Source organism: Protomyctophum bolini (genome assembly GCF_963924005.1).
Source record: "Protomyctophum bolini genome assembly, chromosome: 10".
Lineage (NCBI taxonomy): Eukaryota > Metazoa > Chordata > Actinopteri > Myctophiformes > Myctophidae > Protomyctophum > Protomyctophum bolini.
Window position 1 is genome coordinate 10177128 of NC_137871.1, and position 72089 is coordinate 10249216.

General features: G+C 41.8%; 6 protein-coding genes across 10 annotated transcripts in view; 2 read left to right on the forward strand and 4 right to left on the reverse strand.

Annotated features, from left to right (window-relative positions):
* Positions 1-24623: 24623 nt before the first annotated feature.
* Positions 24624-39104, reverse strand: bnip1a (BCL2 interacting protein 1a; the record flags this gene model as incomplete). Of its 2 annotated transcripts, XM_080773929.1 has the most annotated exons (7): positions 24624-24662; positions 31518-31721; positions 33322-33440; positions 33974-34078; positions 34158-34249; positions 34532-34624; positions 39024-39104. In XM_080773929.1, the coding sequence occupies 6 exons, from the start codon at positions 39102-39104 to the stop codon at positions 31525-31527; spliced, it is 687 nt and encodes a 228-aa protein (XP_080630055.1). In that variant the 3' UTR covers positions 24624-24662; positions 31518-31524. The 2 variants fall into 2 exon arrangements, with proteins under 2 accessions (XP_080630055.1, XP_080630054.1); XM_080773928.1 differs by lacking the exon at positions 24624-24662 and having other exon boundaries at positions 30211-31721.
* Positions 25194-26905, forward strand: nkx2.5 (NK2 homeobox 5). Its single transcript, XM_080774847.1, has 2 exons — positions 25194-25658; positions 26151-26905. The coding sequence occupies exons 1-2, from the start codon at positions 25283-25285 to the stop codon at positions 26774-26776; spliced, it is 1002 nt and encodes a 333-aa protein (XP_080630973.1). The 5' UTR covers positions 25194-25282; the 3' UTR covers positions 26777-26905.
* A 325-nt stretch (positions 39105-39429) lies between the features above and the next one.
* Positions 39430-41702, reverse strand: atp6v0e1 (ATPase H+ transporting V0 subunit e1). The gene is made up of 4 exons (XM_080773791.1): positions 41479-41702; positions 40751-40798; positions 39892-39999; positions 39430-39743 (listed from the first exon to the last, which is right to left on the reverse strand). The coding sequence occupies exons 1-3, from the start codon at positions 41580-41582 to the stop codon at positions 39906-39908; spliced, it is 246 nt and encodes an 81-aa protein (XP_080629917.1). The 5' UTR covers positions 41583-41702; the 3' UTR covers positions 39430-39743; positions 39892-39905.
* Positions 41703-57986: 16284 nt separating this feature from the next.
* Positions 57987-60487, reverse strand: fgf1a (fibroblast growth factor 1a; the record flags this gene model as incomplete). The annotated part of the gene is made up of 3 exons (XM_080773338.1): positions 57987-58244; positions 59154-59257; positions 60322-60487. 3 exons carry the CDS (start codon positions 60485-60487, stop codon positions 58056-58058), a joined length of 459 nt encoding a protein of 152 aa, XP_080629464.1. The 3' UTR covers positions 57987-58055.
* A 3654-nt stretch (positions 60488-64141) lies between these two features.
* On the reverse strand, positions 64142-66759 carry sowahab (sosondowah ankyrin repeat domain family member Ab). Its single transcript, XM_080774453.1, has one exon. It carries the CDS (start codon positions 66710-66712, stop codon positions 65255-65257), a length of 1458 nt encoding a protein of 485 aa, XP_080630579.1. The 5' UTR covers positions 66713-66759; the 3' UTR covers positions 64142-65254.
* LOC308322952 (septin-8-A-like) overlaps positions 66212-72089 on the forward strand; it is a 19483-nt gene continuing 13605 nt past the window's right edge. For 2 of the 4 annotated variants that reach the window (XM_080774454.1, XM_080774456.1), the window contains exons 1-3: positions 66213-66234; positions 68205-68301; positions 71460-71574. In XM_080774454.1, the coding sequence (XP_080630580.1) occupies positions 68272-68301; positions 71460-71574 (145 nt within the window). In that variant the 5' untranslated portion in view covers positions 66213-66234; positions 68205-68271. Of the gene's footprint in view, positions 66235-68204; positions 68302-68874; positions 68890-71459; positions 71575-72089 lie in introns of those variants that run through there. The other 2 variants (XM_080774455.1, XM_080774457.1) reach the window with 2 other exon arrangements.

The following is a 72089-nucleotide window of genomic DNA, read 5'->3' on the forward strand; positions in this document are numbered from 1 at the left end:
TATATATATATGTATACGGACTTGACAGAGAAATAATGAATGTAGGCGTCCTAATGTGTGTGTACTTTATCTGGCTGAGTTTGCATGTAAAATGTGTTCATTTAACTCTGAAAAGATGGAACAAATGCATGCTTGCGGGACCCTATACAGGGCCATATGGATTCCATTTGTACACACTGTGTAATCAGACAGTGTCATTGTGAAGAGTATTGTTTAATGTGACTATAGATTGGCCACCGTCAGGTAGGGGTGTGTGTGTGTGTGTGTGTGTGTGTGTGTGTGTGTGTGTGTGTGTGTGTGTGTGTGTGTGTGTGTGTGTGTGTGTGTGTGTCTGGAGCCGGTCCACAGTGACGGACCAGAAATCCCACGCATTTCCCATGCTCACTCACACCAAGCAGCGAGCTCCACCATTCTCTCTTTCTCTCTATTTTTCTCTCTCTCTCTCTCTCTCATATTTTATGTCCCTTCTTCTATACTTGTCCTCTCCTTTTCACTCTCTTGCTCCCATCCTCACCAACTACCTTCCCATCTATCTATCTATCTATCTATCTATCTATCTATGGTATCTATCGTTTCTATCTATCTACCTATGTATCTCTCATTTTTGACATATCCTATATTCATCTCTCCTTTTCATGTTCTTGCTCCCCACCACCTCATATCTATCTATGACCCCACCTCTTATATTCAACCGTTCTCTCTCTCTCTCTCTCTCTCTCTCTCTCTCTCTCTGTCCCTCACTCTGTCCCTCTCTTTCTCTCGCCCCTGACCTCATCTGCGGACGAGGATAATTACAAAATGAGGACACCGTGTTTCAGCAGTCATTTCGAGGTCATGGGCTCACGTTCACGCTTTTTGTTTGTGTGTTTTTGTGTTCCTCCCTTCTGCAGTGAAACTTTGCCAATGTTCTCCTGCATTTACCTCCACCCACGACCCCCGAGCACGTACCGTACCATACGTCCCCTCCATACTGCGATTGCTCAAAAAAACGTAATCACTGTAATCTCCCTCTAGCCTGCGGAGTTGGCAGAGGCACCCCACCATGCTTTGCTTCTTCTTGGAACAGTACGTCCACGCCCGGCAAGATGTTTTGTTCAAGAGTGGCAAAATGTGTGATTGCGGAGAAATGTGGCACGGTTTCGCAGAATGCCAGCCCGTTGAATGCGCTCGCTCCAGACCTCTCTGTTTGTGTTAGGAACCCCACGTGCCAGTGAACTGCCACGTGGAATATACATCTCATGACCCTGTTCACATGGGAAGCTGGAAAGAGACACTCGAAGAGAGAGCCGAGCACAAACAGAACGCACGCCGTGCGCATGCATGCATTTAGTGTGCATGCACTTGTGCGTTAACCACATCACACATAAACCCTATTTAAGCCCTTATAACCCTATATAAGAATAGCATAAATAGCTGATCTACAATGATCCATGTCATGCAACGTGTCGTGAACCTTTAGAACTGCTCTGATTTGTTCTAATCTATTTTTTACACATGCCTTTTTACATTTTCCTATAAAGAGTTTGACATTTTCTTATATCGTCTATTCTGACCTCGTTGTCACGGAAAAGGATTACATTTTCACAGTAATGAGATGCCCAAAATAGGGACACCAGGATGAACCTAGTCGATACACACACACACACACACACACACACACACACACACACACACACACACACGTCGTCCCATGCATGGACAACATGTGATTGAACGCTAAACCGGCCAACACATGCATCTGTCATCTGGTCGTTCCATTAAGTGTGTTAGGGGATGCTAGGCGTCAGAGCAGGTGGTCGGTCAGTTGAGGGACGCTAGTAGGGCAGCGGTTCACAACCTTTTCTGGATCAGGGCCCACTTGAAAATCTCGCAAGTGTTCGCAGCCCACCCATCTGACCACTTAACACGTGATCAGATGGGTGGGTCTTGTGCAACGGATTCATCAATCAATCGATTGCGTTCCGGCTTGGATCAGTGGCATTAACATAGTAAGCCATACCATGAAAACGCATGATCATTTTTTTCCAAGGTTTCAAAATAAAACGTGTATTTTCTTTGTTACATAAAAAACACGATAAACACAAACTTAATTTCTTTCATATTTCAAGAAAGTGTTTTGCCAATTATTTCGGGGGGGCCTATACACGTGCAATATCTGCACGGCCCACATAGAATCAGTGTATAGTTAGTAGGGGGACTGAGCAGGGGGGGGACCCTCACTCAGCCGTGAGGGGGTAACAGGGACTGTTATCTCACTCACCTTCAGCATGTAGAACAGAACACTACCCCTGTGGTGGCAGCAGGAGGTGTGGGGGGGAAGGGGCTGGATGTTCTCCCCTCCCGGCCTGGACACATAGCTCACATAACTGGGCCAGCATGGGACTTGTGCCTGCGCATATATATGCTCCGGGGGGGGCAAAAGCACACCCCTATAATAGCTTCCCTCTCATCAAGCAGGTCTCCTCCTCCGCCTGGGAATAAAACATAGAAAATACGTTAGACGAATGATGCCGATTCATACTGTATAGGTTTGCCTTTTCAATTTAATTTGATATATACTGTATATATATATTTTGCTTTGCTCTGCCTTCGTTGGAAGAGTGACAGGGACCAGGAGAGAGAGAGAGAGAGACGGGGAATTACGCGCAACAAAGGTCATCAGGCTTGGGAATCGAACTCGCGACTGTCAGGCTGCAATAGAACGTATAGAGATATTATTTGAGAGTGCAGTGAGGAGACCCGAACCACATCCTCCATAAAGAACATGAGTTGATGTCGTCTGGCAGACGGTACAGATGGCCATACCGTAAGCTCAACAGATATAAATTCTCCTTTGTTCCACTGTCAATCAAAGCACTCGATAACAGATAACCAACTACTGGGGGAAACGGGGAAGACCTTATGATGGGAGAGTGCAATACTGTAATACTTGATATATTTGCACAGTGTGGGTAGAATAAAAATTTTTGCACTATGAACTGTATTGTTTGTACTATGAACTGTATGTATGTATGTATGTATGACACTGTCTCTTGGTGCCCAAGACAAATTTCTCCTCGGAGACAATAAAGGCTATTTGAATTGAATTGTATATGCGCCTTGACCACTAGGCCATTGACGCCCCAGTATAATTGCTTGTTTTGATCGTTTTTTTTTTTTTAAATATGTGAGAGTATCACTGGGAGCGTTATTGCCGTGTCTACTGTATGTGACCTTTTCAGAGTAGTTACTGTATAAGTGACTCAGCTTACATGCATGGATCACTAATATCCATTATTATAGTCATTGACGTCTACATGAAGAAAGAAAACGAGAATCCGGCCTTTTGCCACTTTGGAACGACTAGAGCGGTGCCCGTTGGATACTCCACAGCGGTGCCCTTTGGGCACTGGCCTACTTGGAACGATGCAAGTTGGAAATGCATGCCCAACCCAGATATTATATATCTGTGTTACAGATCTATATCTCTTACAACTTCCTTACATCCCCTCAATGGTTTCCTTTCTGTTTATCTTGTTTTTTTTTTTCTTTTTCGTTTTGTGTTTTTACAATCACTACTATAACTGTCATTATTAATAATGTACTTGTGTACTTGAATCTGTGGTGTACAGAATACAGTCTTTATGAACACACCATCACCGTTATTAATACCGTTTACAATTAGCACGATTCCTATAATTACCATTATTAATACCGTTGCCTCGCTCAAGCCGCCTGTCAATCTAAAGGAGAAACATTCATGTCGTACGTGCCTCCGGGCTGCCACAAGAATGACGCACATAGGTGTAAAGAAATGCCAGTCAGGCTGCCTCTCCTGCAGCTCCCCCCTCTCCCCCCCCCTCCTGGCCAGGACAGCGTGCTGCTGCGCTGGCGGTGAGGCCCGGGGCCCAGGAATGCTGTGCCCGTCTGTCTGTCTGTCAACAAGAGAGCTACCTTCCCCTGGTAAGATGCCACAGAGACCATTCTGTAACCTGGCCCGGGCTGCATTTCAGAAGCTGGGCCTGTATAGTAGTATAGCAGCACAAGGCCCCAGGGCTGCTGGAGGATGACTGCACAGTGCACACCACGACGGATCATCTGTGTGTGTGCGTGCGTGTCTGTGCGTGCCTGTGTCTGTGTCTATCTGTGTGTCTGTGCGTGCCTGTGTCTGTGTGTCACTGTCTATCTGTGTGTCTATCTGTGTGTGCCTGTATCTGTGCGTGCCTGTGTGTCTATCTGTGAGTCTGTCTGTGTGTCTGTCTGTCTGTCTGTCTGTGTGTGTGTGTGTGTGTGTGTCATTACTTGCACAAGCAGAGTGTGCAAGTACTGTGATCGGCTGGGTATCGTATGTATCTCGGTGTTGTCCACCGGCCAATAAGGGACCACCATTCTTGATGATGTAACTACGGTACGTTTGGTGATCGGCTGGATGTATGCATGCATGTATGTAAGTCGGGGTAAGAATGGTGGTCCCTTATTGGCTGTTGATGGTGACGTAACTAAGTGAAGTATAGCAGTACTTGCACGCTCTGCTTGTGCACAAGCTACTTGTGTGCAATTCATTGTGTGACACAATTCCTTGCATCATTGTGTTCTGTATCCATTAAGTTGGAGATGGATGCAATTAGACACACACACACACACACACACACACACACACACACACACACACACACTTTAGAAAACAGAAGATGGGCAGTCTTCTGGAAACAAATATATTTCCATACTTCAGGAACCCTGAATACAGTTATACTCGTGGTTAGATTGTAATTGCTTAACTGCACTGGATAATGGTGTGATTTGAATATAATAATGAATAAACAAATGATCTATTCTATATTCAGTATACATCCCACATTCTCACCTTATGCCGCCTTTCTTCAACTCCCCATCTCCTGTTCTCCTCCAGAGTCTGTGATGTCTGTAATAAGAAACAAGATATATATTATCTCAGGTTCAATGGAATGTCCACGCATCATACAGATGTCTTATTTGGTTTTGTTTTGACATGACATGATACTCTTGACAGTCACCGAGACACAGTGAAAACTATAAAGAGGAAACAATGGCATTTTGTTGAGTCCATACACATTATTGTAAACAGTAATTAGAGTCCACACATGACATGTGCATTCAAATGATCAAACAAAGTCCATATCTCTACATTACAGCAACATTAGGCAATTCACAACAAACACATTACACTCAAAAGAACACAATAAAGAATATGTACCGTGTGCGCCTTTGAACCATGTGCAGATTACTTAATATTTGTCTCTCCCTCCCAAAAATACAACTTCTCTCCAGGAACTCAGCTCAACCTCTGACCCTTACTGACAGGTGACGTCATGTGAGTGACACTCTAATCATGTGACTACCTTTGCATAGGGTGCATTTTTACCTTGTGAGATATTCTTTTAACATATTTATTGCCATTTGTAATTCTATTTATTCATCATGAAATGAACCCAAAATATGCATGAACATACATAAGCAAAACCATACAATATTATTTATATTTATAACTGAAAACCCTGTCTCTCGTTCTGGGACAGTTACACTGCTCTTATTTAGTTTACATGTTCTACAATCCCCATGTAATGCAACGCAAGAAGCTTATATCATATCATGTCGATTATTATAAACAAATGTGACAAATGTAGAAACATGACCTATAGTTAGCAAGGTAGTTACTAAAGTTAATAAATATAATCCATGGTTATAATAAAATATAGATTTGCCTTTAGAACTTTGCAAACGGAACAACAAAGTTGGGGACAGACAACCACAACCACCCCATTCCAGAAATCCCCAGTGTATTCAGTATTTTAAAAGCGCCCCCTCCAGAGATACTTCTGGGTCCTACTTTTGTGTCCCCATAGAGTTATACTGTCTAGAAAGGATGTCGACAGAAATACAGACATACACAAAATATTGCTACACATTGCCATGTATTGCCATAGTGATAAAATATCGTTAGGGCGGAAATAAAAAATGTAAACCTTTTTTTTGTGTCCTATAGGGTCCATAGAAGAGAAAAAACATGGTTTACAAGAATCTTCACGAAACGTTCACTCCGTCGGACTAAATCTGAGACTAAAACAACCACGAAAGTCCCAAGCAGGCCGTCTGCCCCACACAGTCTAAATATGCCCGCGAAATATTGTCTTTGTCATGGACACTTGTACAGAACATTAATAATTCTACTCGAGTTGGAAGCATTAAGACCCATTTAACCCTCAATGGCTTCCTTTCCGAAAAATAACGTTATTGTAAAAAGATAAATGTGTTTAGATATTGCTATTTACAAGCGAACGGGAGCTGGTGCCACTTGGACCCGGACATAACGTAGTACTACAAAATGACGTCGTACTTAAATATCGAATTAAGTTCACCTGTCCTCAGTTGTTAATAGAGGGGTATGCGAGTGACATCATCATCATACCTGGAGGTTATGCGCGAACACCTACTGAGTGGCAAAAAACTATTTTCTGGCCTACAATTAGAATGTAGAAGAATTGTTCTTTGATCAACGTTTGCCTGTTGTCTCTCCTATTGTACTATGTATCAACATCAAAGTCTTATCCAACAAACAAAAACATATTCTAAGTTTTGGGTCTGTGAGGCTAAATGTCATCAAATGATGGTTCATGGCTCAAATGCCAAATAAATAATGGGTCTTGATATGAAAAAGGGTGAAAACCACTGGGTTAGACATACTAACATTCCAACAGGCATTAGTCCGACAATACCATCGTTCCCAACATGCGTGGCCGGTTACAACTCACCCGTGGCCAGTTACAACTCACCCGTGGCTCCCGACATATATGGCAGGTTAAAACTAACCCGTGCGCGTGGCTCCCTGTGAGGTTACGTTTAGGGTTGGGCTTTTGGGTAGGGTGTCGGAACTAATGCCTGTCGGACTGTTATTACGTCGGACCAAACACATGTACCCGGCAACGGCATTGGGTCCCATTTTTAGTCATTGGATTTGGACCAATGTGGAGGAATCAAAAAACTGACTTCCCAATCTCAGGGCAGACACTATAACTGTAAGGATGAAATAACTGTATGAATGTCCCCGTTAACCAAAACACTATGTCATTGCCATCTGTCCGGGAGACTACAGATCCCACTCCCAATAGCCTGTGGCAAATAAATGCTAGAATACTGTACAGTTTAACCCAGCCCACTGAGAATGGACAGAGTTCACAGACTTGAGACAAATATTTCAAAATGGTCAGCAAGGAAATAAAATCAGCCTTTTCTGTCCAAACATAATGCCCATGGGCAATGCCCGAGTGCAATTCCAGATCAAGAGAACGGTCTCTGTTCTTCTTCACCTCCATATATCTCAGTACTTCAGATATTTATAATGAATGGTGTTCTCTATGTGGGTGGTGGAGGCAGAGGAGCGCTACCTGAGCTATTCTGCTGCTGCGCACGCACACACACACACACACACACACACACACACACACACACACACACACACACACACACACACACACACACACACACACACACACACACACACACACACACACACACACACACACACACACACACACACACACACACACACACACACACACACACACACACACACACACACACACACACACACACACACACTAGCACGCCTGACCTGCTGGGAACAGGGTCTTGCTGTATCAGCCCTCTGCAGCAGTAGCAATTAGACAGGTCCGAATGGAGTACAGGCTCTCTCATTCTGTCAGTCCCCATTAGAGAGAGAGAGGGGGTACGGTGAGAGACAGGGATAGGGCAAACAAATTCTCACACACACACACACACACACTTGCCAGAGTTGTTGACTACCATTGACATCATTTCAAATCCAATGTTGACGTCTATAGACAGTGTTTTTAGTGGTTTACAATAGAGGGCGCTCTTCTGTAACCTAACCTGTGTGTTAATCTAGGGCTTCCGGATCAGAGGACAACCGGGGCAAAAAGTTATAGGATTTCACAAAAAATAAAAACAATTCTCTGCTTTCCGTTCCCAGGCAGCTGTTTTGGGTGAAAACAAGCTATATTCAACAAACGGAACATGGCGGAAACAACACTTTTTCCTGAGACTAGTAGAGACTATAGCTTCTTTCTTTTGAGATATTTGGTGTTTACATATTCATAGAACAAAATACTCTGTGGGTCTTGAAAGATTAGTAAGAAAGCTACAAAATTCTGCAGGCAATGGCTGCAGACTATTCTACAGAACCTCCGGCAGTAAATTAGTTAATCCGCCACAGAATTTATATTGAAACTCCATGATCAATAATCACTAGATATTGCCTCATAGTCAGATGATGAAATGCATTTGGTTCAGTGAGATGGCAGGATTGTGTGTGTGTGTGTGTGTGTGTGTGTGTGTGTGTGTGTGTGTGTGTGTGTGTATGAACAAACCATCTAAAATGTAATTGCTAGTAGAGCCATATTTTGGACATGAACTGCAATAATGAAGCCAAGAACTTGGTGGCCTTTTCCCATCCTGCCAGCAATTGACTGTGTGTGTGTGTGTGTGTGTGTGTGTGTGTGTGTGTGCGAACCAGAAGGGTATTGACCAGAGATGTGTCCAGAGACCAGTGCTTTCTATGTTGCCTTTGTCCCCACGTCTATTAGCCAAGTGCGGTAATCAAGCTGCTAAAGTATGCCTTATTACAGTGCTTGTCATTTAGCCCATTAGCAATGGCCTTACCTCATGGTTTGGGCGACTCCAGTTGCACAGCAAAGAGCACAGTCAGCATGTGAAGCAGGCTGGGTGAATTAAGGGCCATAGAAAATGGTGACACGGGCTCATCACCCTGGAGAACCAGCTATCACCCTGGAGAACCAGCTATCACCCTGGAGAACCAGCTTCAGAAAGAATACTGCAATGCCTAATTTATGGTGTCACGCACCAGAAATTGCAGATTTACAAGCTCACAACGCGTCATAGACATGAGGCATTGAGAGCTTGTAGATTGGCATTTTTTTGGCCAACGACACCATCAGGCACGACTAAGTATAATCGTGCTTAAACCTCTAGAGTCCGGACAGAGTCAAATGCCCGCGTCATTGGAGGAACCTGGTATGAGATCATCATTATGTAAACCAATACTCAGGGAGCACAAGAGGCCTAATCTAAATAGTTTCAATGCCCGGCGATCATTAGTGATACAAAACAGATGCTACATAGAACGGTCATGTTGAATGTATTGTGAACGGTGGAGACTACTGTATGAAAGAAGGGCATATGAGGTAGGGAGCTGAACTGTTAATCAAAAGCGTTGATCCCCGGTAACAATAGAATGGTGTGTACTAGTAGCCTGGTTAATAAACCAGACTAATATCGCACGGATCGCGGGATATTAGTCTGGGGAGGCTCAGTTGGATTTCATTTCCAGGGGGGCGGGTTCAAACATTTTCTCTTTGACGCAATTGGTCAGAGCTACTGTCAGTCAAAGGTCTCAAGCGTTGAAAGTCACTGTACCAAAGCCCGCCCATATTGCATACCGTGTCCCTATTGGGCGCCCCATTTCTCTGGTGTAGGAAATGGGCGTACAATTGAGCCACTCCAGACCGTAATCCGCCGGCAGGCAATTTTTTTTTGCCAACGTCTGATTCGGTCTGGTTTATTAACCAGGCTAGTGTACTAGGCCATTCCAGTTGTGTGTTAATTGGCCTGACAAAGGTCAGCTGGAAGGTGGACGGAGTGGGAGACACAGACCAGCTGTGCCAATGTGCCCTTGAGCACATCGAGTCCTACATCGTTTTAACCAGAGCTTACATCCCTATACACAGCTGTATATACGCGTATATCTATTATACGTCCGAGCATAGACAATGGTAACGCCCCGCCTGCCTCTGATTGGCCTACCGACACTACAGAATACCGCTGGTCTCACCAGCGGTTTATTTTTGTAGAAGAGGTCAACTAATATTGTTTATGCCGTTTGCTTTGATTGAATGACTGAACACGTATTTGTATGATTTGATTTTGGTGTGTTCTAAATTAAAGTATTCATCTAATTATAGTAAACTATACTATTATACTAAAAAAGATAAAGATCAAGGGATAAGAGTCCTTTTTACAGTACAATAATATTTCATGTTTACACTGCACACATAAACAGAATAAACAATATATTCGTTTGCCACTTCTACAAAACAATCTATTTTACTTTCAACAGGATTGGTCACCAGACTATACTGTCACAAATTCACTGTATGATAACAACTTAAACAATCTAAATAAACATGTACAGATTATAATGGTAGCATATATTTTATGCAAGACATATCAGACCAAACAAACAAACAGCAGGATCTCTCTCTCTCTCTCTCTGAAGGTATGTTGGCTGGATCATGGATGCTAAGAGGAAAATCCATTGTATAATAGTGCCCTCTTCTGGCCAACTCAAATACTTCTCTAAATGTGTCCAATGATAATCAGAATTGTCAGTCAGAAATAGCTTATGTTGTTGACTGCCCTGACATATGCTAGCTACAGACCACAATGCAAGCTTTTTGACACAAGGGCTCATAGTGTGGCAGGACATTGTAATGGAGAATTCTGTAGTAACTCTACATTGATGCAGTAGTAGGCTACTGAAGCCTATAGCCTACTGCATGTATAGTCCACGGAATTCTCCCATAGGCTACAATGTACAATGTCAGTAGTCTAATCAAAACAGGATGCCAGCTGGTCAGAAGTTAAGTAGGCCTAAACAGAAAAAGCAGGATAGCAACAAAATAACATGAAGACTGGGCATAACAAGACATGAGATTCTTTCTAGTTCACTCAAATTAGGGGTGAAATCGGTTGTTTTTTTATTGCGAATGCAATGAGCACTTACTATGAGACCTAGCAGATCATGTCTGTCTGTCTGTCTGTCTGTGTGTGTGTGTCCCCTTTGTGCCCATATATGGAGCTGAGTGATTTGTTTGTCATTGATGCAACACACTCCATATTTGGACGTATAGCTGCTTTGGGGACTCCTTATATGGTTATGGCTGAGTCATGGTGAATTGTTATTGCAATTTACGATCTGCGTTCGCTTCCCGCGTTTGCGCGTCTTACTCGTTTTTATTCTCTATACTGTATATCTCTTTCCCACTTTCAACACCAGAAAACCTGTCCCTTGAAATCTGTCCGTTTCATAAGCGAGAGCTACAGCAGCATCCTACCAATGACCTTAAACATCAGCTGTGCCGTGGAGGGCCTGTAGACAAAACTAAAATTGGCACACTGGGAGCCATCGCGTGAGCCATCGTCTCACGCCCCCGAGGGACCATCACACCACCTTGAACTCGGCAGTGGGCCGTGTGAAGCCCTGCCAAGCCTATGAACACGAACCGTGGGGGTTGGAGCAGTCAGGAGGAGACAGCGTATAGGGGCCGAGAGAGAGGATGCTGTTCCGCCCATCGGACAGGAAGACAAACGATGCACGGACAGATGGTACTTCACATAGCTCTGCCTTCTCCTCAGTTAAATCCTCGGCTCCGACGGGACAGACTCGGGATCAGTGGATGGTTTTGGATCACGTTGTGGAATGCAACGAGCGTGTTGTTGACCAGCAAGTGAACTCTGTCAGAACACGGAGCACCGGCGGGTGGAAAGAAGATGTTGGCTTGACGGCCCCGGGTATCGGAGGAGGAGACCCGAGGCTTTCTTCACCCTCCCAATGACTGATTGTGGGGGTTTAGCAGAGATGGAGTAGCCTACTTGTAGAGAGGCTGGGGAATTGGGAATTGGCTTTACTAAATTGGGACTTGAAGGGGAGAAAATGTTTTTCTTTTGTCTTGAAGGGGCATGTTTTGCACAATAACATAGTCTTTTCATTATGTCTGCCCATGATCTCTGTGATTTATACTTGTTTACCTCAGTTACTGATACTAAAATGTGATGTTTTATTTTTTCTATGAACCTGTGACTTGACCCCATACTGTTATAAAACCAAAATAAAAAGATTTTTGAAAATAAAGAACACGGAGCACCCAAACTACAGACTCAGTGGTTCTCAAAGGGACCCCCAGGGGTTCCAGAGGGCCCCCAGCTAAATTAGTTAATATGGCATATGAACGTAGTAAACCGTACCATAATCCCTTCCCAGTATGGCAAAAGGATAGGTGCCGGGCACCGAGGAAGAGTGGTCACCTTTTTCCAAAATATAATTGAATAAATACGGTATTTGGAAAATGTTTAAGTGTATACATGATTAGAACATGCTTAAACATTCGAACAATTAAGGTCAATTGCTACAAAACCTTTAGGCCCATATAAAGTCATTTTGAGGCATAAGTAAGACGTTGAAGGATAAAAAGATGTCGAAGGATGTAAATGATGTACCTTGCATGTTCACATCATGTAGGCCTATACTTTGCATTAGGCTACTTTTAGGCTACTTTTTCAAATACATATATATTTTATTTTCGAATATTTATCATCTGCCTCCAGCTCACCTGTCCTCTGCCTCCTCTTCTTTCACACCAACTAACTTCATGTCCTCTTTCACTGCATGAATCTCTCCTCTAATATTCCAACCTCAGCATCCTTCTACCGATATACTCAAGTCACTATCCCTCCTTTACATTATCCAAACCATCTCAGTCATGGCCTCACACTGGCTTTATTTCCAAAACATCAACAGCGTGCACTTTCCCCCTTCCTGATCCTCTCCATCCTTGTCACTCAGAGAGAACCTCGACATTTGAGTCCTATACCTATACCTATACCACCTATACACCACCTATACATCCAGCTCTGCTTCCCGTCTTTGCCTCAGTGCGACTGTCTCTAACCCATTTTGACCCGAGATCAGATTCTAGAAATGTCTTCTAAATCCTGACAGTTTTCTGAAAAAGCTATGTTTCTATGTCAGTCGTACTTCGATTTGTCAAAAATAGCAGACCTACAAGCTCGTAGCGCGCCACTCGGTGGCGCGCTATGAGCTTGTAGATCTGCTATAAAAGCATAACATAATGCCAACACCAAAAGGGGTTCCCGCACGAAATGGACTAAACCAGTGGTGCCCAAAAGGTAGATTGTGTCACAAAGGCTGTGCAGGTAAAACATATATATATATAATAAAAAAAATGGGATAATATTCTTCAGGGTGGGTAGATCTTGTTGAGCCGGTCATTTTGAAAGTAGATCTCAAGTCAAAAAGTACCACTGTGCTACACAACACAAATGGAACATAGCCTTCATTTCTGTAATTTGTAAGACCTGAAGGAAGTAAGGAAGAGGCCCCATTTCTTTCCCATGTGGTTTAGGCATATGGCTCAGGCAGGCCCATCATAATCACCCACCATTGTCAGCAGACAGATTGTGACTGGATTGGTGATTGTTTTCCCAGTTGACCACAAGGTGGCAGCCTAACTGGACTGATTGGGCTGCCGAGGCATTTGAAGATTTGACACACCTATCCAAAACACATCACTCTTCAACACAGACACAGCACATGAAATCCCATCCCCAGTTACTAATATTATATAAAACATTCAGGGCGTGAGAGAGGGTTACAGTTGCCATGGCCTGGCCTTGGCCTGAAAGTAAAGTGGGCTGCATCAGCAATTAATTGATACACGTGGGAATAGGGAGGCATACTGCGGGCAATACAGAGAATTCTAGAACTCAAACAAAAAACAGGTGGCGATCCCCAATATCAAGACAGACAAGCAGCACAGGCATCAACGCATATAATTCAGCTGTATGGAACACATTTGATGTATGCGGACAGCAATGTAACAAACTCACTTCATGTTTACACCATCATTCCACTAACATAATTAGTGATATTTGAGTAGTATTTATTTTAATAATAATAATAATAATAATAATAATAATAATAATAATAATAATAATAATAATACATTTTTAATCATTGCTATAGAATGTTTGTTCAATAACAGCTGGGTCTCCCCGCCTCTCCAGCTCTTTAATAAAAATAAAATACATTTTCAGTTGGGTTGCCATAGCTAAGCCCCTCCTAACTAAGCACAACATGGGTTAGACAAACCTCTGCACCAAGTTTTCCTATATGATAAAACATTGTTTTAAAAAATAAATTGCCACGCACATATTTTTCCAGTGCATACGGCAGGCCTTGTTGACGGATTTGGAAGAGATTTCGAAGGTTTGGTTCCAAAAATGAACCAGTATTTAATGTGTAAAATCTTAACTTTTACACATTTTACAGCAGAGGAGGCAAAGGCAAGTGTAAAATTGTATTGATCTGATTTGATTATGTCGTCTACCAACTGCCTTTATCTTCTTCCCTCAAGCATCTTAGAACATGTTGACATCTTCTTGGCACCGGATGTTGTGCAAATAATTAACTATTCTTTTATATCACTTAAAGGTTTTGAAAACCACAAATCCTATAAGAATTGTATAAGAAACGTGCAACCTATAGGATAGGACTGTAATTAGCAACTACAGTCTTGTATGACATCTACCTTAAATAAAAACGATGGGAAAGTTGTCTTCACAAGCTTCAGCAACTTTTTAAGCTAAAAAAGGATAACTTTGATAACTTCTAGTCTGGATTTCAGCCCTTCACAGCACTGAGGATATTACAATTTTGAACAACATTCATCTGACAAAGTTTGGATCCTAGTGTTACTGGGTGTCAGTGCTGCATTCAACACCATGAAAGAAACACCATACAGACTGGGAAAGCATATTGGGGTTTCTGGTATGGTCATAATGGGATCAAATCTTATTTTCTGGTACTATTTTGTCCACACTGGCAACTTCGCATCCGAGCAAAACACCATGACACATGAACTTCCCCAAGGAATAATTCTTGGGGAACATAAAGTTTGACATACTTCCATTTTGTCAAACAATTTAAAAACATCTTTGGGAATCTTCTATTGACCACATTAATCATGAGAAGTTATTCATAAAATTGTCCAAAGGGGGTCCCCAGTTACCTGGTTAGAATACTGGTTTATTGGTATGCACATCAGACAATGAGGGTGAACCGGTGAAGTTGGGTAATTGGGGAAATGTAACATCTACGTATCCACTCTGTCCGTCAGGGGGGAATATTATCCCCAATTTAATTAAATTTATATATGATAATATATGATACGATTTATCCTTGTGTTTAAATGCCTCTGGTACGGGATGTGTAAGGTGGGTGAACAGCTCCTGAGAATATGCATGCAGTATGGTGCTGATTTCTATATTATATTTAATGCTGTAAGATTATGATTGTCAGAACTAGAGAAGACAGGCAATCGACCATTCTAGAATCGACAATTCTATCTTGTTGGTAATAGTCTCAGTGTGTGTAATGAGTATGTGTACCAGGGACATGTTATTTTATTTAAGATGACCTCTCTGATGACAGGAATATCTTACAACGTCGAAAACTGTATGCTCAAGCAAATACACTATCGCATTCTGTCGCAAGTTCAGCATGTGCTCTGTACCCGCTAAGATTGCACTTTTTAAGGCATATTGCACAACCTATATACACTGCTCATTTGTGGTGTCGATATAAGCAAGAGAGCATGAGAAAACTCAAGGTGGCGTACAATGATAGTATGAGCGCCAAGAAGCTCCAGTGCTAGCCATATGTTTGTAAGTGTCGGGGCTCCAACATGCTCTGCAGTTTTAAGAAAGTTGACGTATACATTTATGTGTAGAGCAGAGGTGCCCACACTTTTTTGACTTGAGAGCTACTTTCAAAATGACACGCTCAACTAGATACCACCCAAAAGATATTATCCAATTGCTGAAAATAGTTAAACAATGTCCCTGAGTGGCTTTGGAATAGTGTCGATGGCGTTACATACAGTTGTATAAGACTAATGCACTTGGAATTGGAAATACAGAGGGAACATTATGAATTGGGAGGGTTTTCTTGCCTATAACTTTGTAATGCTGCCCGTAATGCACAGCCGTTGTGATCTACTGGTAGATCACGATCTACCTTTTGGGCACCCTTGGTGTAGAGCAACTGAGTCAGATAATGACATCATTACTGCCCGGACTAATCCTGTATACAGCTTGTATAGATTCTCCTCCAAATTGTGGAGGCATTGGCGGACTTGTCTGCATGTTAAGACATTGAAAACCTGCATTTCTTTTTTTTTCTTTTTCTACTGTACTGTACTGTACGTGTTTTATACTGTGATGTATTTATTTTCTCTGTGATATGGAGCTCCCTGGGTCTGAAATAAGGTATTGATTGATTGATATTCAACTTTTACAAATTTCTAAAAATGAAAAAAGTAAGTAATATCTTTGAGAATTTTTAATTGAACTCGACACTCAAATCTACACAGCTCTTCACTGAAAGTGAGAGTGCATTGAGTCTCTGTCTTTGAAGTCTAAAAGGCAAGTCAGAAATCAGGCGTAATTATTAATTCATATAAAAAAAAAATGATCAAGTCTAGAACAATCCTCTGAACGATCCTGTGCTCATCCAGGCTTTGTGTCGCCTGGTTAAGTGTCCCTGAGCAAGACACTTTAACCTCCAACTGCTCCCCTGGGTGCTGACTCTGAGCAAGCCACTGCTGGCCTGGGTCAATTTAGAGAAGTACTATCACCTTGGAGATCACTACAAATACTTTTCTTCTTTAAATCACTCAATCACATAAAAATGCATCCGACTTGATTTACCTTCAAGAAGTCATGGTCATCAGGGATAGTCGTGGCGGAAACAGAGTGACATTCCGACACAGCGGCATTCCGACATGGCTTCGGCTTCACCAGTTGTAACTGTTAAAACAAGATAAGGCAGTGTGTAGTTATTATGAGACAATAAAAAGTGTTCCATGTTTTCTACCGCTTTACAATAAATGAAATAATGTGATACTGATGTAATTTGGAGATTTATTTTGTTTGATGTATCATATTAATAAAAATGAAACAATGAAAAGTACACTCAAAACATAGAGTTCTGTATATAGAGGTTGGCTCCTATACTGAACTATATGTCTGTGCCTGTTGAAGCATGGTCTGCAGGTTCATGTTGATGTGCAAGCACTTGACCAGGGGTTTCAATTTCACTGGTGTGTTTTAAGAGTCCAATGCATTCATAATGTGTGCAAGAACTTTGACCGGAAGTTTGAACCTCTCTATAAGCGTGTCACATTGTCTTGGTCACACAAGCTCTACTGAGAGGGTCCAGGATGTTGGTGGCTGGGAAGAAGTATAAATGCTCTCTAACACAATATACACATACACCCGATGAATACAAGTGTATTGTGAGAATAAGTAAGTTAACCTTGATTTTTTGCCATCCCTCTTATCCCTTTTATGCTCTTTAAATATTCTTTATTTATTCTAACACACTTTGAATACATGAGCTATAAAAAATAAACTTGCCTCTAACAATTTTAAAGTGTAAATCCTGAGCAATGGTAGTTGGGTCATGACGTCATCATGACATTATGGGAACATACTGTAATTACATAAACAAATTCAAAGTGAGATGGTATTAGCATTCAGATGTGAAATATTTGCATCTACAGCTCTAAAATGTATAACAATATATTCATGCAATTCTATAGTTTGAATAACTAAATAACTAAGACATACATTAACCACTTCAGCCCGAAATACATTTCAGCCATTTGAAAATAGCCGATCTACAAGCTCACAGTGATGCGTTGTGAGCTTGTAGATCTATTTTCGAATGATTTTTATACATTTTGAAAACTCAATCGGACATTGCATTATGAGTATGGCTACTTTTACTTTTGGTATATTTTGATGGCAATACTTTTGTACTTTTACTCAAGTAGTTTTTGAATTCCGGACTTTTACTTGTAACAGAGTATACATTGCAGTATTGATACTTTTACTTAAGTAAAACATTTGGGTATATTTCTTCATTGTTGTTCTCTATATCCTGCTTATCTCTCCCTCTCAGTGGTGGACTACTGTATAGGCTATATTATATATGTAGACTACACTGAATACATTTACTTGAGTAGCCAAGTAGGCTTTTCTTTGAGTATATTTGTTGTTTGTTTTGCAAGCTTTCACTGTTTGACTTGAGATTTGACTCCATCGGTCATTTCCAGAAGGGAGTCAATCAGGGACAGGGACTGCGTGCTGTGCAATTTAATATTGTTTACAGCAATGCATTGACAAAAAGAAAATGTATATGCTACAGGCCTATACTCTGTCTTAAATTATTGAGTAATCCCCCCCCCCCCCCCCCCTCTCTTAGAGGCCCATGCAGACACACTATAGACTCAAAATATCCTCACCCATGCAGCGGAAGTTTTTGAGCAGCTTATCTGTGTCTTTATCTGAGCTGGAGATGTGCTGCAGAGAGACGGGTCAAAGGCTGATGCATCCCAACGGATCTGGGACGTGAAACACATGCCGGTGGACCTGTCATGTTCAATTTACACTTGACAAGAAGGGCTCCGTCTTATGAGCTAATTTAGAACTTCCTGTCTGAGAGCTAGCTAATTTAAGACATCCGGTTGCCTTCAGAATAAAATAAAGATATTTAATTCGTTATTTAAATAATTATTACATTATATTATTAGTATTATTATTACATTACAGTTATTGTAAAGACACACATTATGTTTCTGTGTAAAAATAAGTAATTAAATAACATAAAAAAGTTATCTAAATGGATAAATGCTATTCACTGGAGTGCATGGACTTTATAAAGTGGACACTGGACAAAGAGGCCTCCGCGAGGCAACTATCTGGACATACCCACACGTCCGGGGAGATGTCCTCTACCACCCCACAGTCTCCGCTAAGCGGGAGAGGTGTAAAATTCACAGCAGCAGAGCTTCTAATGGGGTCAATGCAAAAAAATGTACCGTTTCCGGACCCAGAATGGACACTGGACAAAGAGGCCTCCGCGAGGCAACTATCTGGACATACCCACGCGTCCGGGGAGATGTCCTCTACCACCCCACAGTCTCCGCTAAGCGGGAGAGGTGTAAAATTCAGAGCAGCAGACCTTCTATTGGGGTCAACACTCAATAAAGTGCCGTTTCCAGACCCAGAATGGACACTGGACAAAGAGGCCTCCGCGAGGCAACTATCTGGACATACCCACGCGTCCGGGGAGATGTCCTCTACCACCCCACAGTCTCCGCTAAGCGGGAGAGGTGTAAAATTCAGAGCAGCAGACCTTCTACTGGGGTCAATGCAAAAAATATTACCGTTTCCGGACCCAGACTGGACACTGGACAAAAGACGGCTCCGCGAGGCAACTATCTGGACATACCCACGCGTCCGGGGAGATGTCCTCTACCACCCCACAGTCTCCGCTAAGCGGGAGAGGTGTAAAATTCAGAGCAGCAGACCTTCTATTGGGGTCAACACTCAAAAAAGTGCCGTTTCCAGACCCAGAATGGACACTGGACAAAGAGGCCTCCGCGAGGCAACTATCTGGACATACCCACGCGTCCGGGGAGATGTCCTCTACCACCCCACAGTCTCCGCTAAGCGGGAGAGGTGTAAAATTCACAGCAGCAGAGCTTCTAATGGGGTCAATGCAAAAAAATGTACCGTTTCCGGACCCAGACTGGACACTGGACAAAAGACGGCTCCGCGAGGCAACTATCTGGACATACCCACGCGTCCGGGGAGATGTCCTCTACCACCCCACAGTCTCCGCTAAGCGGGAGAGGTGTAAAATTCAGAGCAGCAGACCTTCTATTGGGGTCAACACTCAAAAAAGTGCCGTTTCCAGACCCAGAATGGACACTGGACAAAGAGGCCTCCGCGAGGCAACTATCTGGACATACCCACGTGTTCAGGGAGATGTCCTGTACCACACCCCAGTCTCCGCTAAGCGGGAGAGGTGTAAAATTCACAGCAGCAGAGCTTCTACTGTAGAAGGGCTCCAGCTGTGAATTTTACACCTCTCCCGCTTAGCGGAGACTGGGGTGTGGTACAGGACATCTCCCTGAACACGTGGGTATGTCCAGATAGTTGCCTCGCGGAGCCGTCTTTTGTCCAGTGTCCATTCTGGGTCCGGAAACGGTATTTTTTTTGCATTGACCCCAGTAGAAGGGCTCCAGCTGTGAATTTTACACCTCTCCCGCTTAGCGGAGACTGGGGTGTGGTACAGGACATCTCCCTGAACACGTGGGTATGTCCAGATAGTTGCCTCGCGGAGCCGTCTTTTGTCCAGTGTCCATTCTGGGTCCGGAAACGGTATTTTTTTTGCATTGACCCCAGTAGAAGGGCTCCAGCTGTGAATTTTACACCTCTCCCGCTTAGCGGAGACTTGGGTGTGGTACAGGACATCTCCCTGAACACGTGGGTATGTCCAGATAGTTGCCTCGCGGAGCCGTCTTTTGTCCAGTGTCCATTCTGGGTCCGGAAACGGTAATTTCTTTGCATTGACCCCAGTAGAAGGGCTCCAGCTGTGAATTTTACACCTCTCCCGCTTAGCGGAAACTGGGGTGTGGTACAGGACATCTCCCTGAACACGTGGGTATGTCCAGATAGTTGCCTCGCGGAGCCGTCTTTTGTCCAGTGTCCATTCTGGGTCCGGAAACGGTACATTTTTTTGCATTGACCACAGTAGAAGCTCTGCTGCTGTGAATTTTACACCTCTCCCGCTTAGCGGAGACTGGGGTGTGGTACAGGACATCTCCTTGAACACGTGGGTATGTCCAGATAGTTGCCTCGCGGAGCCGTCTTTTGTCCAGTGTCCATTCTGGGTCCGGAAACGGTACATTTTTTTGCATTGACCCCAGTAGAAGGGCTCCAGCTGTGAATTTTACACCTCTCCCGCTTAGCGGAGACTGGGGTGTGGTACAGGACATCTCCCTGAACACGTGGGTATGTCCAGATAGTTGCCTCGCGGAGCCGTCTTTTGTCCAGTGTCCATTCTGGGTCCGGAAACGGTATTTTTTTTGCATTGACCCCAGTAGAAGGGCTCCAGCTGTGAATTTTACACCTCTCCCGCTTAGCGGAGACTGGGGTGTGGTACAGGACATCTCCCTGAACACGTGGGTATGTCCAGATAGTTGCCTCGCGGAGCCGTCTTTTGTCCAGTGTCCATTCTGGGTCCGGAAACGGTATTTTTTTTGCATTGACCCCAGTAGAAGGGCTCCAGCTGTGAATTTTACACCTCTCCCGCTTAGCGGAGACTGGGGTGTGGTACAGGACATCTCCCTGAACACGTGGGTATGTCCAGATAGTTGCCTCGCGGAGCCGTCTTTTGTCCAGTGTCCATTCTGGGTCCGGAAACGGTAATTTCTTTGCATTGACCCCAGTAGAAGGGCTCCAGCTGTGAATTTTACACCTCTCCCGCTTAGCGGAGACTGGGGTGTGGTACAGGACATCTCCCTGAACACGTGGGTATGTCCAGATAGTTGCCTCGCGGAGCCGTCTTTTGTCCAGTGTCCATTCTGGGTCCGGAAACGGTACATTTTTTTGCATTGACCACAGTAGAAGCTCTGCTGCTGTGAATTTTACACCTCTCCCGCTTAGCGGAGACTGGGGTGTGGTACAGGACATCTCCTTGAACACGTGGGTATGTCCAGATAGTTGCCTCGCGGAGCCGTCTTTTGTCCAGTGTCCATTCTGGGTCCGGAAACGGTACATTTTTTTGCATTGACCACAGTAGAAGCTCTGCTGCTGTGAATTTTACACCTCTCCCGCTTAGCGGAGACTGGGGTGTGGTACAGGACATCTCCCTGAACACGTGGGTATGTCCAGATAGTTGCCTCGCGGAGCCGTCTTTTGTCCAGTGTCCATTCTGGGTCCGGAAACGGTAATTTCTTTGCATTGACCCCAGTAGAAGGGCTCCAGCTGTGAATTTTACACCTCTCCCGCTTAGCGGAGACTGGGGTGTGGTACAGGACATCTCCCTGAACACGTGGGTATGTCCAGATAGTTGCCTCGCGGAGCCGTCTTTTGTCCAGTGTCCATTCTGGGTCCGGAAACGGTACATTTTTTTGCATTGACCACAGTAGAAGCTCTGCTGCTGTGAATTTTACACCTCTCCCGCTTAGCGGAGACTGGGGTGTGGTACAGGACATCTCCTTGAACACGTGGGTATGTCCAGATAGTTGCCTCGCGGAGCCGTCTTTTGTCCAGTGTCCATTCTGGGTCCGGAAACGGTACATTTTTTTGCATTGACCACAGTAGAAGCTCTGCTGCTGTGAATTTTACACCTCTCCCGCTTAGCGGAGACTGGGGTGTGGTACAGGACATCTCCCTGAACACGTGGGTATGTCCAGATAGTTGCCTCGCGGAGCCGTCTTTTGTCCAGTGTCCATTCTGGGTCCGGAAACGGTACATTTTTTTGCATTGACCACAGTAGAAGCTCTGCTGCTGTGAATTTTACACCTCTCCCGCTTAGCGGAGACTGTGGGGTGGTAGAGGACATCTCCCCGGACGCGTGGGTATGTCCAGATAGTTGCCTCGCGGAGCCGTCTTTTGTCCAGTGTCCATTCTGGGTCCGGAAACGGTAATTTTTTTGCATTGACCCCAGTAGAAGCTCTGCTGCTGTGAATTTTATACCTCTCCCGCTTAGCGGAGACTGTAGGGTGGTAGAGGACATCTCCCCGGACGCGTGGGTATGTCCAGATAGTTGCCTCGCGGAGGCCTCTTTGTCCAGTGTCCATTCTGGGTCCGGAAACGGTACATTTTTTTGCATTGACCCCAGTAGAAGCTCTGCTGCTGTGAATTTTACACCTCTCCCGCTTAGCGGAGAGTGGGGTGTGGTAGAGGACATCTCCCCGGACGCGTGGGTATGTCCAGATAGTTGCCTCGCGGAGCCGTCTTTTGTCCAGTGTCCACTTTATGAAGTCCATGCACTCCAGTGAATAGCATTTATCCATTTAGATAACTTTATTATTATTATTATTATTATTTAATTACTTGTTTTTACACAGAAACATAATGTGTGTCTTATAGCATCATTTAAATGCTTAATTTGTAGTTTTAATGTGCAAATTAAACTTTTTTTCAATACTCTAGAGGTACTCTTATTTTGAAGAGATCGTCCACCGGAAGCCTTAAATTAGCTCACTAGATTAGCTCACTAGACAGTGCCGACAAGAAGTGAGTGCATGGGGCTACTGTCCGAACTGCGGAATTGATGTGGTTGCAACAGGCATGCAATTTGCGGAATAATAATTGCTTGTATAGGCAGCTACTTGTTGTAACAGGCTGTATCAACTCTGTATAATAATCTAGACGAGACTGGCGTGTATGTATCCTTATGTGTAGCTTTATTGACAACTAAAGTAACCTCTGAACCTGGGTGCGTCCCCTAACGTGTCCCCCGTACCTGCACACATAGGTTCCTATGCATATCTCCACACTTGTAGTTGTAGTCGATATTATGAAATAGGCTATTTAGCCTATAAGGAGTCATAGTCAAACAAACCTCATGGACAGGAAAGGACCGATGGAAGTCAACCATATGCACGCACAAAACATTTTCCATGCCGTATTCCTCTCCCCCGGTAATGGTTTACTTTATATCACCAATTATTGCAGCACGAGAAAGGCCAGTGTTGATTCTCACTGCGCCCGAAAAAGACTCGGGCAGCCATTCATCAGCTCGTGAGGCGCGCAAATAGTCTTTAAAACTATAAACACCGTGGCTGGGTCGGAGACAGGGGGACCCATTTACCCCGTGGCTGCGCTAAACGCTGGAGATAAAACAAACGATAATACTGTCTGTCTCCTGTCACCGTCTCCACATAGGCTTTACTAATAGGCAGTGCAGTGGTGGACAAAGTAGCCTATACCTACTCAACCCCATAGTTGAGTCAAAGTAGCTATAGCCTCCAGATATACTCCTGCATCAACACACGGAGGTGGTCATTTTGTACTCTTGAGTGAAAGTTGCTCAGTCAAATGTGTGTTAATGTGCGTGCAGGACTACTGGCAGTTAATGAGTATCAAAAGTATATACATATTATGCTTTTAAATTACGCATGGGCATTCAAAATAGCCTACAAATGCAACATTGTTTTGTTTTATATTTTCTAGAAATATCAATAGTGAGAATAGCCGAGCTACAAGCTCACCGCATTGCAATTAGATGCTATTTTCACAGTATATAGTAGGCCTAATTGAAATATGACTTTAAGTGGTTAATTCACAATGTAGTATACCTTTTCCTTAGAAAGTAGGCCTACCTATATCCAAAAATACAAATAGTCCTAAAAGTAAAAATGTTCTCAAAGGCAACAATATACTCAACTGGGCCTATATAGGCTATACAATATAGCCTATACAATACTCAGTAAGTACTCAATTAGGCCTAAATCATTTACTGCCGCGTGGCCACCAATTGGTCTGCCAGTGCCGCGTTTGGAGCGCATGCATGCAGCACTCTGGAGAGACACATCCTTTAACTTTAATTGTTTATCAAATATTAGGCCTGTATGCAAAAAATAATGTAAATAAACAATTCGACATGACACGTTTTTCGGTGCAATTAAAACACGCGGGCTATAATTAAATACTAATGTGTGTGTCACGCATGCGACACTTGAAATCCATGGCCTACAGCGTGGGTGGGAAGGTGCAGGTTTGTTGTCATCTGTTATCACGTCCAGATAAGGCGGCCAGTGGCTCCAGGATCTCTTGGAGGCAGACAGCGGAGTGTGTTGCTGCTGGTTTCAGGTTCCGTGTCCGGGGACCACGCCGCGTCTGCACCACCAGTCCCCTGGCGCTGGTCTCAACCGTTTCCCCCCCGGATTCAACTATTAGGACCACATCCCCAAAACAAAATTATGCCAACACCTCGCGCGCGCGCGCGACACACACACACACACACACACACACACACACACACACACACACACACACACACAGAGAGAGAGAGAGAGAGAGAGAGAGCTCCTTAATGATTTACGATGTCATTTGTATTTGAACCTGAATTTCAATTTTCAAGTCATCATGTCTCGTGACTCTCGTTCAAATTTACAGATCACTGCTATATATCCGAAGACATATAGGCTAATTTGTTCTCTGGTGTTGTCTAATTGTACGTATATAATGACGATTACGAACTCCAATTAACAGGAGGCATCATTTTTACGTCACTTGGGAGTCCCAGCCCTACAGTCCCCCCTCCTCTCCACATATACGTCACGGTGAAGGGAAGGGAAGGGAGACCAAGACAAAAAAGTTAGTGGGACAGTTGACATTCAAAATGCACACTTCACTCCCTCAAGAGCATTCTAGTAGAACAAACTAATAACAAACTTGAGCTGCAGTAAATATTGCGAGGAAGGTGGAAAGTCTCTGAGGCGTCTATCTGTCGCTTCCATATGACAGGTTAATAGGTGTGTGTGCGCGTGTGTGCGCGTTTTTCTTGGCAATGTTTCCCAGCCTCAGCAGCACCTCCACTCCCTTCTCCGTAAAGGATATATTAAACTTGGAACAGAGTCATGACGACTTGGTTTCTAGTCTGGACATACCTCCCCGGATGGACTGCGCTCCTCTGCCGCCGACCTCCTCCTGCATGCTGGGCCGCCTGAAGCAGGAGCCGCTCCGGGGAGAGATGCCGCCCGGCGGCCCCGGAGCAGCCTCGCTGTTTGGAGACGACCTCCACCACCACCACCACGAGGCCAGAGCCTGCAGGAGCTCAGCGCTCAACTTCGCCGCGACCTTTTATGGGAAATCCTTCGTCGATATGGACATAGTAAAAGATGGCCATGGGAAACCCGACTGCTTTGACGCAAAGCACAGGAAAGGTGAGTTTCGTGATGGTAATACAAATGTGATCCATCCGCTGCCTATAATTATATGCCTACAATTTAGCGAATAACTACAGCTTAAGTGCTTAAAATATCAGTATATTTTGCCTTGATTGAGCAAATGTAGTATAGGCTATGTAAATATAATTTAACGTAGGCCTATATGAATGTTATAGGCGACGCACTAGTATTATATCAAATACCCAAAATTGACAGATATATAGGCTTATACCGTATGTTTGTCCAAATAACATTTCCCAATTAATATGAATTTGTGCGTTTTGCCATATAGGTTTTCATTGTCCGACGCGTATTGCGTATACCGGTAGACCTATAACTTTGTTTAGAACGGCAAATTAGCTTATATAGCCTCCTACAAATTAAATCGCCAAATGTAATAGGATTCTAAAAAAAAAAAAGGTACCACCGTGCATATAGCCTAATTTTTTACTTTCTCTTTTGCCTTCTGTCATGGCATGCATGCTACAGAGGAAGACTTCATCGCTCCGACCGAGAGCGCGGCCGACATCAAGGCGGAGGATGCGGACCGACCCAAGGCCAGGAAGCGCAGGAAGCCGCGGGTGCTCTTCTCCCAGGCCCAGGTCTACGAGCTGGAGCGGCGCTTCAAGCAGCAGCGCTACCTGTCCGCTCCGGAGAGGGACCACCTGGCCGGCGCGCTGAAGCTCACCCCGACCCAGGTCAAGATCTGGTTCCAGAACCGCAGGTACAAGTGCAAGCGCCAGCGGCAGGACCAGAGCCTGGAGATGGTGGGCCTGCCGCCGCCCAGGCGGATCTCCGTGCCGGTGCTGGTGCGGGACGGCAAGCCGTGCCTGGCGGACTCCTCCGCCTACAACGCGCCCTACAACGTGGGCATCAACCACTTCGCGTACAACAGCTACCCGGCGTTCAGCAACTACCCCGGCAGCCCGGGGTGCAACACGAACTATACGTGTAATTATCCCGCAGCAGCAGCGGCCACGATGCAAACGATTCAAGGGTCTTCCAGCAACGGAAATTACATGAACTTTGGCGGACTGGGGGAGCTCAATAATGTCCCAAACACGTTTTCCTCCGGTAGTGGAGTGTCTTCGTTACATGGCATTAGGACGTGGTAAATATATAGGCTATACGCACGGCCAGAATATCATCAAATAATCCACCATAATTAATAAGAAGTATATAGCCTAGACGTGTTCGCACACATGCATGCTTTAAATTGTGCTTAATTGTGTAGTATAGGCTATTTCATTTTATTCCCTATACAATCAACTATACTGCAACGTTTGAGTAAGTTCGTGTTCACTTAACAATGCTTTGATTGGAAACAGATTTGCATTATTTTCAGCATCAACTTTGTTGCGTTTAAATGTATTTTCATTTAATGTCAAGTGATCGTCTCATAGGGAAGTTTAACAAAATTGTAGGCCTAAGTAGGCCAGGCTATAACGAAAATACACCAAACTGTAGTCCTAGACCTATAGGTTCATCTTAATCATATACATGAGGCCTATACAGTTGCCGTTAATTTGAACCCATGAGACCAATATTAACCTGTTGTTTATGTAAATAAAGCTTTCTTCATAAAGATCAGTTCACTTTCTGATGTTTAAACAACGGAATGGCTATATAGGCTATACACTACGATGTCAATGTATGTTGTATAATTTTCTGTTTTAATTTAATATCTATATATGCTAAATGCACCAATAATAATATTAACAATAAAACAATGTTTATCGTTATTTTATTGCTATTAAAATATCGACAGCCCATAATTATTGTATTCACATACAAGAAAAAAGACGGTAAAATATTGAAAAGGAAAACCGTCCAATGCCTGCAGCTTGGGTGACGCACTTATAATTAACGGTCTAATCAAAGGGGGGGAAACACTCGGGTGAAACATATCATGGTTACTGTCAGGTTAAAGTGTTCAAGAGGCTATTAGAAAACTTCCTTCAAGATGTTTGGCTTTGAGTTTACACATTTACAACCCACAGTCGATCATACGGAGGACACAGAGTTCACCGTTTGACAGTAACGCATTCCTGCTAATATGGCTGTGAACCATAGAGGGTATACCTTTTATAAATGTATAAAGTAAAAAAATGTAAAAGCTCACATGAGGTGAGCAGCACTCAAACTAATGGTCTGTATGCATATATGCTGTGGGCTGGATGGCCTTTACTAGACTATTTATTTTTGAAAAAATGTATTATATTGACTTAATTAAGTCCTTGGCAGACATTGAGTTAAATCAATATCAGCCATTGAAATGTATAAACTACTATAGAGTTTAATAGATTATAATAAATTAAGATCAGCTGCAATGATGAACACAATGCATCATACTATCAAATATATTTTTCTGAACAGCTGCTATACTTTAGTCATATAGTCAACTCCTTTCTTCCCTCACCAAAAATTTACATATTAATAGCAGATCTATAAGCGTATAGGTCTGTAAGGACGCAAGGGTGGCTAAAACACTCCGATCTAATTCACTAAACCATAAGTGCTTGAGGCTCACAGAGGCTATACATTATGTGTCTGCAGTCAGTAAAGTCAGTATAATACTTACAAGAGACCGAATAATGCACAATCTTAAATAGGGCTTATGTTTCATTTACAGGAAGTTATTCATAATTTGTGACTGCAAACACTCTATATTTGATTTGACTTGTTCAACTAGCCTATACGTATTATCCAAACTTTGAAGTGGACTGGATAGAGAAATCCTGATGCTCTATTAAGGTGTTTTAAAAGTTACAATAGAAGGTATGCACATGTGCATAAAGTGACTTTAACGTTGTTTAATGCAATCAGATATAACTTTTCTGTTTGGATGTACTGTCAATGCCAGAAAGTAGCCTACTTTTTTGTCACTCAGTAGGCCCCGGTATGATGATGTCACCCTCTATTCTGTACCTAAAATTAACAAATTCACATTAGCATATATCTAGCTTTGGAGCTAACAATAACAAATGGGCACATCAACAATGTCTACAATAAACCTACAGTATATATACAGATCCACAGTTACATGACTAATCAGCAACATAATGCACATAGTTAACCACTTTCAACATGGAGCCCATGTTTTGGCCATCATAGGTGAAAATATCCCAACATTTCAATCTGCAAGGTCAACTTGTCACAATGCAACACAGTGTGAGCTTGTAAATCTGCGTCTTTTGCAATTCACTGTAAAGTATGGAATAGGTGGTGAAATAACAACAATGCAATAGAGCTCGTATACGTCTCTCTCTCTGTGCGGCGTACGACATTGACCACCATTATAAGACCCAAATCCACTAGATGTGGCACACCTCACCACTTGATTGGCCCTATCACGACGCTAAATGTAAGAATAGTCCAATTTGCTTGACATAGGGCCAGGAGCCTCGCCTAAGTGTGTGCAGCTATAGGAATAGGCGAAGCACAATTGCCACCACTTTAAATGAGTAAAGAGATGCTTAGGCATCTCTTAGCTCTCTCCACACACAATGCTTTGTCTTATGTCGCATGTATTATAGCACATTCTTCAAACACACACACACACACACACACACACACACACACACACACACCGACTCTGCTCCAGACGACACATCCAATGAGACTTTGCAGCATGCGTATGGACAGTGAAACTTGCCCACATTTGTATATGTATAGATTTTATTTTCAGAAATGACAATGTCAGGCGCTAGTGGAAAGGGGAGGGAGGTCATGTAGCCACTCTGGACGCCCGCTGCTCTGAGGTGTTGAAAAGGCAACAGCAGATAACACAGCCACGCAGGCCTAAAAATACCCCCCCCCCCCCCCTCGCATCGCCCAGCCACCCGCACTGGGAGGCTGGAGGGAAACGGGGATGGAATAATCTGCTTTTCCGGGTCTTATCTGAAGAAAGGCAGAGACGCATTGGTTCCCTATCGCTGCCAATGTGACGACTACCACTGCTTTTCTGAGCCTTTCTGCTCTGCTACAGTCCAGTCAGTGCCAGGCTAACACACAGAAGACAGTATAGAGCCGTCACAGTAACATCCAACAAACTCTCGTCCCTATATAGCTTTGGGCATGTCATTATACTAGATGGACATTTTGTCAATAACTTTCAAAAGATTGCAAAAATGAACTGATCTACAACCTCACGACGCATTGTGAGCTTATGGTATTGTCACAACGGGACGCCGCATCGTACGTCAAAGTAAAAAATAAATAGTGCTCACGTCAAGTGTTTAACTCTGGTATACAAATCTGGGTCCAGCTTTCACTATGTGCTCCTATAACTCTTACACTGAAAAAGGTCCTTTTATAGTTATTGTGGGCTGTGCTTCATGTCTTTTTTTGTCATTATGTGTTGCTCTTTTCAGATGCGACTGTCTTGGCATGAAGAGATTGCATTGAATCGTTTTAGATTTAAGCCTCATTTTTACAATGTAGATTGGAGCAGCCTTCTCTTATATAATTATATGGTATATGTTACGGTAACTTAATACAACAAAATAATGCAACAAACTTGGGCTTTAATCAAGATAAATCTTATATTATTACAGTATGATAATAATAATAATGTAATGATTTATGGGAAAAATAAGTTACACAATAAGACTATATGGAATTTTCACCCAGTCCAAACATGAATGATATCAGATGACAATAAAGTATCAAGTATACAATGTTAATCATTTATTTTGGTTGAATTCTAATGGTTAAGCAAGAGTCCAAAATATTGGATGTATGTTTTAGGCATGTACTGTATGTACACAAAGAAGGTCCCAAGCAGGTATCAGAACAGTGATACCAGTGTTTCTATGATTTGCACTAATTTCAGTGAAAAGGATCCCTAGCTAATAAGACAAATATGCCTTCATATACTTTATAATTGCCCTCTATAACTAAAATGTATAACACCTTAAACATTGTATTTATTTTATAAATTGATAATCTTTCACTTAATAGGGAGAACTCATGTCGCACGTTGATGATGTCATTTGTCCATGTGTGGTCTAGCCCTATGGAATATATGGAATGTATGTGCTAATAAAATGTATTTAAAATATTGCTTTGATGCTCATATTAACCTTAGGAAGTATTACGTTGTTTTTATTTACACGTGCATTCCATATATTCCATAGGGCTAGACCACACAAGGTTGTAGGAGTTCCCCCTATTGAGTTAAGATTATCAATTTATGAAATAAATAAAATATTTAAGGTGTTTTAAATGTTAGATTTTAGTTATAGAGGTCAATTATAATATATTAACAAATATTTGTCTTATTAGCCAGGGTTCCTTTTATGGAATGTGTATTTTAACCGGTAAAGTAGTACATATTCAAAACTAAACTGCAATTACAGTGGCATTAAAATTGTAAACAACATCTCTGATGTCCCCTTTAAAAAGGAATAAAATAAAATAAAGTTAGGAAAGAGTGGTATGAACTATATAAACCAAAACTATGTCATGTAATGCACAGCACTACTGAGACTTTAATGTAGGATATACAACCACAACTGGTTTCAACAAGCTTTAAGAGAAAAATAAATTACCATCTTCTCCTGAAGAAAGTTATAGGCTCAAACACAGAATTATTACAGTTAGTAAGTGTATACTGTAGGCGTAATCTACTCCGTTTACAGGTTTTTATCTTACTGCACTCCCTTGAGCCATTCTGGCGAACTGTTCACATTCCACATACAGCATACTCTACGCATCATCCGTAAAGCACAACATCTGCCGTGATGACGATCTGCGTTTAAATAACCTGTGGTGACTCTGAGCAGGTGCGGTATAGGCTACCGTACGCAGTATATTTACATGCTTTTTTTAATGTAGGTCTCCAGTGGAGAGTACCTGCTCTTTACAGGAACGGGAAGAGTCTCTTCTTCAAGATGTAGAGGATCGTGGCGAGGAACAGAGCCAGTGCCAGGAAGATTAACAGTTTATCGGTGAGCTCCCGGCGGTTGTACTTGGTGATGAGCTTCCTGCCGAGCTGAATGGTCCCGGTCATGGCCTTGAACTCCTCGTTGGTCTCCTGGACCGATCTGGACGAGGTCGCTTTAAACACCCAACAAAGAAAACAAACACTGGTCAGCACACTGTCAATGGATCACACTCGCAACACACCGATTAGCGTGGTGGTCTTGCTTGTTTGTGCTATGCAGAATAGATTTGCATCTCAGTGGGAAAAAAAAATAGTTTTTTACTTTTTACTGAGAAATTCTATTTAACCTTTTCAAACTCAGCCATTTCTTTAACAAAGCAAAAAACTGTTTTGTTATTTTATATGTAGATTTTTCTTACCCAGGAATGAAAACAAGCCATGCAGTTGCAATATTTAGCAGACATCACAAAATGTCTGTCAAAATCATGTTTCCCTTGTCAGTCCACATGAACAATAATAAGAAAGGGCAACCATTAATGAGAATAGCACACCTATAGACTAGGGATGTGGCAATGAGACATTTTGGCCGATATCGATATCTGATATAATCAATTGCCGTTATGGTAGATAACTGATATTGCAGATGTCGATGATCTCATTCTGTATTAAAAAATGTATAATCTTTTTGTCCATTCTGAAAAAAAAACATGTAACAGGGTATCTGCACTTCAGGCTTAGGCAAGTCGGATGTAACTTTAATACCTTATATTTAATATTGTGAGCTTCTAGAACTGTTCAAGCTGTTTGGGCTTGACAATCGGACAGATTAATTAATCGAACCAATGCCGATTAATCAAAAAACAACTAGAATTGGCCGATACCGATGTGTTTGCCGATTAATCTCCCATCAAACAAATCCACAGAGACGTCCACTGTACGCGGCCATTGCCAGCCATTTTATTTCCTGTAGCTGGCACCAACATAGCTGCAGTGTAAAAAGTCAGTCCTAATACTACAGTGAAGGGAAAGTGACTGAAAGTGTCTGCTCACGTTACTCTTTTACCTGCTTTTTACAAACACTAACTCGAAATGCCCAGAACATCGGTACTTACCCGTGTCGTTTATGGCTGCTCCAACAGTAGTGGAAAAATTAAACTTTGGAGAAAAACAGAATGTCAAATATTAGCTGAGCCAGAAGGCAAAGCTCTCTGTCTACCGAGCAATCTTCGTTCCAACTCTCACCTATGGTCATGAAGTGTGGGTCATGACTGAAAGAATAAGGTTACGAATAAACATAAACTACACAGGTAAGTCCCGATGTTCTGGGCATCTTTGTAAAGTTAGTGTTAGTAAAAAGCAGGTAAAAGAGTAACGTTTGAGCATGTGAACACAAGTCACTTTCCCATTCACTGTAGAAGAGCTGGCTGTTTACACCACAGATATGTTGTCTCCGCCTACAGGAAATCCCTGGGCTGCGACCAGGGCACCCGTCTGTGGATTTGTCATACTCAGGTTTTATACCCTAAATGGTATAAAAGTCACATAGTATCACAGTATCACATATATAGTATAATATCACTTTGCATCTTTGTGACAGGCGTAAACATTCTCCGGCTTCCTCCCCACACAAAGGAACAGTTTTGACAGTGGGTTTTGACATAATACATTCACAGAAAATAGCAGCTCTACAAGCTCACGAGTGACAATCCGTTGTGAGCTTGTAGATCGTTTATATTCGCTCAAATGGTCTGTGGCCTGAATCACTGCACTAACCTAGGGTGGTCATGGTCTCTTCACTCTGTGTCACCTGCTGTGACATCATACGACTGATGCTCATCAGGCTCTCTGTGATGTCACTGGACGTGTGGGCCATGTTCTCTTTGGTCAACTTCCTGATCAAACAAACAGGGACATTAACTGGCACACAGGCAAATGCATTGATCGCAGATTCCAAAATCCAGGATTTAAAGACTGCATTATTTGTTGCTCATATGGTATCGTGTATATAGAGTGAAAATGGAAACAACCTTTTTGTGTTATCCTTTTAGCGCAAATCTATGACTGTACCTCGTGCCGTTTAAATGTCTGTCTAATAATAAAGTATTCAATCAATCAATGCAAAACTCTGCCAAACAATGTTTAACAACATTTTTTTATACATACATATATACATACATACACATACACATATATACACACACACACACACACACACACACAGTAATACAAGGTATAATAAGTACGGTTAAAGCTGTTATCTGCTATAATGAATATCAAATGACTAGGCTATTGTTTGTACACTGAGATTTTTGTGTGTTAACATTAACGTATACAAAGTAGACAAACAAATTATAGGCATCCAACTAGTGCATCAAATCTGACAAGCATAATTACAATTACATACACAATACGTACAAATACATACCTTTGTCTCAAAGCACTGTCATCTCCACTGAGAAGAGCTTTCTTTTCCAGGTGGTCGATGGCTAGTTTGCTTGCCAGGTTGGCTCTCCTCCAAGCCGTCTGGTTACTGCAAGGACAAAATTACATTGTTTATACACACACTTTCTAAGGCAGTTCTACACCATTTCTGAGTAAAGTATCATCACCTGAGCATCTGTTTCCTGTGTCCCTCTACTTGGCTGAGCAGAGCCTGTTTGTCCGACTCTTTATCCTGCTCCATTCCCATTAGTTCCAAATCCTGTGAGAGAAACGTACAGGTTGCAAGTTGAACCTGAGGCCAACCAGTGGCCATCCTACCTGGCACCAGGGTCTAAATGTCTCAATGGAAGAGTAGGAGGACCACCTCCTATACCTCTGCAGGATGTACTAGTTATAGTATTAACATGCTCTACCGTACAGATTGATAACAATAGCACATTTTTAATTAAAACAAGTTCTGGATGGTACGCTTTAAGGTCAGTGCTGTGTACTATTGGGAGTTGTTGCAAGTTAGTTTGACATTCCATGGTTGTCCGTTTACCTGTATCCGCAATCTGACGTTATGGAATTTCTCCTTCACTTGAGAGTTGACTTCTGTCAGCTTGTCTTGAGGTCCTGTGCATTCATGCACATCCTGGTTAAGACATTCAGCGCAAAGATAGATGAGACACTCTTCTTACAATAACCCATTATTCAGTATTTCAGGTTTTTATTATACCTTTATTTATATATTTTTAAAGATATGTTGGGCCTTTTCTGCCTGTATTGATTTGATAGTATATAGTAGACTAGACTGACAGGAAACGGGGGGGAGTGTCAGTGTCTCTGATTTATGAATTGCGAAACTGATAACTATGTTGAGTATATCTTAAAAAATGTTTTGTTGTAAGTAGAATAGGCACATAAGCTTTTAGCTTCAGCCAATTCCCTTTGATCACCTTTGTATACTTTGTACTGGATACTGTGAAGATGATCAAATACACTAAACTAAACCAAGAGAGATGGGGAGTGACATGCAGCAAAGGTCAAGTGCGTAATTATAACTTTATATATACACACACATCGGTACACAGATATAGCCAGTGGCGCGGTCGGGACGTAATTAAGTGAGGAGACAATATTCGAGATGGAGAGTTACTTGAGACTAGAGAGCAAATGCAGTTACTGCATCTAGGGTAGGTAGTATATAGTCATGGTCATATAAAATGGTCATTGCGGCAAGAGGCGAGCATGCAGTGGCAGCCAATACACGACAAAATGGGAACTATTGCTAGAGTCATTCCCCAATAGACCGATTCAGAAACGGGCCTCATGGTTGCAGGCAACGTATTTCCTGTAGGCGGAGACGACATATCTGCGGTTTAGGAACACAAGGCTGCTGTACTTTATACCTCATACTAAGCATTAAAGTATGATGTATAAATTACAGCAGCCTTGTGTTCCTAAAACAGAAAGATTGGGTATTGGGTAAGACTGACGTTATGTATCTTTCAGGACCTTTCACTGCTTTATCTCAACCATTACTATATGGCTCTGGTCTCAGCCACCGCGGTAGATATTTTGACATTCCGGGTTTTTTTGTGTTTGCCACTACTGTTGGAGCAGCCACAAACTACACAGGTTCATCCCAATGTTCTGGGCATCTTTGTAATGTTAGTGTTAGTAAAAAGCAGGTAAGGCAAGACTAACATCAGTCACTTTTCCATTCACTGTAGTAGGAGGTGCGGGGGAAACCACAGATGTGTCGTCTCCGCCTACAGGAAATACGTTGCCTGCGAGCTGCGACCATGAGACCCGTTTCTGAATCGGTCTATAGTGTGGGACATTCAGACCCAAATGACCCTCCCCTCCGACAACTATGGATATAGCCCCATGAGATGACTTCTCTCTTATCCAGGGGAGTCCTCAAGATACCAGCAAATTAACATTATATAAAACATAAAAATCAACAGCATAAAACATTAAAAGCACCTGTATAGTAAACACTAGACAGTAGTAGAAACTCAGTGCTCTCCTTTTTGAGTGGCGCTAGCCCCTCCTATGCCCAGCTTTGAGTATTTGCGTAAACAAAAACATTGTGTAAACACAAAAAGAAGTGGGTAAACAAACATTGAAGACAAAAGTGAGGACGCCAATTGTGAAATTAGCTGGCGTGTTTTTGGTGGGAGATGTACCATTGGTTGAGAATGAAATGATGTATGATGATAAGAGCGCCCCTCCTTCACACAGGTGAGATTTTTCCTATATAGAGCTTTTGTCCCCACACGTCTCAATATTTGCCAATACAAACATTAAATGCCATTGACAATGAAGGGAAAATGTACGTCATATGTAGACGAGCAAATCGGCTAACCAATCACATAAATTCAGTTCAATGAAAGGAGAAATTAGGTCATAATTATGTGATGGGCCTCAAATATGATGTAAATTTGTGGCAACACAAACATTAAATGCCATTGACAATGAAGGGAAAATTTATCTGTAGACGAGCAAATCGGCTAACCTACCAATAATACATTAAGTTGTTCATGAAATGAATAATGTTAGGAGCACCCCTCACTTCACACGGGTGTGATAATGCCATTTGTATTTATGGTGTAGCTTAGCCTACAGTTATATCTGCAAAAATGGATTATGCTACATTGGTGGTTGTGAAATTCCTTATGGTTTTATATTGTCTAATCATTGGATAATAAATCAGGGTACTGTTCATTATATATTAAAAAAAATCTCAATTCAAGTCAATCTAATTTAACATTTGTGGAGTTGGTCACCTGACCAAAAGCGGTTGACAGAAACTGGTCGACATGTTCTGTTGCCCCAACACGGGCAGAAACAAGGCCTTTTAACCAGGCTACTTGCACACACTACAACTCGCTTACAATTCGCAAACCTGGCAACACTGCCCTGTGTTCATGCTGTTGTCAGAGGCCCGCCCCCGGCTCACACGTCACTACTCTCACCGTCTCTCCGCTCGCAATCGGCAGCCATCTTGCTTTTTACTTCGATGCGCGAGTGGACATTTAATGCAAATACATTAATTATAGCTCCAGCAAGCAAACACAAACACCTCAACTCCATCTCATTGTGAATAAGAATTCCGAGGGGAAAAATAATTTTTGGAACGCCACTTTCACCCAGTATGAAGCTAAATGTGGAAGCCGTGTGTGTCACACCAAAACTGGTGACCCAGAGATTCCTGTACCGATTCTCGGGCATCTGGCCTGAGGCACTGCCTGCGAGTTGGCTCTGCGGGCGCTTTTTCCAACTCTCACTGATTTATCCAGCTCACACGTCAATCACAGTCACCAGCTCTCAGCCTGCACACACACGCACGTCTGTCTTGCGCACACGCGCACACACACATACACACACACACACACACACACACACACACACATGCAGGCTATTGCTTTTTATTTATATGGGCGAGTGGCAATTTAATGCAAATAAATTAATTATAGGTCCAGCAAGCAAATCATGATGGTCTGTAGGTCACAATTACATTCCGATTTTAGTTGTTGTGTTTTGTATGACATTTTGGCCAGTAGTTTTATATCTATCTCAGCTTTTGCCTGATAGCACACATGCTAACAGTGCTGACCACAACGTTAGCAGCATTTGATGACAGGTTGCCATAGCAACATACAGTGTGCGCAGACCTAACGTGAGCTTCTGGGACAGAAACTTGCGTTTTCATGACAGCAGCAGCTGCTGCAACCTCTGATAGCTACTGTGATAAAGATGCTAAAGCAACACAAAAACACATCCACACGCAAACCAAAACAAACCAGGGTTGCCACATATCGTGGATGTGAGAGTGAAACAAGCAACCAGGTCTATAAAAATGTTAATAGGCCAGTTCAAAGTAGGTAAATCAGAAATGGTCCGGAAATTAGTCTTAAAATAATCAATTATAGTGTTGACTGTCAAACTTTGTTGTCTAATGTTGTTTCAGAGCAGTGGAACTCAAACATTTCCATGTCAAGGACTACCAATAGATAAACAAGTCCAAAGTAGCTTATAATGATCAGACTTGGCAACACTGTCTCTAGGTTGAACGTTCTACTTTACAAGCTCACACATATGAAATATGTTTTTTTGAATCTTCAAACTGAGACATATTTTATGATAATACTGTTAGCAGTCATCATACTCCAAGAGCATACAAATGGAACCAAATGGACCCTGATTTTCCCAGAGAGCAAATGGTATCAAATGGGGGTCTGTGGCCTAATGCATTTCAAACTGGGGGTTCTTGGTATTATATTCTCTGCATATCTTATCAACTTGGGGTGAATATTTCACCACAATACTTTACTGAATATTTCACAAGAATATAACACAAGAGTCAAATGTACGGTCAAATGTAATCACAATATAGGCTACAGATGTAAATATTTATGACACAGTAAAATGTCGAAAATTAGTGCTATCCCCCCCCCACACACACACACACACACACACACACACACACACGACAGGCAAGGCTGTTGTTTGCATCGTTAGCAGGCAGCAGCTACCTTGGCACTGCTCTCTGTGACTGTAGTTGTTTCACCATGTTTGCGTATTTATGAGAAATAAAAAACACTTTCTGTTATTATTAATACTTTATAACCCATCCGTTACTACATATGTGCAGGGCACACTACTGAGAATTTCCTTCTTCCCATATTGCGCTGCAATGTAACTAGGATTCGCCGGCCGAAGGCCGGCGAAATTCTAGTTGTTCAACAAGAGAAAATTCTTGACTTTGATTCTGTGAATATTTTTCCACTGCGTGTTGAGAAAACAAACCGTTCACTGCATTTGTAAAAATGTGAGTAGCTGATCTACAAGCTTACAAGGCGTCGCATCGCATCGCGATTCGCGAGCTTGTATATCATTATCTGCTATTTCGGTAGGAGAGAAGAGCTTGCACAAACGGCCACCACCACCACACAGGCACACACTATGAACCCATGACTGACACGGTAAACGTCTGGCCTCAAATACATTACCACTGAGACTTTATATGAATTTGCCATACATACCTGAACGAGAGCCTTGATTTCTAGGTCAAATTTGAGAATTTCTTGTTCACATATTCGGACGTGGACATCAGAAGACGCCATGTTTGCAGTCTGGTCAACTCGCTACGGCAAGCAGGAAGCCGGTAGATGACCTGATGTCACGTGGTGTGTGGAGCCCACGTCGATATTGACACATGCAGTCGTCGTCCCGTCCCCCCTATGATATATATTTTTTTAACAGTCTATGCCCATGATGCAGGCAGGTAGCTCTGGTCCATAGCTCCAATGCCGTCGCATTTATGGATCAGAGCTAGCAGGCAGGGATGTAGCCTCACTAGCCTGATGTTGAATGACGTTACATATATTCTTGTATACTGAAGCAAGTTGTCTGTGAGACAACCTAAAGAAAATTAGGCATTTGTACTTTACTTATTTTATTTGTTTCAGTTGAGGTACAGATAGGGGAAGAAAAACAACACAAATAATTACATTTTTTGCAGCAAGGTTCAACAGTCATCAGTATCACACACACACACACATAATTTATAATACACAATATAAGAAAGGGGCTCTCTGTATGTTTGAGTAAAGCACATTAAATAAATCTCTCTCAGAAGGACTTTGGGAAACAGTTTGTACAAGGCACCACGGTAGACATCTCTGCACAGGTTCACGTGTGTCTGATTTTAAGGCAGGTTAGTAGAGTGAATATGAAGAATGGTCCATCCAACAAGTCGTCCCCTGCAGGAAGTTTATAGAATGAATACAGTTCTAGGGGTCACAACCACAAACAATGTAGGCTACGCCGACTGCAACTTCAGTGAATTGTTTAGAGATAAATGACTGCAACTTACAGTTAATTGTTTAGAGATAAGCAATATGTGTGTACCTGTTGAGTCAGGATTAAGGCCAGTGGTAGTACAGGTACCAGATGGTTTCGTTGTTCAAAGACGGTCCAAACAGCGGATTCAACTGGGCCAGAATAGCTATGAGCCAGCTAAAGGACAGAACATGTTTTTTTTTTTTTAAAGAACTTTGGAAACAGCAAACACACATGACACATTATTTTTCACATTGTTCCATGAGAGTTGAGACTAGTTGCCTGTCCTTTACCGCCATCTATTGTCCATCTGAGTTGCAACATGACACCGTTTGCAATGCTCAGTAACCTAACCGAAAGACACTGAATTAACCATGAGACAGAATGCCTCCATTATTCTTGAGAAACAGCTATAAACTAACTAAGGTCTTTCTTTGACAGAGTCAAAGGCACTTTAACCCACATAGACTCTGTTACAAATAACACTGTCTGCATTGATTGATTGCTATGAGTTTGCAATGTTTGCAAAGAGTTGAATTGGTTAATGTTAAAGGAGAATGAAAATAGAGGCTGAGCTGTAGAACTTAATGATCCATTATGGGTTTGCAGAATAGTCTCAATGTGTCTTACACATTAAACATAATTATCTCACATTAATCTGTATTATGCATTGGTGAATATGTACTATGCATATACTTGCATTCAAATATAACATTCAGAGAATTTGGCAGTCATTTACAATGTTGTCAATCAATAAAACTAAAGAAAACTAAGAAAATAAAGAAACAATAACATTAATCCAAATGTTAAGTGAATGTACATTAAAACCAGTTATAAAAATGCAGTCATGTAATCGATGTATAAAAAGAAGCACAGAATATTAGATTAGATTCTAGGTTCCAGTTCCCACTAGCATGGAAGCACTTACAACACATAGCAGCAGACTGCAGTTAACACCAGCATGGTGACTATCACTCTGCATGGAGAAAAGAGAGACATGATGGTTACACCTCAACCTCCTATATCTTTAATGAGAACATTTGACCACTTAAATCCTGCTATATACATAGTTGTAAGACTTTCTTTTTTCAGTTACATGATGTTCAAAATAGAGACACCACAGTCACCACTGTCAAAGTGGTTAAGCTGTTTTTAGGTATCTGTTTATGACATGAGCAATAAAGCCATCCATGGCTCATTCATTTGTGACATGTGATCTTGTGATCTCTCTTCTTGAAGTGAGAAACAGTCAAACAAAGGAGAAGTTCCAAAATGAGGCACATTTTCCCACACAGTAAAACTATTTTATTAAATTTAATCTCGGGCTGTTAATCCCGTTAGAAGACTTCCACGATATTGGCCAAAACATATTGGCGCACAATGTCAAAAGTACAATAACAGAAAGCAACAAAACAAAGCTAAAGTTGAGCTAAAGCTAAAGACTTAGCATACTTTGGTTAAAGTTGCTTATGTAAAATATAGGAGCTTTGCCAAATTAAACAAGTTGTTCCTGCACTTCGCAGGGTCGTAGAGGAAACATAGCGGAAACCCCACTTTTATCAACAAACAAATAGCTCAACTAACGTTAGCTTTAATGTTTTGATGTTTGTTTCTGTCCAGATGCTAGCTATAGTCAAGCTAACCTACTGTACTCACCCTCTGTTTGGTCCTTTGGGAATTAACCAGGGTACCACTCCTCCAACAATAGCCCAAATCAGCGTCATAACTGAAATAGTAATAACAAAACCCCGCTCTGCCATGTTGTTTTCCCGATGGGTTGGATTTGGGTCGACACGAAGACTTAAATATAAAAGTATAAACTTCAGGAGACTAGAGAGGAAAGTTTCCAGCTGTGTAGTAGTAAAGATCCAGGAACAGCCTGCAGCACGGATCACATGACAATGAAGCAGCTCCCATAGCCTGGAGGGTCGGTCGCGGTGTAATTGACTAGTTGCTCACTAGTTGGCTAGTTGGTCGCGAGGCAACCGTCAAACTGTTTTCTCCTTTGAATTGAATGATGGTCTGGATGATGTGAAAACTAAAAGTTGTTTTGCTTTGAATTAACCGATTAATTAAAGTCGACTGTGGACATTTTTTAATTTCCTTTACAGAACTGAACTAAACTGTACTCGAGTGACGTATTAAAGGTGTGTGAGGCAAGCAACAGTGTCTGACTGCCAGCAATATGTGAAAAGGTGTTCCAAGATAAGGGGCGTTGCTCCAGTGTGTGTGTGTGTGTGTGTGTGTGTGTGTGTGTGTGTGTGTGTGTGTGTGTATAGGGCTACTAGGCACATTTGATTCCAGTCAGTAATACATTGTGCAACTGAGAAACATTACCGTAGATTTGATCCCCCGTTTCCAAAGTACTCTTGGCAGATAATTTGCCAGGATATATATATATATATTTTAAATGTTTTATAATGTATTTATTCACAGTGGAAACATTCTAACATCTCAATTGTTAAACATTAAATGTCCAGTGAAGTTTAGTTAGAATCCCCCCCCCCCCCCCCCCCCCCCCTTTGAGCTGCCCACAGACAAATTAAAACACAAAAATAATAGGTCTAAAGGAGGGGTGATGGACTCAATGCATATACGTTCAACTTATGTAAAGTAATGATGTTTACTACTAACATGTGTAGGTATACGCAAAATAATCCATGTGGGGTTGCCAGACTTAAAAAAAAAAACAGTCTATTAATGTTGTAATTCATTTAATGTTTAATCTAGAGGGCTGTATTCATTTAACAAATGAAATGGTAGGGTGGAAAGAAGGCTTCCTATGTATTGTCATACATTTCTTAGCGTTCTCAATAAAATGAGAAATTGCATCTGAGCCAGTCTTGCATGTTTTATTTTGGAGTGCTGCTTTTTCCCCATTTTGTTTTACGAGCAAGTATTGTACATGGGTCTGACAATATTCCTGCCTTCCAGACTTCTTTTTTATTAAATGCTAGGTTTGTATATTAAAGGTTAACAAGTGTTAAATTGCTCTATAATAATCATTGCTATAGCGGGGTTTTTTTTTAAGTCCTTGTCTCCCCAGTAAGTAAACACTAAAACAGAACATACATTTTCAGGTCAGGATATCAATTTCATCTAATCAGAAGAAGGAACCCATACAATGATACAGGGATAAACTAGTGAAATTGGAAGTTATGGAAAAATAAATGAGCAGACAAATTGGAACTAAACACCATCTGCAATTTAACTAGTGTACCTATTCTGCATATTGTTAACTTAATACATCTTTCAATCTAAAATGTACCTTTGCATACTTGCAAAACACTTTATCTCCTCAAGTGGTCCCAGGACCACTGGTTGAAAACCACTGCTCTAGTGAGAACATAGAAATAGAATGTTTGCAGCTGACATGCAGTGGACATGAAACGATCCCCAAGTACCTTCTTTAAATAGACCATTGTTGCCACCTACTGGACATGTGGAGTTACAGCATGAAACCAGTCTTCAGTTCATACTTCTGGGTTTTTGGAGTTGAAACATTACCTGCATTTTTGCAGCTCTATCTTGTGGGTGAATCTAACTCACCGATGTTCTGTTGTAGTCTTAGATGCATACAATGTATTATTAGCCTATACATGCATATTACATGTATCACTCCCAAGCAGAGTTGGACATCATTTCCGTTTTAGTTTAGGCCTATAGACTAAAGCGCTGGAGAATACTCATTCCTTTGTCAATGTGAACTTCAAACACTATGTAGGGTCTGAATCATGCCCGGTATGGTCTGTTGTTCTTGGATCTTCTCCTTTACAACTTGAGCAATTATCCAGTGAACCTTTTTTTAACCACCATAACTGTCACACTTGACATTTTTCTGGATCCCTGGATCTCTTTCAGGGTGACTCCAAACTGATGAACTACATTCTTACCTTGTCTCTGCGTTCGTTGCAGTCTACCACCAAAAAAAAAAAACATGAAAATACGGGAGACAAATATTGAACCAATGGAAAGTAGTAAAAAATGCTTTGTACAAAGCCACTTAACTCCATTGGACCATCAAAATGTCTGCTAAAGCATCCAACTCCACCACCTCTCCCCCTCTCATGGAGGTCATTGACAATACGGTGTATAAAGTCAAACCAACTTTGATGAGGCAGTATTGCTTTGTTTTAAAAATGAAGGTTCTTAATTTCCTGAAAAATGTATAATTAACATTTCTTGAAAAATGAAAATTTTGGAGTTTCCTCCCGACAGCAGAGATATAGTCCATATAGATGACACCATCAGTGGCTGGCGACATGAAGTCTCAGATGCACATTGGGGCTACACTGTTCCCATGTTGATCCACATATTAGAATTATTTTGGCACCCTAGTTTTTGAAGGGTGCTATTCCCTCTGACATCTGGCTTTCGTTATTACATCATGTGGCAGCCAAGACTATGGACTTTTAACATTAAAAGGTTTGAGAAACAAGTTAACTACAGTATAGGGTTGAATAGAATAGACACTGACCAATGTGCCGCATGTGGAATGATCAAAATGGTGAATGGGTAAAGAGGCCATCTGGGGAAACGAAGGTCTCCAGTGCACTGCCTGGCTCTGGTCTATGGGCACAAGTGTCTGTTTTACCAAGTAAACGTACCAACCAGATTGTAGAAATACTGTTAAAGTAAGAGTCCAATCAAAATATACTTAAAGTACCTAAAGTAAAAAGTACTCATTATGCAGAAGGTCCCGTTTCACAGGTTTTCAAATGTATAAAAGCTAAGTAGCTATAACTAAAGTTTTGAAACAATTATCATTTGTATCACTCCCTCAGCTCTTGTGCAAAAATGAATCAGTTGTTCTGCATACTGCTGGATTTATTGAAACCAACGATGAACTGGTAAACACACAAATGCTTAGACTAACATGGCATAAACATAATACAGCACATAAATATATATGAAAGAAAATAAATGTGTCAAGTGACAGGTGTGCACCTATGTCTACCCAACACCAGACGGCCATATAAGGGGTTCCGCATTAGCCAAAACAATGGCACTTCCGGCCCAACTTTGACATGCATTGAATAAGCATATATGAGCAATAACTGAAATTAAATACAAATTACAGCAGTTACAATATGCCTCCGAGATGTAGTGGCTGTGGAGTAAAAGTAGAAATAAATTGTGCCCAGTTGGTACAAATTTAATTAAATGTGCCTAGTTACATTCCACCACTGGCACCTGAATTGATCACAATAGAAGTTAATAATAACAATACACTAATAAGTGTAAAACATTATGAGGTTTCCTCCCGACAGCAACGATATGTAGACGAGCAAATCGGCTAACCAATAACGTATTCAGTTCAATGAAAGGAGAAATTAGGTCATATGTGCCTCAAATATGACATAAATGTGGCAACACAAACATTGAATGCCATTGACAATGAAGGGAAAATTTACATCATATTATGTAGACTAGCAAATCTGCTAACCAATCACATAAATTCAGTTGATGTATAATGATAACAGCACCCCTCACTTCATACGGTTGTGATTTTATTTTAATTATTTAATTTAGGTACCCAATGAATAGACCCTAATGTGTCTGTGCCTCAGTAACACACACAAACTCTTGAAGAAATTGACAGGATTTCCCATCAACCCATTTTGGACGGGAACCCCTTTTGGCGTTTTAAGCATTATGTTATACTTTAGCTATTGAAAAATGACAGATCTGCCGCAATACGAGCTTGTAGATCTGCCATTTTTGAAAAATCGTGAAAATGTGGCACAAATCTTTGACTATGTTCTTTCAGAGGAAACATTTTTAATTCAAACCTTTGCTTCGGGGGTGTCCCTGGAATTACATAATTTTCAGATGGGGTCGGCGGCTAAATACAGATAATTCTGGAGGTCCTTGACATGAAATAGTTTGAGAACCACTGACATAGAAACATGGGGTTTTCAGAAAACTGTCAGGATTTAGAAGGAATTTGTAGAATCATCCTCAGGTCTAAATATGGCTTTTAAGTCAAGCCATTAAGGATTAAGCTATAACGAGACTAAGTTTGAACTTAGTTTGAGGTGGTGCAACTGGCTAAGTGGCAAGTGCCTAACCTTAAAATACAATCGAATTCTCTCATAGAAGTTCAAGTGCTTAAACTTTACACAAACTGTAATCCTCTCATGAAAGTACAAATAAAAGCATTCTGTATTAATCCACACAATTCTATATGTGTAAGGTATGAAATAAAAATGTCTGCCCTGATTCCATGCCGGATCGTGGAATCCTCCCCATCCTCCAAACACGGTGGGCTGGATGGCCACGCCTCCTCCACACATCAGCTTGGCTCCCTCCTTCCCACTGCTGATGTAGTGAACTGCTCCTCATCCACCTGCACAGAGGTTGTGGTTCAATACATTTCACCATTGTCATGCCTCAAATCATTCACTGCATAATCAATACTAGTAGTTCGACCTGACATTTAATTTAGAACAGCGATTCTCAACCTTTTAAATTTCCAGTTTGATGAGCATTCAGCCATTTTATACAACTTTTATTGATCAGTTCAGTTCTATCAAATTTTACTAATTTAGTGTGACCGTCTTTTTTCATTAACCCATTTTGGTGTTAGCATTATGTTATGCTTTAGCTATTGAAAAATAGCAGATGTACAAGCTCATAGCACAGCGCTACGAGCTTGTAGGTCTGCTATTTTTGAAAACCGTCAGGATTTAGAAGACATTTTTAGAATCTGATCCCAGGTCAAAATGCGTTAAAGAACCACCATTCTTCTGTGTTAGAATCTGATCTCAGGTCAGAATGGGTTACCGTTAACCCAATAGCACCCGAGCCCAATTCTACAAATCCCTTCTAAATCAGTAGTTCTTAAAATGGCCGCAGACCACAAATCTTCATGATTTGTCAAAAATGTTCACAAATAGCAGATATGAGCTTGTATATCTGCTGGTATCCAATGCAATAATCTAAAATGACACTTTTAATGGGTTAACAGTGCCGCAGTTGTGATTTACCTGGGGTCCCTGCTCAGTGTTGTAGAGATCTCCCACCGCCACCACACCTCCTAGCATGCTCCACGGTGGTGTCTCGGATACCCTTGTGGTGATTTCTGTAACACAGGTTTGTTCTATCTATGGATTGTCCTTAGTTGATCCCTTACCGTTTAAGCTGTCCGGCATGTAACTGCCATGACCTGCTCTCTGGGTAAGAAATACATAAGCTCCTCCGCCACGTCAAGGCGACAATCCATGGAAGGAGTCCCAATTTAGTCATCGCCAATTCCCAATTGCCCCAAGTGTCCTTGAGTCCCTGTTGCTGGCACCACCCCCACAGCTGGGGAGGTATAAACTACTGTGTGCATCCTCCCATACACACTTGCAAGTAGCTTCTGCAGTGCAGCAAAAGGGACGGTCACTTGATCCATCGCCAGATTAAGTTCCCACCCGTAAACACGGCCAATTGTGTTTGATGGAGCGCCAGGCCAAGTTGGAGGCACCGCAGTTAATGCTGCAGTGGTGGGAGAGTACTTTACCTCTTACCACACCCAGACGCCCCATAGACAGACGTTTCCAAACGCTCAGGCGCAAGACGCAACCTAGAGCCTTGCTCCGCAAGACGCCAAAGGCCAGTGACCATCACAGGGTTGAAGGGCACCTCAAGCTAGCCCGCCAGACGCGAGGACAACTGACTGGTGACGACTCAGTCAGTAGAAACCTGTGGACAAACTAGACATAGTTAGTGCAGAAAACAGACAGGCAAACAATACAGACAACTTTTTTTTGTTGATGCAATACTGCTCCATTCTGCTGCTCTGTGGAGAGAGAGGGGGTTTTATTTATTAGTTTTTTAAGATATATTTTTTGCGGCTTACGCCTTTTTTTTTTTTTTAAGGGACAGACAGTAGGCTGACAGGAAACGGGAGAGAGATGGGGGGGGGGAAGACATGCAGTAAAGGCCGTGTCGGGCACGGGAGTCGAACCCGCGGCACACTGCGACTGGATTACCAGTCGGGTGCCCAGACAGTTACGCCACCGCCTGGGCTTTATTAGTTTTCTTTGCGACTATTATTACTTGATGTTAAAAGTTAAACCCTATAGAGTAGAGAGACAGTGTCAAGTTTCTCTGTGAGGCCTTGCACGTGGAGGAACATGGAATGCCTCCAAGATCCACTTCCTGCTGAAAAGGCACCAAACCAACCTGTACCAGAGGTCCTTAAGAGCTGCTTGTCGTCTAGGAAAGGTCACTTACCTGGTCGATCCTCTCATGAAGTACTACTAAAAGCATTCCGTATTAATCCACACAATTCTATAAGTGTAAGGTATGAAATAAAAATGTCTGGCCCTCAACTTAGCTGCATGTCCAGAGATAGACGGCTCCTTGATCAACTTGATGCACCCCCGTAGGAAAGGAAAGACCCTGTGCATGCAGCTGCTACAATGACCAGCGCACCCCAGGTCTGTCTGAGTTACAGTCTTAGACCCGTCTTGCTTCGAGGAGGGCCTCTGTCGATGAGACCAATACCATCGACATCGGTCTTCCTCTTCGGCCCCCCCTCTTTAGTCACTTCTGCCCCGTCACTAAAGACTATACGCCTCCTTACTGTTTCAGGGAAGCTACAGAACACGGACAGCTGCATCTGTCCGTCTGACCTATAGACAGTCACTCTCCACTGCCGTTGGACTGGCCTTCCACCCAACTCCCATGTGGCGGAGACACCAGAGATGACTCTGGCCAGCTGCTGATCGTTCACCTCCACGAGGTCATAACGGCTGCCACAGCGGGTGTTCCAACACCTGAAGGGGGGCGTTAGGGTGTCAGGGTGGGACGGAGTCACCAGGGAACCAGAGAACTCCTGGAAGAGAACGTTGCTCTGGGTAGTCACCACGGCTTTTGGTGGCGTGGGAGGGCGGACTAGCACCCACGTCTTAGTACTGGGGACATAGCGCTTACAGCAACACCGGGCGACTTTACGGATAAAAGCTGGTACCCACTGCTTTCTACAAGGGTCATACCAAGGAAGCACCGGCCTCCACTCCTTAGTACGCTGGTCAAAGTAGCATGCACAGGGTCTCTCCTCAACAACGGGTGTGACATCCTTCGGAGGTCTGAGCAGCTGCTTCTCAACTACTACTAGTGAGGAAACGTCACTTACCTCGTTGAACTGGCGGTACAGTTCAGGGACACACGCTGTGATGGTGGCCAAGTCGTCAGCGGTCAGGGCTCGGTTCACCAGGTTGTCCACGCGGACGTCTACCTCCCTTGTGGAACGAGCCCTGAACTTACCTGCACGTCCAGAGACAGCCGGCTCGTTGATCAACCTGATGCGATACTGCTCCATTCTGTGGAGAGAGAGAGAGCTGCTTTGTGCCTGTGGAGAGAGGGAGAGAACTGCTGCTGTGCCTGTGGGGGGAGAGAGAGACAGAGGTCCTGCTCTGTGGAGAGAGAGTACTGAGACACCTGTGAAAGAGAAATGTCAGCAAAAAAACAGATCTAACAATGAGTATTATTTATGCTACAAGTGGTTAGCTTAGGTCTGGTCTTTAAGAGACGTGGTGACTGATTTGAATGACTGCAGCTATGTCGTTATAGTTTGATTCAAAATGTAATGGCCGAGGCACAATTTGAGTTAACTTTTAAATGTAGGTAACTTAAGCTTGAAACACAGTACAATGGAAATAATTAAGACGGGAACCTGACGGTGCAAAAAACAATTGAAGCTAGGCTACAACGGCTACCGACAGCCTAAATGCTTTCAAACGTATTTGAAAAAACACAACTACAGACGTTATCGACGACGATACAGACAGCCCAAATGCTTACAAACGTATTTGAAAAAACACAACTACAGACGTTATCGACGATACAGACAGCCCAAATGCTTACAAACGTATTTGAAAAACACACTACAGACGTTATCGACGACGATACAGACAGCCCAAATGCTTACAAACGTATTTGAAAAAACACAACTACAGAGGTTATCGACGACGATACAGACAGCCCAAATGCTTACAAACGTATTTGAAAAACACAACTACAGACGTTATCGACGACGATACAGACAGCCCAAATGCTAACAGAACGTTCCCCCTTCCCCGGCACTTACCCCAAGCCCAAAACGCACTGTTGAAGAGAAAACGCAACAATATTAGCACGATGCAAGAGAAACACTGGTTCCTTTCGTGGTTGTCGATGTATCCTACTGTGTGATGGTGGTCGGCAAGTGATGTCTGTGGCTGTTGAGCAGTTGGTGGTAGCTGGTAATGATGCTGTTAAGCGGTAGGTAGATGCGACTGTATCTGTTTAGGATTCAATGCATCTGAGGTTCAAACCGTGCGACTCGGCTTTTTATCTGCAGCCCGCCCCCAACGTGTGCTCGCTCCCGTCATTGATTGGTTGACTGTTGGGCTGTCGCTGCTCGTTGATTGGTCGGTTTAAATGTCAACTAACTTCTCACCAGGCGTCTGGACTCGGGGGGATTTCCACTAGGGTGCGTTCGGAAATATCGCACGAGTGTGCTCCGGTGCGTTATTTCTAAACGCCCGAAGTAACAAATTGGTTTCGTGTGTTTATTTTTTGATTTTTGCTATTGTTATTATTTTTGTTTAAATTCAAGTGACACATATGTTACGTTTAGAGGAGAAAAGTCGTTGATTGTTGAACTTGAACCACCACTGCATGCCACTGCAGATCAATGTAATTATTTATCAATCTCGTAGTGTAGCGTGTGTGTGTGTGTGTGTGTGTGTGTGTGTGTGTGTGTGTGTGTGTGTGTGTGTGTGTGTGTGTGTGTGTGTGTGTGTGTGTGTCATGAGTCGACATGGCAGTGTTACGGTGAAATTGGTGACCTGACGAAATATGTGATCATCTTGTGGACTTCTTGTCTTTGACACATGGCCTAAATACCGCTAGGTTAGACTGCTAAAGTGCTAATAAACAAACAGCAATGATTTACGTATGGAATGGACACTGACGTTATATGATGTGTTATATGACCTATTTCAGCAGGTCACCAATTTCACGGTAACATCGCCATGCTGGAATGACCGACTCGGCCGAGATTTTGGGTATTGTAATTCAGCGTTTACATGACATCACGGTGTCAGATCACGTTCAAGACATTTAGCAACCGTTCTGTAACTTCTGTAGCTACTGTCATGTCGGCCACTGTTACTGATTTACATAATGAACCGAATACCCCATTAGTTATGTAAATGTCGCCCACATGACAGCACTCTATTGATAGTAAACTCATCTGTTCAATACACAGTAACACCCCCTGTTGTTGTGTATTGAACAGATTGAATAGATCTACTAGAGTAGTTAACCTTTCGACTTTTGTGTCGAAGACTAAAGTTCAAGGCCTTCTGTCTTGAACTTGACCATAGGAAACCTGAGGTGGTTCATGGGAGTCCCTGCAAAATGTGTTTAGCCAGTACTAACCACTTTAACCCTACTCACGTCTATTTGAAAATAATAGATCAATAAGTTAACAGGATGGGTAAATGCAGAGGAAATGCAGACCTACTGTAGCCCTGCAGAACTGCGTTCACTTCATGGGGCCAGTCCAATGGTGGGTCTTCTACATAGACTTATATTGAGAATGGGGACAAACAACTGGGACAAGTCCTGGACCGGAAGTAGGCAGAAATGCATTGGACTCAGGCAACAGCCCAGCTTTAATGATATTAAATCCGTTTCTTTTAGATTGTTTTGTAGTAATAGTACAACATAAACACTAAAGAGACTTTAATTGTTACTGTACAATACTTTAAAACAGTTGTCATGTTGCACACATGCTTAAAATAGCTCTTGCACCGCCCTCGTTGAAAACAATGTATTTCCAACTCCAGCTATTATTAGATGGCTCTGCTGTAGCCTATATATAAATGGTAAATGGTGCATTTATACAGCGCCTTTTACATAGATTACAACCCATTCACACACATTCATACACCGATGGCGGATGAAAACATGCAAGGCACCAACCTGCTCATTGGGAGCAATTAGGGGTTCAGAGTCTTGCTCAAGGACACTTCGACAGAGTCTCTGGGGGAGCCCGGGATCGAACTGGCAACAGGCAACTCTAGTCCTACCCCTGAGCCACTGCCGCCCCTAAAATCCTTACATTGGCTACCAGTATCCCAGAGAATTGATTTTAAAATGTTGTTACTTGTCTGTTCATATTATGAACCATCTAGAACCCTCAGGTCATCTGGGGCTGGCCTACTAATTGTTCACCCCATAGTTGGAACAAAACATGGGGAAGCAGCATTTCACTATATATGCACCACAAACCTGGAATAATAGGTTACATTATGAAATCCCCAACCATAGCTGTTTTAAAGTCTAATTTAAAAACATATATTTGTTCGAATTCATATGCTCCTTTATCTTACAGTATATTTAATTATGTCTATTCTAATCTTTGTTCATTTTTAAGTGTTGCACTCTGTATTTGTTTTTATCCTGTGAAGCACTTTGAATTGCCTTGTGTATGAAAGGTGCTATATAAATAAAATGGCCTTGCCTTGCCTATATACATGTACACGTCACACACATACACACACACACACACTTACTTGCAGTCCGTCGATGTCGACGATGACGTTGCTCCAAATAGGATTTGTGATTATTGTTGTGTCTGTCATCTGTGCATAGCCAGGTGCACTGGCTGTGCAGACCGACGTGCGATCCGCAGACTTTGTCACAGGAGGGGCAGAGGAAGGCAGCAGTGGTTGGCACGTTGGTGCCTCTGTCCAGCCGCTGTAGTAGGTAGGCCTACTTAATGTATGTGTACTTATGCTCGCACAGACAGACACACACACACACACACCTCACAGGCACGCACACACGCGCGCCCACACACACACACACACACACACACACACACACACACAGTACCCTTCAAACCATATAACAATATGAATGTACATCTGATATTCACGAGCTTGCATATCTATGCCATCAGATGCTAAGAATATGCCCGCTTCCCCCAATATTAATCTTCATCATTCAACCTCTGTTATTTGTCCAAAGTCTGACATAGTAATGGTACTACTCGCATGCTTTATCCTCAGGATGGCGCTCCATGGTGATCCACTGAAGTGACATGAACTTGAAATAACTGGGCTGAATGAGAACAGCAGTTGATACTGTACACTGCTTAGAATGAATCAAAAATTTACCTTCTCATACAACTTCATATTCATATTTTATAGATACAAAGTCACGAAGGAGGGGCCCGGACAGGAGTCAACCCACAGAGTCCTTCCACGTGCCAGACCTCCCAGTCCCGGCAGAGTAGTTCGGGAGCGGCGGACTGCGTGGCCCTGTCTTTCCCTAATGGAACTGATGGTGGGTAGCTACTGGGACGTATAAGGGTCATCTGAGTGAGGGGTGTTGCGAGACCCGAAACCCTGATGACCTTGGGATAGGCCTATACATGAGGATACGTCCCAGGTGCATCCATGCAATGTTTTTTACTAGTTCAGATATTATATTATATTCCTATAGTATTTCTTCAACAGTGAACAGTGTGTCTCCATGTCATCTAAACTGTGACCACAGAAAATCACACTTGTTATTCTTGTCAAGAGGTGTGATAACTACACAGCATGATTGCATATCTCTGGCTCTGCTGTCGGGAAGAAAGCCGAAGGTTTTGTCAAAAGCGTTTTTTACTACTTTCCATTGCTTCAATATTTTCATTGGTAGATTTGGGTATTGTGACACTATTCTATGATGGAATAGTTTAAACATGTTAATACATATAATGATGCATGCATACTACATAGTTTAAGGCAATAATAATTGAAAGAGTGGTTATAACCTTGGGGATAATGTGCTTTTATGGCCTACAGACCAGACTAGATTGTCAATATTATGACATGATTAATACCTGTATGCTCCAGTGTATGCAGATTTGAGCAGGGGTGCTTTCGTGCAAGCTGTAGAACAGTGGGATGGTTAAGGGCCTGTCCCTTGGTCAGGGGGCAGTACCCTTCAAACACTATGCCCTCTTGACGACAGTACTCCGCCAGCTGATTGGACTGCTGGAATGGATGAAATTCTACCTGATTGGGTGAGGGTGGGTGTTGTACCCCAGAGGTTAAATGTTGAATGCAGCTCTTTAGAAACAACTGTACATTCATCTCAGAATAGACCCCTAGAGGAAATCCAATATCTAAAATTCTTAGTCAATTGTTTCATGTGTTGTACTTTCAAATAGGACTATAGTATACCAGTGTTTTTGCATATCCTATTAAGACACATTTGGATCCATTAGCAGCAGCACACCCTTATAGTTTTTGGTCTAAGGTTGGTTAGCTAGCTGGAATACTCACTTGGTTGACATGTGGTACTACACTACAGTCGTCCTTTAACTGTTGCAGGTGGTGGACCAGGAAGTTGCTTACACCAATAGCCCGACACACCCCTACAGAAAATAAACTAGCTATTTTAGAGTCATTATTAATTTGTAAATTGACACTGGAGTGTGCATAGCAAAGAGATGCATTCCAAAGCCAATGGAAATACTTAAACACTTCCTTTTTTGACTAAGGTCCCCCAGGTGTCTATCCTCTTGTTTCCCCAAACCTCTTCACTGAAAATAGCTGACCTACAAGCTCACATAGTTAGAGAAAATTAGCGAAATGTGTGGCAAATCTGCAAAAAAAATGCTTACATTATTAAGTAGCATGTGACGTGTCAAACTAGGGGGTTTTCATGATGCTGAATCCATTCCAAGCATTGGTTTTGCACGAAAACACTCCTTGGGCTAAATTCGGCCATAGCCATGTGCCCAAATGTGCTGACCTCATCACATTTGTGATGACTGCTATGGCAATTCTTTGTGTTTTTTGTGCAAAACTAATGCTTGCAATGGATACGGATCGATGCAATGTGAAAGCATTGGATACACTTGAATGAAGTGCTGTGTACTGTAGGAAGAATCAAGGCCAATGTGAATCACACCAGGCAATCGTATTCGGGAACCGTTTGAATCAAACGGACTCAGTGTGAATCTGCCCTTAAAGGCAGGCCTTAGACTAGCCCTGAAACATGACTGTCATGATTATCATGACAGTCATGACGCAACTGAAAGACAACCAGGGTCTCAAGTCAGTAAAAAGTCTTAGTGGTGATGATGCAGATGTTTCAGTAATTTCATTTGCTGACTGAAATGCCACGAACTTAGCGCAAAGACAATACTAGAAGACCATAACTAACTAACTCGGTTCTCTATCGATCACAAACAGTATTTTCTCTCAATTCTTACTCTCTTTTTTTCATCCGGCACTTTGGGCCCTTTACCACTTGAGCCGATGGGCTCAAGCCCATTTGTTAAAGTGTAGTACTAATACTGATTGGTGTATATTTGTGTTCTAGAAAATTGGGGAGGACTTCCTGACAGACATGTCGCATGTGAAGAAGCTGATAGACTTCATCGATGACAATGTTTTCATCAGAGACGTGGCCAAAGTTAAACGGGTACAGACCTCATTTGTCTGTCTATGTATCTGTCTATCTGTGTATCTGTCAATGTGTGTATCTGTCAATGTGTGCAGTAACAGCTAGCCTAAGCTCGAAAAAGGCCAAATCAAATATTTGCTTCCCATTCACTTCCATTCTATGCAAGCGAAGGGGCTGAGATTCTGGCGGCAATGAAATGTTTGATACAGATTTCACATCGGCAGGTATTGGCTGCTCTCTGCATTTGTGCATATGTGACCGTAATTTATACTCCATAGTTAGACACAATCTGTTCTTGTGAGCAAGCAACAACATTGTTGCTTTACAATAGCATTTCGAGTCTGCTCGATTTTGTTCTATTGTATTGTTTTGTGTTACCAGGAGAACAAGCGGAAGTTTGCAGCGTACCTGGAAAAAACATACCAGGTGAAGATAAATCCAGAATCTATCTTCGATGTTCAGGTGAAGAGGATCCACGAGCACAAGAGACAGCTGCTCAACTATCTGCACGTCATCACCCTGTGTGTTAAGTGCTATTCACTTTCACATCTGTAATGTATGAGTAATAATAATGCCTTATAATATCATTTGATGGTAGTTGTACTAGCATGCATCTGCCCCTCCCGCCACTAGGGATCAGTGTTGCATTGATGACACTTTGCTGAAAGCCAACAGGTATTTTCTTTCATGTAATTTTGATTGAGATCGCCTGGAATGAGGGATGAATGGATGATTCTATATATCCTGGGGAGATTGGTCTGGCACTCCTCAGTTTGAATTACATTTCGCTCACCCCAGAGTTGTGGGTGACCAATCAGGCCCACTGAGACTTTTTTGTTGTGATGTTGGAATCCGTTTGCCCTTCGGAAATAAATCCAGATTTAATATCTATGCAGTGATATTAGTCTGGCCATGCCAGGCTAATTTAGAGACACTTCTCATGAGCATGCAGGTGGTCTGTAACTATTGAGAGTGAACAAATGGAACCATGTTTTGTTATATTGTCAGAATTACAAAAATGAGGCAATTAATAACATTTAATAACAACACAAAAAGAATACAGTTTCACATTGAACCATAATGCTACAACAGCACAATGTTGTATGAGAATATCTCCTCAAACAGTGCATAATTAGCAGAAACAGATCAATAGTTAAAGCTGCAAAGCATTTTCTTTGTTTTATAGAATAGATTTTTATTTGACCAATCTGCATGGTAGAGTATGTTAATACAATGTAATGTAAAGAACACAACTGCAGTGTCATGTATTACAAGCAATGTCGGAGTCTGATTATTCATTAAAATTATAAAGTTCCGGATTACAGATTTAACAGATCACAAGTCAGTGAAAACTGTAGTAGTGTCATTTCACTTGACACTGAGTGAAACTTTATTTTAGTGTCACGTTCCACTGCTGTAAGATTGTGATGCCAGTGCGTGACATAGTGGAGCTGGGAACCAGTGTGAAGACTGCTGATCTGCCAGCACCTGGACTGTGATTAGGATATGCATGCACTATCTCTCTTTGTCTAGATATAACTGTCTGACTGAGATAACTCACCAGCAGTCAGTGTCAGATCATCAAACCTCCTTCCAGTAACACTGAATTAGTTTTTGGCTATGAATCATGATATGCCCAAAATAGAGACACCTGGTGACCTGGGGAAAGTGTTTAATTCATGACTATTCAGATCATTCTCTCTTCCCACCTACAGTACAGACAGTTGTAGAATTCTGTACTAAATCTAACACAATTCTTCTCTAATGGGGCCCCTGGCAATTTTCAAATGGGGGACCACAGCCTAATGCATGCAGTACATGTCAATTTTGAGTCCTCGACATGAAGTGTAGAGTTGATGGTGTTCTGGTAGGTGGTGTAGTAGCGTAGAGTACACTAGTGGTTCTCAACCTTTTCAGACCGTGATCATATTTGACATATTTGACAGGCATTACTTTCTTTTTACATTCCACAGATAAATAGTGAAAATAGCATATCTACAAGCTCACAACGCCTTCCACCAAAAATCTGTTTCTCAAACCACAACCTTCCACTCACACAGATTTCAGAGGGACAGTGCAATAACTTCAGTACCTTCTTCAGCACCAGCTTCCCCTGCCCTAAATCCGCCATTCGAAGCCTCCACTCTTCCAACACCCACCTTATTCCCGTCCCCAACACCAAGCTCCGCAACAGGGGCAACTGGGCCTTCTACCACACAGACCCATGTCTGTGAAACTAACTCCCCTTGCACCTGAGAGCACCACAGTCCTTTTCAAAATTGAATAAAAACCTACCTTTTTAACAAAGCATTCTCTTTTTGTTTTCCTCTTACCTAGTTTTAACTTGACCCTTTTAGTTTTAGCCAAGCTGGGTCCCATGAAATGGATTGTTTCTGTTTTTTTGCCATGCTTTTATTCCCTGTAGCACTCGTGAGAATGTAAAGTGCTTTGAAAATAAAATGCATTATCATTATTGTGATGTGAGCTTGTAATCGGCTATTTTCACAATTTTGGATGTTCTGTTGGAATCCTGTTTTTGTATATTCAATAATTAATTGTTGACAGTCTTTGTCATTAATAGGAAGCCTGCTGGCATTTCTCAACATATGTATCACGGGCCGGCTAAGACGGCTCGGATGGCTTGGTTCTCCATCGTGGTTTAAAAGACCTCACTGTTTATTCAAACTGCTTCTTAAACTTATACTTTTACATCGGGGACCCGACCCATATAGGGTCCCGACCCATATAGGTTGAGAACCACTGGCGTAGACCACAGGCCATCCTCACTCCAGCCGCCGAGGCAAAAAGAAAATCGCTTTTTGTCCGATGTGGGTTCTTGGGCCCAGTTTTGGCTCCCCGTTCTTCTTCAGCCCAACATACCAGGTGTGCTCCTTGTACCTCTCAGACCGATACGTGTTGTAATGGTTTTCTTCCAGCATCTCCAGGAAGTAGCATTCATCAGTTACTGCAGCCTGGGATCATATACCATCATAGGAGGAAGAAGAAAAAGATTTCCAGCATTCGTTAAGGGTTCTTTTTATTCAGATAGGCTATCTGAAAGCATGTGCTCTGCCGAAGGCACGGGCAGCACACCGACATGTTTGAGATATCTGCAGTGGTGGAAAGTAACTGAGTACATTTACTCATGGTACTGTAGGCTACATTCTGACCTGAGATCAGATTCATACGAGGTTTCCACTGGACACACACTGGTCTGATTAACCCATTCTGACCTGAGATCAGATTCTAAAAAATGTCAGTTGTTCTTCGATCTTTCAAAAATAGCAGACCTACAAGCTCGTAGCGCGCCACTCGGTGGCGCGCTATGAGCTTGTAGATCTGCTATTTTTCAATAGCTAAAGCATAACATGATGCTAACACCAAAACGGGTTCCCGGTCAGAATGGGTTAAGCAAAAGTTTGAGGTACTTTGACTTTACTGTTTATGTTTTTATATTTACATTATTTATTGTAAATATAGTACTTTCTACTCCACTATATCATTATTTGACAGCATTAGTTACTAGTATAGATTATTTAAACTGTTTGGTTAGATTATTATTACAAAACAAAACATACATTAAGATGAACCAATTAAGCCCTGTTTTAGTTTCAGCTATTCGAAAATAGCTGATCTATAAGATCACAAAGTGTTCACAATGAATCAGGAGCTTGTAGATTTGCCAAATATTTGTCAAATACTTTTAAAGAATTTGTGAAATGAGCCATTCTGCATAATGAATGAAATGTATATTTTGAAGCCAATGCTTTTGTACGTAGTTTTGAATACTTTACATACCTGGATAAAAAGAGTGCTGACATTCTTCTGCTGTTATTGAGCTCGTCTGAGCTGTGCACTAGTGTAAAGCGTGAGATACTCACTGAACTGTACAAACGTCCTTGGTCGTTCATGGCCAAATATCTTCCTGCTTCAGTTCCTTGGATGACAACAATCCCTCGCTCGACAGCTCTCAACCTGAGAACAGCTGTACAAGTGAAGATGAAACTTTTAATCAAAGTTCAAAATAGACAATAGGCATTTGTTGGTACAAATCTGTACGGCGATAAACAGACCAAAATAAAGTAATGTGGTATCTTATGAGTTTTTATTTATACATCTTCTGCTAGTATATGCAATCAATCAAACAATAATCGATCATTTGTTTATGTTTCTTTGTGAGATTGCCATCCCATCACTGCTGTTTTTTCAGGTTTGTCAGCACGACACATTTATACAGAATAGACAGTAGCTTTTGTAGGCTATTGGAATTAAAAGAACCTCAGGGAATCTCTGGTATGCATGTACTGTTCTGTATTTGATATTACTGAGAAATAACTATTGTAGCCACAGATATCATTGTAGCCTGAGGGTCCTTTATCTTCTCTCGCTTACTTTTTTCAATGTTTGCTTACAGTTTAAAAAAATCTCTATAGTTAAATGTAGGCTACAGTAACAACAATTGAGATAACCCCACAAAATATCATTCAGCTATAGCCTACATGTGTTCCATGTCGAACTTTCTGCTGATATTTTTGTTTCATTTACAATTAAACAATATCCTGTATGTATGTTCTAGTCCTATATATATTCGACTCCTATATATGTTCTAGTCCTATAGCCTATATATTTTCTTTACTGAACAAACATCTGAATATAGCTATTTATTATCACTTGTTTTATTATCACTTGGAGTTGAATCCTTGTACACTCCATAGATAGACAAATCTTGAAATATTTTGAAGATTTTATGCTGATACTTTAAATGTATCAGTAACATATTCAAATTATTATATTATTAAAATATATAGAGTAGGCTTACTAGGCTATTTCTACACTGTGCTGGATATACTTCTTGGTCCCCTAGCCCTGGTCCAGTGCTTACAGCGAGTCTCTGTCAGAGCTAGACTCGCTGTAAGCACTGGACCAGTCACCAGGGCTATTGGTCCCCCACCAGTAGCATTTACACATTTGTAATGCAGCATGATGATGTGGTTATGCACAGACAGTTTTGCACAGTGCACACAGCCTCCAGAGTCCAGACAATCTTACTATGAACGTCATTCTCATCTCTGGTGCCTCCCACTGTGCCGCCAGGCAGAATGTGGAGGTGATGTCCGCCATTCATGCAGTACAGACGAGTGAGCTTCATGTGCTCCTGTTGATGCATGATCCTGGGCCCTGATGCGGCCGAAACAAACACCTCTCCATTCGCCATACTTTCAAAGCTTACCAAAACTGGTCTGACCTATTATTATCAAAGGATTAATTCCGTGCACTCGTCGGAACGATCCTCGGTGGAATTCAACAGGGTTCTTTACGCCAGAGGCAGAGTGGCTATACGGATCACCGACCACCACGCAAAGAGGGGCGTGCACACGCACGCACGCTCTCGCGCGCGCACGCACACACACACACACACACACACACACACACACACGACACGACACATAGCACGAGTTTGACCATGCTGACCCTCAGTCGTGTTCTATCTGGATCTATAATAGACTACTGTAGCCTACGTTTAATGACAGATACAATGTACGAATACAGCTGCTGATCTAATAATTAAATGATAAACATTGTTATAACTTCACTCCTGAAGGATAGGCTGCCGCATTGTACAATAATTATTAATTATATTAACTATTAATATAGCAAAAGATATGAACATCCTTAAACTCCAGGAAGATCTGAAACTGAATAGGTCTTAACTGGTGTTAGACCTATTCACTCTAAATGCACCAACCCCAAAATGAATCTAGACGCTTGGTTTTGTTAGCCTATGATTTTGTGACTTTGTTCAAAGTGTGTGATGGATTGTTCCACTGCACCTGTTGAATCTCTTAAAATTAGGCTATAGGCCTACCACATAATAAACCCTATACCATCCATATCCTGGGGGGAAAAAGCAGAGCTATAGTGTGTGGTGATGAACTATTTGGCTATCCTTTTTCCTGGAAATACATTTATATGGTATCATGGGACTCCATCTTGCGCCACTTATTTGCCATTTTTTACTATTTTAAAACAAAAAAAATGTTCAACTAGCCAATCTACATCGACACGTTGTTAGCTTGTAGATAGGCTATTTGTACTATTTTAAAATGTTTTAAAATAGTAAAACATGGCAAACTAGAAAAAGTGTGTGTGTGTGTGTGTGTGTGTGTGTGTGTGTGTGTGTGTGTGTGTGTGTGTGTGCGTGTGTGTGTGTGTGTGTGTGTGATGTTTGGCAAAATGTTTAGGAGCAATATAAACGTGTGTGTGTGTGTGTGTGTGTGTGTGTGTGTGTGTCGCGGCTTGGCCTGTTGTAGCGCCACCAGGCTGATTTGAAAACGGTCAAGTGGCATGTCTTCCAAAGCCTAGTGGGAATATGCATGCACAGTTTCACAACAATCGGACGCCGCGTTGAGTAGTTGTGGCGATTTGTACAAAGCAGGCTACTCCTGAAAAGAAGCCAATCGTAGCCAATGAGGGTGGATTATAAGAAATCAAACAAACCTGTATTGATCTCATGACTATGGAGAGCATGTGTACCGATTTGCGTGAAATTTGGATAAAATCTGAAGGAGTAATATTAGAAAATGTGTTTTACATATGTCGGCCTCCTGGTGGCGCTATAAAGAGCAGATGTGAAAAATTCCAGGCAAAGGTTTTTCCTTGGCCTCTAGGGAGTTGGCATACAAAGTTATCCACAGATCAGTGCAGTTAGAGGTAAAAAACACTTTTCGGCCAGTTATAGCGCCACCATGAGGCTGAGTTGAAAATGTTCATGTGGCATTTCTTCCTCGGCCTAGTGGGAATGTGCATGCACAATTTCACGGAAATCACATGACGTGTTCATGATTTTCAGAATTTTGTTTGAAACTGAGCACTCCTGCGAACTTTGGAAGCCAATCAGGATGGAGTCTGAGAAATCTGAAAGACCCATTTCGTTGAATGGCTCTAGAGAGACTGTGTACCAATTTGCGTGATGTTTGGACAAAATCTGTAGGTGTACTGTCCAAAAACTTGTTTTGCACAAAGTGGCCTCCTGGTGGCGCTATAACAGGCCGTTCTGGAAAATGTGGGGCAGAGGTTCATCGTTGGCATCCAGGGAGTGTGTGTGCAAAATGTGGCATCGACCGGGTTAACGGTGCCGGAGATTAGCTGTTCACAGACGGATGGACGGACACACACACGGACGGACGGACACACGGACAGACAGACGGACGGAGTGCAAAACATACTCTCTCCCCATGCCTTCGGCCTGGTGGAGACAATAAGTTTAGGGATAAGGGGTAAGGGGTGGTGCAAGATATACGGCTTAGTGTATAGAGTGAAAACAGGAGGGGCTACACTACAGAGCCCTGGGGGACTCTGGTCAACTAAGTATAGGGTTTAAAAGGTTAAACTCAGTGTAGGTTCTGATGTTTTTGACAGAGGCCTTTCATTGTTGCTGGCTGACTGCTGAGGACCCCTGGAACACTGTCAAAGATGCCTGGGGGTCCCTGGACCCCACTTTGAGGACCACTGACAGTGATGATAAAGTACTGACAGTGACAGTATAGCCTTTGTATTGTTTCTGCTGAAGAGGATGGTTGGAGTAGAAGAATGCGTAAATCTGTAGGAGCAAACCAATGTTCTCCTCAGCATCATTATAAGCTTTTTTTCCTCCACAGAAGACAAAAGACATTGTTATCACACTGTATTATAGTTATGCTTCTATCGTCTCCCTCTGTAATGTCACAAGATATTGTTTTCTATATGAGTCAGGACAGAGTTCAAACCTGTCCTGTACCATTATTATTATTATTGTTATTTTTTTTTACAAATTAGACTTCGAAAGGCTGTTGAACTCTTCTAACTAAGCCTAATTAAGTGCAGTGATTAAAAGACTGTATGCCGTCCGTGTATTTTACCCCTTGGTGTGTGATGTTTGAGGAATCAATAATTGAATTGGATTAACTTCTATGCACACCATATTTATATTCTACAAGTGTCTGATTCAACAATTGGGTTATAGTATAAAATATAACTATACAATATATAGTTTGCCTAAAATGTGTAAAAAGTAAATAATGAATTAGGAAGAATTAATTTCAAGTCTTGAACATGAGTGAACATTGAATTGAAGGTTTTGGACAACATTTACGGTAAACTATTTTGGGCATGTTATAGACGTGAAAATTGCAAATCCACAAGTCTTGTTTTGTTCTACAAATCTCAACCACTGATATCCAGAAGGGAATGAATACCGAATGGGCCTCCTTCAAGTAAACAATGGAGATGATTTAATGCGATGGCTGCATTCTGCATGCCTCCCATTCAGGCGGCCTGTTCTGCATAAACTGCCCCCCACGCATGCAATAAGGACCCCCTAGTGCAGTCTATCCTCTTTCATATGGTCAGAGAGGCAGCTTTCTGGGAAAAATAATAAGAATGGCTAGTGTCTAACTGACAAACTGTATGACATTTTAGTTTTCTCTGCCTCAGATTGGGCTGTGTTTCTAAATATAGGGCATCCATCAAACAAAATATATCATTCTGATGAACAACAGCTATTATATTGTGTGCATCGTGCATAAATGTGTGCACTGTACATAAATGTGAAACATTAATTACATTATACACTCAAACTCACACATTTGAGATGGGAGTACCCTAATCTTTTCCCTCTACACAGAATATATCTTTCGGTTCGAGCACAGTTCATACAAACCACAGTTCATCTTCTCATAGTACAAATTTATGAAACGTTTATTTTCAGTTACATAGGAGATAAATAAGACAATGGCAAAACATAATGCTGTTGAAAAATAAATAAATAATCAGGCTATAATCTTTTTTTTTAATGTTATATGCCTTTTAGGTTTGACATACTCAACCTTTTATCTGTTGGCAGTGATTCATTCATCTATGTGTAAATGCACTGATATACTTGTGGAGCCATGGTCTCTGCTTTATCAGATAATACTGTATGCCCAATGACAGCTGTGAGATGCAACTGTTGAGGGAGAGCTAATCTATATATTGTAGTAGGTATATATTATGTTCCAGGACCATTGTTTACTAATTCATATCACACTTGCAGGAGTGTATACCACTATATCTCCTGGTTAGTACTGTGACCAGTACTATATTCTCTGTGTTTAATACATTTAGAAACTTTAAATGTAATTTTGTCTGGTCACAGTCATCTTGTTCTCTGACCTCAATTTAATCATCACGTAATTTGAGTAAAACTGTTAGGTCTACTAAATTCACAAGATTATGTAATTACATTTTCTCTGAGATTGTGCTGTGTTTGTCTAATTATTGTGAATCCATCAGACATAATATACGTAACAATCTGATGAACAGCTGTTGTGGGCTAGATGTATTTTGTGCGTAAATGCAGCAAATATTAATATTAAACAACAGAGAGCACACTTACATAATTATCTTGGTGTGCGTCCTATTTCTTCATAGTATGATATTATGATTGGTTTATTTTTTTAGTTACACAGTTGATAAATTAACAAAACATGATAATGCTATTGCCAAAAAATAAGAAATATGTGTCAATAATTTATAAAATAACTAGTTATGTACAAAAACAACTTCTAACTGAATTTTTTATCCAGGAGTCCAGGGGTGCTGCATTCCAGACAAACCGCACAATTACAAACATAAACTAAGGCATAACAATAGTTTTGCAGGTCCGTATTAAGAGATTAATAGAAGAGGGTTTTGAGTTAAACTTCTTCGGGCTCCATCTTGCGTATTTGCCATTTTTTACTATTTTGAAAAACATTTTCAAATAGTTCGACTAGCCGATCTACATCAAGACATTGTGAGCTTGTTTGAACTATTTGAACTATTTTAAAAGGTTTTTTTTAAATAGCAAAAGATGGCAAATTAGTTTAGGGATAAGGGTTAAAGGGGTGGCGCAAGATATAGCTCCTTGCCTTGTTAAGTTCCTCTTTCCCCTACAAGCTTTATAACAACAAGTTGACAAGTTTGTCTATGGTTTGTGTTTCTTCCTGTGTCCTATGTGAGGCTGAAAAAGCTTGCTTATTGTGTTTAAAGCTTTGGGGAGCTCGTGTTCTGTCCTGTCTTTGTCCTGCGGTGACGGCTGCAGCCATCCCAGAAGGCCTTTGACCTCAGCAGACACACCGCCATCCAGGTAGTGGTATGGCTTCTTCCCATCATTATCTCTTATATTGACCTTGGCCCCATAACTTTGCACAAGCAGCAGCATAACTTCATGGTGACCATGTATGGTTGCGATGTGCAGTGGTGTGTAGCCTCCATGTGTTTTGCTGTTGATGTCCACGAAGGTCCCTCTCTTCTTGGAGATAGCCATGACCTTGTGCACCATGTCAGCGTTGCCGGCTTTGGCTGCCCAGTGGAGAGCCGTGTAGCCTGACATGAAGTCTTTCTTCCCGGCCAACTGGGTGTCCTGCAGCAGAAGTCCGTAGAGTTGACCCCACAGCCCGGTGGCAGATTTCACCAACCACTCATGGGCGATTGGTTCCAATGGCACCGGAGATTCTGAGTCCTTGGCATCATCTCCTTGTCTTGTGGTCTTGTTTTGTGGCCTCTTCGGCTGGGGAGAGCTTGGTGCTTCTTGCATCTCTGTCTCCGACTCCGTCTGTCTGTTTTTACTCCACAGGTATGAAGAGTTACATTCATCTTGCTCCGAACCTGGATACTTGACATCCATAACCATAACAGACCCAGATGCTTCAAGGGGAGCTTTGGGTGCCATAATCGTGTTTAGCTTCTCTTGAGTTTTAGGCTGAGGCCAGGTGGGATTTAATCCCTCCTGTGTCACGTCCACCAGCACAGGAACTGTGCATTCTGTGGATGTGGGGCGAGAGGGGGATTTCACAGCAATGACAGCAAAGACAGCACCACTTCTCCTTGTTCTGCATGAAGTTTGATCACTGGAGATGTTGAGGACCTTAACCGTGGTGGCGTCCACGCTATTAAGGTTAAATGGTGAATGCATCTCGGCTTTGCCCGAATTGTCAATGTCAATGTCCTTGTTGTTAGCACTTAAATAATTTCCATTTATGTTTGAGGCGCAGCACATAGGCCTATTGTTGTTCTCAATGTCCGAATGAAGCATCTTTTCGGACTCGCGTCTCGGAGCGCTCCGCTCCTCCATGCCGCCTGTGGATGAAATCAAAGACGTGTTTTGACGGCCAACATCATCACTCTCATCCGAGATCATCATCCCCCCTTTAACAAAGTCACGATATCTTTTCTTCACGACCACAAACTTGACGCCGTCCACTTGCTTCACGACAGCAACGCTGTTCACAAACTTCTTAAACACATCTCTGTTGTGTTGCTTTTCCGCGGGATCGCCGCTGTTGATTTGACGTCTGAAATAGTTCAGTAAGTCCGAGTTCTTCACTTTACCTCCGTGATCTAATAAAAAAGTCAGAATATCTTCTTGCGTGAAAGCCGCCATTTCCTTTAATTAATGTGAAATAAGATAAGTTATTTAAAAGACTGATGATCAAGTCCGTTACCGCTATATCCAGGGAGATGCTGTTATCCTCTTGTGCCGTCCTTTTATTATGGTGCTGCTCGGGGATATCCCCAGCAACTACCTGCTGTTTCCGGTGTATCACGTATATGTGTGACCTGACGAAAGATGTGCACCCGGGAGCCCTATAGGTCTGACTGTCACTGAGCACTCACTCACTCACTGTCACTTTGAGCTTATCTTTGGTAAATGTTGGAATTTATGGAAGGAAGGCCTAAATTAGAAGGGAAAAATGTATTTTCAAGTGACGTCACGACTACTATCTCTTGTACTTTGGACTCACATCCCAATCCCATATATGGAAATCACCAAAAGATTGTGATGCACTAAAGATTCAATATTTCCAGTTGTTCCTATAATAGGCTATATTCTTCTGATCTGCCAACAATAGAGAAAATGGAAGAACATTATTGTTAAATGCTTTTTACATTACTGCTAGCTCTGATCCATAGCTCTAATGCCTATTGTCTTTGCATTAGAGCTATGATCTATGGACCAGGGCTACATAAATAAAGTATCTCGCACACTGATACTGAATAGAAAATGTGCTAGAGATTGCTAGAGATGTTGATATAGGATTATCATTATTTTGCCTATAGGCTATTGGAAGTTATATACCCGTACGTCTCTAAATGTTTTGATTAATTGAAAATGGTGGGCCCTATATTGTAAACAATGCTTTATGGTGTCGTCCACTCACAGTTAACAGTCTTTGTATTTTTTTATTGATTGAAATATGTATTAACAGTTTACAGAATTACAGTACAATTCAAGCACAACTTGTATTGAGTTGTACTTGAAATGTACTGTAATTCTGCAAACTGTCAATAAATACAATCAATCAATCAATCATACGTTTTCCCCACGGACAGTAACCAATAAGGTTAGCCAAGATCCATAAGGAACATGGTAATACAGCGACCCATAGAGTCACATAATTCAATAGATCACTAATGTTTGTCTAACCAGTCTGTCCATCCAAAAACCCTTAACCGAAAATATGCGCGGCCACGAATGGAATAGAAATAGCTGGATGCGCGACCTCGTTTTGTACAGTGTAGAGCTACTCTATGAGACTACCACTTCGTAAGAATAAGGAAAATAAAACAATACTGCGTCACGACTGGTGATAGCGTATTTGAGCAGAAAAAAATCATCCAAAATAAATGTGCAACAACAATAGAAAACATGCACGCTCGTTGACATAAATCTTAACTGTATTATTCATTATGCTTTATAATCTGTAAGATTTGACGTATTCTATTTATGTATTTGCTAATGTTACGTCACGTGAAAACACTTTTGTGTATTTTATTATTATTAATAATATCGCATTCAACACCGATAGGAGGCGCCGTTTCCACCATGGAGTGGCCATGTTGAATGAATTGAGCCTTTTTGTCTGTAAAAACAGCACCAACGTCCAGATGAAGACCAGCAGCTCCTCGTAAATTCCTCCCGACACGGGTCTGACAGCGACGATGGCGGCCACCGAAATAGACATTTTCGCTGTAAGTATCGTGGGTCTGTGGTAAACAATGATTATTGTTTCTTCGCCACAGATTGGGGGTGGGTAATAGCCTGCAGTTTTCCGGCCGAGCATTCAGGTGGATTGCATCAAGGTAGGGGGGTCGTAGGGGGGTTTGACCGTGATGATTTATCTTTGAGAAAGAAAGCGTCTTATCATCCTGCACTGTTGTTAAACTAAAGCCTATTTTTACTAAGAAAGAACGCTGATTAAAGTGTCTTTCGGGTTAATCAGATGATGAAATTGTAATGACGCATTGTCCCCATACTGCTTTTGGAGACATGCAAATGTAGTGCATCCCAGGCTCCCAGCATCCAAACGCCATCCTACGCCATCATCAGTCAGTGATGAAGCAACTCAAACCCTATACAACATTAAAACGCTGCCGTTGCAGTTATAGTTGTATAATGCATGTTGGGAATCAAAGTGTGCACTGTGCATCTTTGCTGCATTGACGATATGAGATGGGAAGTAGATTGAAATGAAAGGCAGTGCTGTGTGGAATGTGGATAAGAGGATAAACATAAGTAGCTACATCCAAAAGTCCAGACTTCAGTTCTTACAGAATACAGTTGAGTTAAATTATTCAATATGATAATTGTTGTTGCTCAAACAAAAATAATAAAGCCATGTACCTCCATGATACTTATAGTTATATTGGTTTACTTTAATGTATATGTGAACAGAACAGACTGATTGAACATAGCAAGATAGCAAGAAGGAAACTATACTTACTATAAAGAGCAAATCATGGGGCATTATAACTGTGTGTGTGTGTGTGTGTGTGTGTGTGTGTGTGTGTGTGTGTGTGTGTGTGTGTTTGCAGAAGGGGGATTTGAGGGCACAAGGGCAGGGGCTTGAATATCTTCTCTCCCTGTGAAATAACATCTAGATAAAGAGCCTTTTGTGTGTGTGTGTGTGTGTGTGTGTGTGTGTGTGTGTGTGTGCGCGTGCGCGCGTGCGCGTGCGTGCGTGTGCGTGGGCCAGTAGAACAGATGATTGTTGTATTGAAGCATCCTCGTCCTCATATTGAGCCTTCTGCAAGGTGTCTGCTGTGTCTCAGTTTACCAGAGTGTAAATGTCTCTGCTGTGTCCGAGTTCAGGGATGACAACCAATGATTTGAGTTGAAAAATAAAAGCATACAGGTATATATAATTGTAATCTCGGTGGTTTTGCAGGGTTATAGAAACAAAAGCATGTGAGTGCCATTCACGCTCTTGACTTTTTTTTAAAACTCAGATTTGATTTTGCGATCAATGATAGATTTCTTTCGATTTCTGTGACACATGTGGGCCTGTATGGACACACTGCAATGAATGCAGTCAATGGACTATAGACACATTTGTCTGTCCCATGCGGAATCATTAGTTTAGTTTAGTTATTTCGGTCATGATTTGACATAACAGTTGAACATACAGCCAGTGGTGGAAAAAGTACTCAACTGTTTTACTTAAGAAAAGTAGCAATACTGCAATTTAGAACTACTTTGTTACAAGTAAAAGTACGGAATTGAAAATGTAGCCTATACTTGAGTAAAAGTACAAAAGTATCGGCATCAAAAATAACTCATGGAACGGAATAGTTTTCCCATAATAAGGTAAGAAAACAACCCAAACCTCTCAAAAAGTGGTCTTACCCTTTAAAGTACTAAAATTAAAAGTACTCATATTGCAGAATGTCCCATTTCACAAGTTCAAACTGCATACAAAATCTATTGAAAATAGCAGATCTACGCATTGTGAGCTTGTAGATCGGCTATTTTCAAATGGCCGAAATGTATAGGGTTGAAGTGGTTAATGTGTGTTTTCTAATCAAAATTAAAATCGCCAAAGTAACTAGTAACTAAAGTTTTCAAATAATTGTACTGAAGTAAAAGTAAAAAATGTTGGCTCTGAGACGTAAAAGTACTGGAAATTGGAGTACAGTACTTGTTTACTTAGTTGCTTTCCACCACAGCACAATAAAGGCAACAAGATAACAATTGGCCGAAAAAGGTATGGGCTGAAGCCGAAGCTTATTATGCCAACCTTATTACTATTTAAATACATTTTCACAATAGAAAAATGGAAACATTATAATAAGTCAGAAAGAAAACCAGATATCTATGAAGTTGGTATACTCTTGCACAAACGGAGAACAAAGCATAACCAAAAGAAACATATTTGGCTTTGCATCAATTACACAGGAAAAAAAGAAACAATTTGTAAATAGTATATACCATATATTAATGTTTTAGTATGTTTATTTGTATTTATGCTTCTTTACCACTGAGAGTATAAAAGGAAGGTGACAAGAAAAGGTATTCTGCAGCAAAATAAACGTGTTATGTTATGTTATGGTTTATAAGGTTAACAGGTTCCAGAAATGTTATTACACAGAGAGACGCTCTATAAAGTATGACCTCATCATATCTGCATAACTCAAAACAATTCACTGTTGTTTTGACATACCACACCCCCAGTGTGTTTTCTGACCTTGTCACATTATGTAGTTTAGGGTGGTTTGAGATCACTTGTTTTTCCGAGGTCTGACTCTTTGGTGATGACCTCATTTGTAAGGATTAAGCTGGAACAGTCAGAATGGATCAGGAGATGGGAGGAGTATGGGGGGAGTCATGTATTTATCAGTGCTAGACCAAAACAAACATTTCCTTAGCTGTTTCACTGTATGTGTAATTAAATGCAACCATTTCCACCGAAATAATTTCTATGATTGTGCACGAAATTTATAGAATATATTGGTAGTTCTGTAATCTTTAATTTAGTAAACAAGAGTAATAACCGTGGCCTCATGTGGATCTCACACTTAACCATCTATACCCAATGGTTGAGCGGAATCCCTCATGGCTCCATGCTAGTGTTTTCTGTTATTGTGGGGTTTAAGTAGTCGATGTGGTCATTCTATGATGGCAGTCGTCTATGACGTATCCATGCCATACGTATGACTCCTTATTTGGTGACAGTGTGCACAAGAAATCTGGCACTGATCGGTCCAGCTGTATCCAAGATTAGCCCTGGACAGACAGACACAGAGACTCTCTTATCAACGCAGCCTCTTTCACATCCATGCTGTAAAAAATATATATAAAAGCAGCATAATAGAGAGAAATAATTGTTCTTTTTGTTCTCTTATCCCATTAGAATGAAGAGAAACGAACCCTGGAGCTTGGCGGACATGTTGGCTTCGACAGCCTGCCTGACCAGCTGGTCAGTAAATCAGTGGCGCAGGGCTTCAGCTTCAACATCATGTGTGTTGGTACGTTGCATTTCAATGTTTATAATCCATTCTGAACGGGAACCCCTTTTGGTGTTTTAAGCACTTTGTTGTACTTTAGCTATTGAACACATTCTTTCAGAGCGAACGTTTTTTAAGTCAAATCTTTGCTTCTGGGGGGTCCCTGGAACAACATATTTTCACATGGGGGTCGGCGGTCAATTACATATATTTTTGGGGTCCTTGACATGAAATAGAAACATAGGGTTTTCAGAAAACTGTCATGATTTAGAAGACATTTTGTAGATTCGAGCTCAGGTCTAAACGGTTAAGGTTTTGGTCATAACAACTTGAACCCTACCATCCCTTTTCTGGGGCGAGCGTTTGTCGAAAAATACAACTTGGCTGATAAAGTGCCTCGTTGCGATGTGTTGCAGAAACAGGGTTTTCTAAAAAATAAATACCCTCACGAGACTCTGAGGATGAGGTTAGCTATATTAGCTATTTTCGCTGAAGAGATTTGTTATAGAGGGAAATACTAGTCTATATTGGGTTTA

Bases quoted from the DNA above. Each gene is read 5' to 3' on its own strand.
- nkx2.5 (XM_080774847.1), top strand. From the start codon at position 25,283: ATGTTTCCCAGCCTCAGCAGCACCTCCACTCCCTTCTCCGTAAAGGAT. The intron at 25,659-26,150 runs GTGAGTTTCGTG...TGCATGCTACAG, and splicing joins TGACGCAAAGCACAGGAAAG to AGGAAGACTTCATCGCTCCG.
- atp6v0e1 (XM_080773791.1), bottom strand. From the start codon at position 41,582: ATGGCAGAGCGGGGTTTTGTTATTACTATTTCAGTTATGACGCTGATT. The intron at 40,799-41,478 runs GTGAGTACAGTA...TTCTCCATGCAG, and splicing joins CCCAAAGGACCAAACAGAGG to AGTGATAGTCACCATGCTGG. The intron at 40,000-40,750 runs GTAAGTGCTTCC...TCTGTCCTTTAG, and splicing joins GCAGTCTGCTGCTATGTGTT to CTGGCTCATAGCTATTCTGG.
- sowahab (XM_080774453.1), bottom strand. From the start codon at position 66,712: ATGGCGGCTTTCACGCAAGAAGATATTCTGACTTTTTTATTAGATCAC.